Source organism: Amblyraja radiata, chromosome 20 (genome assembly GCF_010909765.2).
Source record: "Amblyraja radiata isolate CabotCenter1 chromosome 20, sAmbRad1.1.pri, whole genome shotgun sequence".
NCBI lineage: Eukaryota > Metazoa > Chordata > Chondrichthyes > Rajiformes > Rajidae > Amblyraja > Amblyraja radiata.
The window spans coordinates 37,742,175-37,806,973 of NC_045975.1; the positions used below are offsets into that span (position 1 = coordinate 37,742,175).

General features: G+C 44.1%; 1 protein-coding gene across 2 annotated transcripts; it reads left to right on the forward strand.

Moving 5' to 3' along the window:
* Positions 1-7,608: 7,608 nt before the first annotated feature.
* Positions 7,609-53,919, forward strand: slc39a13 (solute carrier family 39 member 13). 2 transcript variants are annotated; one of them, XM_033038435.1, is made up of 10 exons: positions 7,609-8,009; positions 26,824-27,191; positions 29,330-29,443; positions 32,482-32,606; positions 40,343-40,537; positions 40,620-40,709; positions 43,807-43,857; positions 45,448-45,580; positions 47,186-47,285; positions 52,506-53,919. In XM_033038435.1, exons 2-10 carry the CDS (start codon positions 26,876-26,878, stop codon positions 52,576-52,578), a joined length of 1,197 nt encoding a protein of 398 aa, XP_032894326.1. In that variant the 5' UTR covers positions 7,609-8,009; positions 26,824-26,875; the 3' UTR covers positions 52,579-53,919. The 2 variants fall into 2 exon arrangements, with proteins under 2 accessions (XP_032894326.1, XP_032894327.1); XM_033038436.1 differs by having other exon boundaries at positions 7,655-8,009; positions 26,836-27,191.
* The last annotated feature ends 10,880 nt before the right edge of the window (positions 53,920-64,799 follow it).

Consider the following 64,799-nt stretch of genomic DNA (forward strand, 5'->3'; position numbering starts at 1 on the left):
TACACAAAAAGCTGGAGTAACTCAGCGGGACAAGCAGCATCTCTGCAGAGAAGGAATGGGTGATGTTTCAGGTCGATGTTCTCCAGAGATGCTGCCTGACCCACTGAGTTATTCCAGCACTTTTTTGTCTTTTTTGTAAACGATCATCTGCAGTTCCTTGTTTCAACAATTGGTTTGTCAGTTGGTGGAATCATGGTGCAGGAGGTATGAGCACATTTGTGATGGCTGATGATGGTGCAAAGGGTTTGAACATCAATGGTGCAGACAAGCCAGTTGTGACTAGGGAATCAGAAATTGTCAAAATGGCAGAGGATTCTCATTTTCTGAACACACTTGACTTCCACAATGTTTCCATTGTCAAGTGTACATATGAGTAAAGCATTGTGCCTAAGGTGTCAGCACCTTTCACTTACAGATCCAATTAGTGTTCGGTGACAGCATAGGAACAGGCCCATCGGGGCACAATGTCTGTACCAAACATGATGCCAAGACAAACTATTTTCTGCCTGTACTTGACTTGTATCGCTCCATTCCCTCCATATCCATGTGCCTATCCAAAATCCTCTTAAACGCCACTATCATATCTGACTTCACCATCACCCCTGGCAATGTGTTCCACGCACCCACCACCTTGTGTGAAAAAACGTACTCTGCACATCTCCTTTAAACATTTCATCTCTCACCTTAAAGCTAAACCTCCTTGTATTTGATATTTCCATCCTGTGAAAATGTTCAGGTATCTACCCTATTAGACTTAGATCCTTTATTTGTCATTCAGACCTTTCAGTCCGAACGAAACGTCGTTGCCTGCAGCCATACATACAATAAACAACAAAACACACAATAAACACAAATCAACATCCACCACAGTGAGTTCACCAGGCACCTCCTCACTGTGATGGGGGCAAAAATCTTAGGGTTACTGTCTCCTCCCTCCTCATTCTCCCTCTGCGCTGAGGCGATATGTTGTTACCCCACCGGGCGATGGTAAGTCAGTCCCGCGGCTCACAGAGCTCCGCGAACGGGCCGGTTCAAGCTCCGCGGCCCGGGGTGGTCGAAGCTGCCGCCCTCCAGTCCAGCGGACGCAGCTGTTGCCTGCGGGAGCTCCGGAAACAGGCACCAGCCTGTGACCTGTGAGCTCCTGACGATGTCGTCCACTGGCCCGCGGCCGAGCCCCGGGTTCAGGTCGCCGCTGCCAGAACGCCGCCTCAGCTACCGGAGCACCGTCTCAGCCCCGCGCCGGGCCACCTCAGCCACCGGAGCACCGCCTCAGCCCCGCGCCGGGCCGCCCTCACTGGAGCGCCGTCCCAGCCCCGAGTCGTGCCGCTGCCACCGGAGCGTCGTCTCAGCCCCGTGCCGGGCCGCCCTCACCGGAGCGCCGTCTCAGCCCCGTGCCGGGCCGCCCTCACCGGAGCGCCGTCCCAGCCCCGAGTCATGCCGCTGCCACCGGAGCGCCCGAATGCCGCCACAGTTCGAAGACGGCCTGCCTCGCATTGGTGAGTCCTGGCTGGCTATGCCTCCGGAGCCTCAAGGTCGGTCGCAGGTTGGAGGCCGCCAGCTCCGCCATTAGGCCTCAGCGCAGACGGAGGCAGAGAAGGGGGATATGACAGAAAGAGTCGCATTCCCCCGAAGGGAGAGACAGAAAACCATGTTTCAGCCACCCCCCCCCCCCCCCCCACACATAACACAACCTAATAACCAAAAATTTAACTAAACAAGACAAAAAAACAACAACAAAAAAAAGTAAAAACAGACGGCCTGCAGGCGAGCCGCGGCCGTTCAACAGCGCCGCCACTTGTCTCAGTTTCAATTCTATGCCCAACATAATTTCATATACTTTCGATCAGGTCTCCTCTCAATCTCTGGATTTCCAGAGAAAATAATGCAAGACAGTCCAACCTTTCTACATAGCTAATACCTTTTAATCCTGACATTATTCAGGTAAACCTCCTCTGCACCTTTTCCAAAGCCTCCACATCCTTCATGTATTGAGACCAGAAATGCACACAATAGTACAAATGCAGCCTAACAAAAGTCCAAAGGCCTGCATCATGACTTCCTGACTCTTTTACTCAATGCCTCGAACAATGAAGGCTGCATACCATATGCTTTCTTTAGCATTCTACTTATGTTACCACTTTCCACTTACCACTTTCAAGGAGTTATGGACTTGGACCCCAAGTTCTCTCTGTACACCAATGCTGAGGGCTTGCCTTGCCATTAATTGTATACTTTCCCCTTATATTCAACCTCCTAAATTGCAACATCTCACATTTGCTCTGATTAAATTCTCTGCCATTTTAGTAGTTGATCTATATTCCACTGTATACTTTGACAGTCTTTCTCACAGTCTACAATTCCAGAAATCATGTTGTCATCTGCAAACTTACTAATCAACAAATTTACATTTTGTTTCAAGTCATTTATCAATGCCACAAACAACAGAGGTCCTAGCACAGATCCCTGCAGAACTCCACTGGTCACATGCCTCCAGCCTGAATATCGTCTTTCCCCAACCCTCTATCTTCTAACAATAAACCAGTTATGAATCCATACAATCAAGTCACTGTTAATCCCGTACATTTTAATCTTTTGGATCAACCTACCATTGGCGAACTTTATAAAATGCCATGTGGACATAATCCATCATCATCAATCACCTTTAGTTTAAATCTTTTTATTTGAATTTTGAATTTAACGGCAATTTGCATACATACAATGATAACAGACAGTGATAATCAGGACATAATTGTACAACAGTATGTAAACGACCCTCAAAACCCTTACCCTCACCCACCCTCGCCACCCGGGGACAAACAACACTCACATGCGTACACATCCACACAAATACGATTAAAAAAAAAAAAAATTTAAATTAAAATTTTTTTTTTTTTAATTGTGGGGAGGGGTTGAGGGGATATCAGCTGCAATAAGACAGAGCTGTGATAGAGGGCACTCAGTCCTCTTCCGAGTCCGGAAACAAGTTAAGAGAGTTAACAAGTTCCAGGAAAGGGTTCCATGTATCTAGGAATGTCTTGGTAGAGCCTTTGAGAGAGAACCTAAGTTTTTCAAGCTTTAAGTTGTAGAGCACCTCCTTGATCCAACGGGCGTGTGTCAGGGGACAGGTAAGTCTCCAGTTAAGCAAAATCAGTCTCCGGGCTAACAGGGTTGTAAAAGCCAGGACCCGCTTCAACGCAACAGAGAGGTTGGTGTTGGGGGGAATACCAAAAATAGCTGACAGTGGGTTTGGAGGAATAGTCTGGCCATAGGCTCTGCTTAGCACGTCGAAAGCACTCCTCCAAAAGGTTGCTAGCTTAGGGCAAGACCAAAACATATGACTATGGTTGGCAGGGGATTGATTGCATCTGTTGCAGGTGTCTTTAACAGCGGGGTATATTCTAGATAATCTTGCGTTTGTGTAGTGGACTTTGTGAAGGACTTTGCATTGGATTAGGCCATGACGGGCACATATGGAGGAAGAATGGATCAAATCCAAGGCAGAGTCCCATTGCTGGTCTGTTAGTTTCGTATTCAGCTCGCCCTCCCACGCAGCTTTTAATGAGGTATAAGGTTTCAATATAACCGACCCTAACAAGTTGTACAAAAAAGAGATGCATTTCTTCCGGTTGGGATCTAGAGCTAGGATGGAATCGGTCAGGGTTTCAGGGGGACGATTTGGGAAATGGGGGAATATCTTCTTCACAAAATTCCTAATCTGGATAAAACGAAAAAGGTGGGAGTTTGGGAGGCTATAGTTGTACGAAAGCTCCGCAAAAGACGAAAAAATGCCATCCTTGTATAGGTTTTTGATACTACTGATGCCATTACTATGCCAGGTTTTGAATGCGGAGTCTGTACTTGAAGGTTTAAAGATGTGATTTTTAAGCAGTGGTGTCAAGATGGAAGGGCCTTGTAAACCAAAGTTTTTCCTAAATTGACTCCATATCTTGAGCGAGAGGGACGCAATTGGGCCTGCATCCGCAGATGTTATAGAAAGGGGGAGTTGAGAGCATAGGACAGACCGCAACGGGAGATGTGAACTCGCCTTTTCCATGTGTACCCAGGTCGGTAGGTGGTCACTTTTTTGGTAGTTAAGTTTATAACCAGAGTACACCCCAAACCGTTCTAAAATATTCATAATCACAGGGAGAGAGCTGACTGGATTCGAGATGTACAGGAGCAGGTCATCCGCATACAATGAGACTTTATGAATTGTGTCAAACCGTATGATACCTTTAAAGCCCTTCTCTGAGCGTAACCAAACCGCCAAGGGTTCTATCGCGACAGCAAACAGAAGTGGTGATAACGGGCAACCCTGCCTGGTACCTCTCCGAAGGGGGAAGTGGGGCGACAGTGTGTCGTTTGTTTGTACTGAGGCCACCGGGGACGAGTATAATAGACTGACCCAATAAATTAAACTATTGCCGAGGCCAAACCTGTCCATCGCCTCGTATAGGTACTTCCACTCGACCTTGTGGAAAGCTTTTTCGGCGTCGAGGGAGACCACTATCTCCGGGGTCTCACTACTTGGTGAATGGATGATGTTAAGGAGACGCCTAGTATTGTGGGAGGACTGTCGGCCTGGCATAAACCCCGTTTGATCTAATGAGATAATAAAGGGCATCACTTGTTGAAGACGGAGCGCAAGAACTTTAGAGGGGATTTTGAGGTCCACATTCAAGAGTGAAATTGGTCTATAGCTACTACAAAGCAGAGGATCTTTCTCCTTTTTAAGATTAGATAGATTAGATATTAGATTAGATATAATTTATTGCCACACAGCCAGTCTGGTGGAAATTTAGGTTGTCTGCAGCGATACAATAATAAAGAACACACAACCACAATAAAACTGTAACACAAACATCCACCACAGCATTCATCACTGTGGTGGAAGGCACAAAATTTGGCCAGTGCTCCTCCATTTCCCCCCCGTGGTCAGGACCAGAGTCCAGAGTCAGTCCAGGATCGGCTCTTCCTCACCGGAGACCGCGGCTTTAAGTTGTTGTAGGCCGCAGACCGGCGGTCAAGATTTAAGTCCCCGCCGCAGCCAGAAGCACCGTAGACTGCAGGGCCGGCGGTCGAAGCTCCCCTCCAGGGGTGATGGTAAGTCCATGCAGGACCCGCGGTAGAAGTCGGCCGCGGGCCGGCAGTGATGGCTTCTTTTCCCCCGGGTCCCCAACGTGAGATCCCGGGCTGTAGACGCCGAGCCAGCTGGAGCTCTGCAGACCGCGACTTCAGGCTGTGACTTCAGGCTGCCGGCTGCCCCGGGCCAGCGAAACGGAGCGCTCCCCTCCAGCGAGGGCTCACCCGCTCCACGCCGAGAGTCCACGCTGCGCCCGCCGCTGAAGCCCCAGGCGCGTCTTAGAATTAGGGAGATGGTAGCCAACGACAAGGTGGGCGGTAGGCGACGATGTAAAAAAGCCTCATTGTACATATCTCTCAGGACTGGTGCGAGGAGAGCCGAGAAAGCTTTGTAATATTCTACAGTGAAGCCATCAGGGCCGGGCGACTTTCCGCTTTGCAGCGATGTGATGGCTGCTTGGACCTCAGTGACAGTTATAGGACCACCCAAGACTCTCGTGGCTTCATCGTCAATTCGGGGAAACGTCATACTACGGAACATGTCATCTGCAGTGGGAGGACAATCGGAAGCGTATAGCTCAGCGTAAAATTTAGCAAATGCTTCATTAATTCTAAGAGGATCAGTATGAATCTCCCCTAAGCTGGATCTAATGGCTGGAATTAGCCGTGAAGTTGCCTCGGTTCTGGCCTGATGGGCCAAAAGCTTCCCAGCTTTATCCCCAGATTCAAAAAAGTGTTGCCTAGATTTAAGCAGTCGTAACTTGGCTTTATTGGTAGACATGAGGTCAAAGTCTATTTGTAACCTAAGGCGTTCTTTATAAAAATTAGGGTCTGGGTCAGATGCGTATTTATCATCAATGTCCTTTATTTTTCGTAACAGGTCTGCCATTTGGGACGTCTCGGCTCTTTGTCAGCTTGTCGATCAACTTTGTAAGATAAGTTGGATGCATACAAAACCATACTGACTGTCTCTAATTAGCACATTCTCTTTGAAATGGAAGTTTCTATCTCCAAGAATTCTTTCCAAAGTCCTTCCCACCACTGCCGTGGGGCTCACTGGTCTCGATTCTCTCTATTCCCTTTCTCAAACAAAGTAATAACATTAGCTACACTCCAATTCCCAGGGACATCGCCTATGGCTAGAGTAGATACAAAGATCTTCGTCAATTCTCATGCAATCTCCCCTTGCCTCTCAATAATCTGGGATAGATCCCATCGGGCTATGGGGATTTATTTACCTTAGTCCTCTTCAAGAGCCCCAACACCTACCTCCTTCCTAATCTTAAATTGCCCTTGCATATTATTCTCCAAACTGACCTTACTATCCTCCAAAGTAGACAAAAATGTTGGAGAAACTCAGCGGGTGAGGCAGCATCTATGGAGCAAAGGAATAGGTGATGTTTCGGGTCGAGACCCTTCTTCAGAAAATGCTTCCAGTCTGAGGAAGGGTCAGCATTTGCTACTACTACTCCAATGCCCTGAGGTTCCTCCTGAGGTTTGTCCGTGTTACAAAAAACATACATGATGGCAAACACTACTACCAAGAGCTTTGAACTAGGTGTTATCTATGAAAAATCTTTTTCAGAGATGGCCAAAGGCTGAGCTGATGCACAGGTGAAGATGAATTTCATCCTTATTAGTCCTTGCTGAGAGGTTTTCCTGGTCTTATTCATAACTTTTACTATTGGAGGCAGTGTTGTACACTAGAGACAGCTTGGTAAAAGGACCTTTATTTTGCAGATGTTGAGTGAACACCCCACCCTCTCGCTGAGATGAATCAACTTGGGAGCTCACTCTGGCAGTGCACTTTCACCAGTATCGTTTGAGAAGGCTGTTCAACAAATTATGTATATGTAAGAAGGAACTGCAGATGCTGGTTTAAACCGAAGGCAAGCACAAAAAGCTGGAGTAGGACAGCGGGACAGGAAGCATCCTGGAGAGAAGGAATGGGTGACGTTTCGGGTCGAGACCCTTCTTCAGACTGGTTAGGGATAAGGGAAACGAGAGATATAGACGGTGATGTGGAGAGATAAAGAATAATGAAGATCAGCATCTCATTTCGCTTGGGCAGCTTATAGCCTAGTGGTATGAATATTGATTTATCTCACTTCAGATAGCCCCAGCATTATCCCTCTCTCACCCAAGGCGCACTAGCTTCTCATTTTCATCCTACAAACAGCTTACAATTGCCTGAGTCCTTTATCATCGTTACTGTTCAACAAATTATGTTGGGATGACAATGGATTTGGAGGAGGAAACCTCCTGGCTTTGACGGTTTCATATTTCTCCTGTAGATTATATGCATGTGGGACGCGAGGTGTACTTAGCTGGGACTGTAAAATACAAATTCTGAAAAGCATAAAACCAATGAAACCAAAAGAAAATACAGACGGTGCAAACTTGGCACGAAATATTGGAAATACCGAGAGGGTGTAGTAGCCGCTGCGCAGAGAGGAGTTGGTGAATCGTTCCGCTGGCTGCTCTCGGACCGACCAGAGCGCGTGGCGACCGCTTGTTACTGCGCGTGCGGGCCGACGATGCGCGCGCTCGGTCGTTGTGCTCGTGCCTCCCGCGCTTCAGCTCTCGGCCGTTGTGCTCGTGCCTCCCGCGCTTCAGCGCTCGGCCGTTGTGCTCGTGTCTCCCGCGCTCGACCGTTGTGCTCGTGCCTCCCACGCGCTCGTCTGTTGTACCAGTGCCTCCCTCGCGCGTGTCCGTCCTCGGCCGTTGTCTCCCTCGCGCTCCAGTGTGAGCGTGCACGCGCCTGGCCGGCGCTCGAGCTCTGCATTCCTCGCTGACTACGTGGCGGCGGCTGGAGCTGAGGGGAGGAGGTGGCCGCGGTGCAGGCAAGCGACACGGCGGCAGCAGTGGCTGCTCCTGTCAGTCTTTCCTGGCACTTCAGCCGGCGACGCCGCCCGTTGCTGCCGGAGGTGAGTGCTCAGGGAAAGGGGTGAAAGCAAAGCGGGGTTCGCGGGCGCCGAGATATACTTTTCCTGCCGTTTGCCCTGCAATCCTTTCGCCTGTTCCCCGACTTGTCGGTCGGTACCTTCCGCCTGTTCCTCAATATAACGCCGCCTCCGGCGCGCAATAAAATAAATCTGCGCTGTCTCCCTGCTCAATCGGGTTCGGTATCTCATCAGCCTTTTACCGACAACCCGGAGGAAGAGTGGGAGGGTCGGAGATCCCCGCGAACCTCTGGTTGGGGCAGGAGGGTTCCCTTGATCCTGGGGTGGGGGAGGAGGGAGAGGGACCACCATGGTCCGATGCAATATGAGGGAGAGGTCCCATGGTCCGTATGGTCCTGGGTAGTAGGAGGGAGAAAGTGGTCCCCTGGTGGTAGGGGGTAGGAGAGAGGGGGAGAGGTCCCCTGGTATGGCGCAGCAGGGGTCGGGGGCGAGGGGTTGGAGGTAAAGGTATGTGCAGCTTTCTATGTCTTGTACCCCACTGCCTCGCAGTAGGTTTTCCTCCTTCCCCTATGGGGTAACTCGGTGTCAAACCTGTCGTGGCCTGGACAATCCCTACCATTTAGGGTTGTTGTGCATAATAAGTTGCTTATCACTGCTGCCAAATAAATGATAGTTTATAATTCTACTCAAGCCCAGAACATTGTACAAAGGAATTAAAGTTAATTAATCTAACATCAAAAACATTGACCTGAGCTTGCAGATCACATTCATATCCAACGTGTCTCCAAGTCGTAAATGCTTCAAAAGTATTTCGCAGAGCAATTTCAGAATGTAAACACGATCGTTTAGTAACTTGGTGGTATACAAAGCGATATCTGGGGGGTGGGCATATCAGAAGGTATGTCACTGACTGTCAGATGAGTTTTTCGGCTGCTAAAGTCAGTTTATCAGTCACAGTAGTAAGGTTTAGGTGAGCGGTCAAATTACAAGGTGTTACTTTTCCTTTAAGATTCAATCAGTTTGCTTACCTTTACATGAAAACTTTTGTATTGGGGCATGGGGTGACAGGCTATTAATTATATACCTAATCCCATGCCAATCATCTCTTGCAATAATTTATACATGTACTTTAGACATGTCAAAACGGAAGCACCCTACAAAAAATAGTTGCAGCTGTTAACATTTATTTTCTTTGTCAGTCCATATTTGAAAGGGGAGTGGTGCATTAAACTTTTGCAGGATGGGACAGGATTTTGCAGTAATGCCAAACATGACCTGGAAAAGAATGCCACAAATACTGTTAGTTTTGTAACATATATGGTTGTAAGTGTTTATAGGATCTCGTTTTGAAATGCAGTGTCTTCATAGAAATAATTATTCTGTGATTATTTTTATACTTGATAAATCAAAATTTTGATATTTGTGCTGTCGAATAAAGTTTTTTTGTGGCTTTTGAAACAATAATATGCAGATGTACTGAAGTATTATTTGTGAAAAAATGGACATGTTTTAGTACTTCTGAAGTAGACAATCCTGTAATAATTCAGCTGTTGAAGTATTCCAAGTCTTGTATAAACAGATTTTCAGGGGATCTTAAAATGTTTAGAGAGTGCATTGAGTATTGTATTTGGCTCTGGTTTAGTTTATGCATGGTTGCTCAAGATGTTATGGCTTTATATAACTCAAATCCATGTTTGAATGTCATGCAGTCTTCTGATTTGAATGAGAAGCAGGAGCTCAACTGAAAGTAAATCAGAATACTCACAAATTAAGATTTTTTTTAAACTGGACATCCGAATCAGGCAGAAAATGCTTGGAACACTCAGCAGAATAGGGGACATCTGTGGAAAGAGAAATAGTTAATGCTTTAGGTTTGGGGCCCTTTATCAGGACATGGAAGAGAAACAAGTCAATGCAAGTTGCAGAGAAGATGAGGGGTTGTTTCTCTCATCCTCACCTTCTGTGCTGCCTTCACTAACTTCTTCCCAGTTCTGATGAAGTCACAGGTTTTTAACATTAAATATTTCCCTTCCTACTGCTGCTCCCTGATCTGCAGAGTGCTTCCAACATTTTCAGTTTATATTATTTATGCCAGATATTTAATGAATGTGGAATGGATTTTTAGGCAGGCCCGTGGAAATAGTTGAATCCAGTGATTGAGGTTGGAGGATTTTCCATGTGTAATAATGTAAATGGTATTTGTTATGTGGTTTGTCTCCCTTGCTTTTTTTTAAACATTTACTGACTGTCAGATGGTGCGTAAAATATGCCAACTCTTGTGTATGGACTCAGTTTGGTCTACTATCTTATACTCGGTATGATTGTGCCTAATGTATAGCAGGATTGGCTCTAAACTGGATGCAAAAAAAATGTCACTACACTTAGGTACATGTGCCAATAAAGTACCATTAAACAATTGGATGACTGAGTTAATGTCCCTTAGTGTTAATTGTTAACTAGACCAAGTGGGACCCGTTGGGTTCCATCCCCTCAACGCGCGGTTGCGGTGGGGGGGCGGCCTGTTCATGCAATTTAAAAACAATAAACGTGCTATATTTGGTCTTTTAAACTTGTGAGAGAGTAATGTGTAGGAAGAAACTGCAGATGCTGGTTTAAACCGAAGATAGATACAAAAAGCTGGAGTAACTCAGCAGGGCAGGCAGCATCTCTGGAGAGAAGGAATGGGTCTGAAGAAGGGTCTCGACCCAAAACGTCACCCATTCCTTCTCTCCAGAGATGCTGCCTGTCCCGCTGAGTTACTCCAGCTTTTTGTATCAATCTTGAGAGAGAGTAAGTCGGGCAAGATCTTGCCTAAAACATTGCACCTCCGTGTATGCTTTAGTGACCTGTTGTACATCATTTTATGCTCCCTCACATATTCAATTTCCATTTTTCTTTTCGATTCAGCATTCCTAGCTTTTTGTGGTGTGAGTGGCTCTGACAACATTTATTGTTCAACCATAATTGCCTTTAAAAAGTAGTTGTAAGCAGCTGTATTTGATTATTGCAGACTGATCAGAGAATTCCATTATTTAGAACTGCCAATGAAGGAGCAGTAATATGTTTCAAAAGCAGATTAGCTGAGTTCATGGCCTCCTATGTAGTGAAGGCTGCAGGATTGGAAGGTGCTGTCAAAGATGTCCTGTTGAGTAGCTGGGCAAGACTGGAGAATGTGCAGTTAAGCTGGATTTTATGGAAGGTGTGTATTTAATTCATCGTGGATCTGTGCTCATCCACATACAACTAAATTGTGTAGATGATGGCAGGGCTTTGTCATATCAGAATAACCAGCATTTGACTTGCTTCTATTCACTGCAGTATTTATGTGGGTGGACACTGCTGACCCTGGCACATTAATGGTGAAGGATTCAAAGATAAAGGCCTTTGATGTCAGTGGAAGGTTAGTTAACATGCTGTTAGTCTGGATGAGCATGCACATATTGTGGACCTGTGATCCAAATCACTAACAGATTGTTTACTGAAGAGGTAGTTAAAAATCCTCGAGAAACTCAGCGGGTGAGGCAGCATCTATGGAGCGAAGGAATAAGTGACGTTTCGGGTCGAGACCCTTCTTCAGACTGATGTGGGGGTGGTGGGGGCGGGAAGAAGAAAGGAAGAGGCAGAGACAGTGGGCTGTGGGAAAGCTGGAAAGGGTAGGGGAAAGAGGGAAAAATCAAGGACTACCTGAATTTGGAGAAGTCAATGTTCATACCGCTGGGGTGTAAACTACCCAAGCAAAATATGAGGTGCTGCTCCTCCAATTTACAGTGGGACTCACTCTGGCCATGGAGGAGGCCCAGGACAGAAAGGTCGGATTCGGAATGAGAGGGGGAGTTGAAGTAGCAATGTTACAAAATTTTGAGATTTTAAAAATCAAGTCTGCAATTTATCCCATCAGATAAAGCATAAAAATAAGTTTAATTTGACACCTAATTCACTTTCATATCTCAGGTATTTAAAAAGTTATGGCCATTTTCATACTGGGAAATGAGCATCTTGTTCCCTATTGATTTTCTATGGACATAACAAAAAAGCTGTGATCGTGAACAGTCAAAAGCCCATAACTTTCTTAAAAATTAAGAGAACTGAATGAAATTTTCAGTTATCATAGATTGAAGCATTCTGAAACAAATATAAAATAATCTTACTTGGATGACCTGAAATTAAAGCATATAATTAGTTAGTTACCTAATTGTAGCTAATTTCAGACTTCAATTACTAGATCTAAACATCTATCCATTTCTTAATAAATGATTAACATTTTTAAATAGCCTAAATGTCCAAATAATATTCACAAATAATTCACAATAAAACATGATTTTTAAATCTCATTTACATTAATTTATAGACCAAATGGAAGGAATTTAGTGTTCAATTGCTGTAAATAAATGCCCATTTAAATCAGCTTTTCAGTGGGTCCCTGTGCAACGCGCTGGTTTAGAACGTTCACATTGCGGTAGATTTGTGCCCCAAATGCCCAGAAAAATACTGCGGGATATAATGGGCCCAAAATGAGCTACTCACAATATTAAACTTTGTATAAAGGGATCTTTAGAAGCCCTTTTTAATGTAAAAATATACAGCATACCTTCAGTTATTTGCTTTATGAGACCCTGCGGTTGCTGGTGGTCGCGGGTTTAGAGATTGATTTTTAAACTACTATAACTATTTTACGAGGCCTTTAAAACTAATAATAGCTTTTGCGACGGGGTCTTTCAGCGATTTTTCGTTAATAATTAACTAGGCTGAACATCTTCGATTTGAACAGCCTAGAGAAAATCGCGTTTTAAACCCGCCCCCTCTAAACGGCGCCAAAATAGTAAGATTAAACGAGAACTTACCAGTTTAAAGTTTGATCCTTATTTTATGAGGAGGAACGTTGAGGACTACGTGAAGAACCCGCTTACGACGCATGCGTGTCATTCTTCAAAGCAGCGGTGTGGAATCACAGATAACTATAATGACTAAACATAGTAAGATTAGACAACAAATACCAGTTCAGACTATGATCAAGGGTGGGAGCGGAGGGCACGTAGTCCTCAACGTTCCTCCTCATAAAATAAGGATCAAACTTCAAACTGGTAAGTTCTCGTTTAATCTTACTATTTTACTTCGGAGTCACGTGAGTGACTACGTGAAGATTTTAAAGCTCTGTGATTTCATGCCGTGGAACGAGTCCATGCATCACATCTGCCTTGATTTTTGGGGAGAGTAGAGTTAACAACATTAGACATCAATACGATATTGAAATCCAACAGTAAAATTATGAACACCAATTATTGCCCCTATTTATGGGTCTATTATATTACAGAACTTAAATTTGTTTCTGTAAATGTTTCAGGTTCAATGACTGGTTTGTTATAAAGTTGTTGGAAAATTCCTCCGTTGGCCATCCTGCTGTCTTGAGGATTTGGTCCATTGGTACGTCCAACTTCATAGCTGCTAATGTAGCTGCAGCCCTGGTGGAGTGAGATTTGAAATGCTAGTTCCCACTCCAGCCTATTTAGGACTTGTTTTAGCCATCCAGAGATGGTCTGGACTGTCACTGTTTTAAATGGCTGTTAGTAGCTGATTAAAGTGACATTCCTCCCCTCTGATGATCTTAGTATACTTCAAGTATGATAGTAAGTGTGTTATAATACAGAGACGACCATCTGTAGGGTAGGCCCTGAATTCTGTTTTTTAGGCCTGCTGACCCCTGTCTGTTCTGTATGACTATTACACTGATGTAAACCTTAATTTCCAGATGAAATAATCATGTTGTCCAACCTTGTTTTCTGTGGTGACTGGACCCTTGTGGCGTGACCAGGACCATCAGCATGACTGTTTTCATAGTCAGTTTCCGTAGGAACAGAGCTGTAGCTGGAGACCAGTTTCTTAACATGGTCAGTACAATGCTCACATCCCATATTTGGGAGTACCTGGTTCTTGGGGATTAATTTTAAAAATGCCCCTCATGAGTTTGTTTACCAGGGTTTGTCCCAACAGAATGCCGCTCTGTACCTTCGACAGGTATATTGACAGAGCACCTCTGGCGCAGTTGATGGCACTATGACTGAGCCTCTCATCGTAATGGAGGCTTGCCAGGAATTCCAGAACAGACGGGATGTTCATAGATCTGTGGGTGATGATTATTGTTGTGACAATACTTCCCATTACTAGATGATACCAAGTACTGATGTTTAGGTGGACAGTCTGTGACCCGCTGAAATAATTCCGCATTCGGTCCGTCGGTCCCAGGTGTAGAAGAGGTGCTTTCAACTCTAAATAAATAGGTTAATATATAATAGTGACGGGTAACTCCCCTTGTTGCGGGAAGACCCAGTAAGTTAGGTCTATGATGGGTGATGATGTATGGTTCTGACCCATGTTGATATCACCAGTACCCCGGTTGCGTAGGGCAATCAGGTATATCAAGATTCGAGACGTGAAGTCTATAGTTTCTTCCTAAATAACCGACTGATGAGGCAAAGGGAGGGATGCATAAATGATCCCCCAATCAGCGAAGATACATCTGAACCACTGCCCCAGGTTCTGGCTCCCAAGAACATAATTTGATAACTGGTAAGAGCATTGATGTGAATAGGTCGTTATCTGGTGTTCCATACCAGCTGTTCCAGCAATACATATTTTATCCAACATCCATACAGAGTTTTTGGACTTAGCGTGACCTGTTGTCTGCCACTAAATTCAGTTTCCCTGGTAGTTGGATGCTGATATCCAATCTCTATCTGGATACGCTATTAATCCAGATTAATAGAGACAGTGACTCTAAGACTATTGCCTGCATCACAGTGTGGAGGTACCCGATGAACTCACCACGGCGGATGCCAGCCCGTGTCCATTGTGTGCTGCTAGTATTACATGTATGGCTGCAGGCAACAACATCTCGTTCAGACCGAAAGGTCTGATTGACAAGAAGGATTCAATTCAATTCAATTCACAAATAGTGTTGGCCAGATAGTCAAATGGTGTCGATATGTTTCTACCCATATGGTTGACATATGCTACTCCGGTGGTGTTGTCAATTTGTAGATTAACATACTGGTGTTATAACCCAAAACAATTTGACTTAAAGCCATGACTAGCTCTCACTTCCCCAGGTATATATGCCCAACGTTAGTAGTGATGCCTCCTGAGCATTCCATCTCCCCCACAGCTGGAGATGGAATTAGTAGCATCCCAATCCAAGGCCCATCAGTATGTGGTTCCATAGACGGGTAACTGTGTTTGGTTGTTTCATAAGTCTGTCAGAATGACCCCCACATAATTTCTTGAGTGACACGTGTAGCGCTCTGTACTATGATTATGTAAAGGTCCGATATCATGTGGCTGTCACACAGCCCCTAATGCCAATTATTCTACTACCAGTCTGATGGCTGGTTTAGTTCCCTGGAAGCCTCCATAAAGGCTGTACCCTTTCTTACGGCAAAGTACTGCCATGTTATATGACATCATCATAAAATCAACATCCCAAAAGGCTGAACTGACTTTGCCGTAAGAAAGTGTTAACGGTGGACCGCAGACGATCTGTTGTGTTAAATACATCTGTGGGCACCTTCAATGAGTCCTATATAGCAAGCGTATTTTAATACCATGCTTGCCATGTAGTACCCTAGGATCAATCCCTTAGTTGCACCAAAGGTTCCCATTTGTAATGAATATAAAGTACGAAGTATTCAAATTAGTCAATCTAAGATGAAGTGGCAACCACCTCTAAATTATGAGAAGGATATTTAGGACACAAATCCCTGTGATTCGTGTGGATGTCCTCCATAAGTCCTATAATATATGGGCACTGTAGTTCAGTATGCGCTTTAGTTGTTTCTTTCCCTGTAAGCATGAACATTCAGTTCGGTACATGCTGAACTGGAGGATAATGGAATGAAGAATTCTAAGGTATGCCCCTGTACTTCTGAATTTTAGGTGTCGGTAGAATAATTCTATGCATACAGATAGATCTGTTATCCACTACCAATCTCCCTGGTTCCTATTAGTAGGTTAGTTACTATTTCGGCATCCTCCGTTGAGGTGCCGGTGTCTGATGAGGGTAGCACATTTCTCAGGAAGTAGTTTTTAAGACGTTCCTTAATGTGTCCCAGAGTTCCCTCGATGTGAAGATCTTTCCCTGTTAAGATAAGATGCCTCCAAATTTTAATATTGGAGGTTGGGAGGTTCCAGGTTTTCATCTGTTAGGACTTAGAACATTCTTTCGTTTCAATTCCGTGCCCTACCATGTTTAGGTTGATACTGGGAACATTCAAGTTTTGCAGTTCCCTGATGGTAAGTGTTTTCCCATAGGTTTTCCGCACCCTAAGTGTACTAGGGGTATGTTCTGCTCCCCTGTTCAAGTGGAGCCCAAACTTGACCCCCTATACTCCCCTCTGAGAAGGGAGAACACTGTGCAGCCCTACAAGAGGTACCGCTGTAGGACTTACTAGCTGCCTTTCTGTGACTAGCCTCCATCTCATGGAGCTGCCACTTACATGCTCCAACAGCTGCTCCAGCTGGTCCCGATGCTCTCGGGCACCCAACCGGCTCCAATGCACATGATCACTGGCCATCGCGGCTGCTTCTGAAGCCGTTACTCCTGAGACTGCTCCTGCTGCAGTTCCTGCAGCCACTCCATCCGGCTCCAATGCTCACGGGCAATGGCCGTCACGGCTGCTCCTGAAGCTGCTTCTGCAGTCAGCCCAGGATTGAGTCTCGGTGTTCCCCTCTGATGAGTGAGAAACTCTGTGCCGCCCCACAAGGAGTACTGCTGTGGGGCTTATTAGTTGCCCACTGTGGCTTTGCCACTTTGGAGTATTTCCACTCTGCAGCCCCACAAGGGGTACTGCTCCTGCAGCCGGTCCAACCGGCTCCAATGCTCTCGGGCACTGGCCGCTCCCGGCTGCTCTTTATCCTGCATGCTGCAGCCGCTACAACCGACCTCGGTGCTCACGGGCACCGGCCGCTCACGGCTGCTCGTCATGCTGCAGCCGCTCCAACCGACCCCGGTGCTCACGGGCACTGGTCGCTCGCGGCTGCTTAATTTCTCCTGCAGCCGGTCCAACCGGCTCCAATGCTCTCGGGCACTGGCCGCTCCCGGCTGCTTTATCCTGCATGCTGCAGCCGCTACAACCGACCTCGGTGCTCACGGGCACCGGCCGTCACGGCTGCTGGTCATGCTGCAGCCGCTCCAACCGACCCCGGTGCTCACGGGCACTGGTCGCTCGCGGCTGCTTAATTTCTCCTGCAGCCGGTCCAACCGGCTCCAATGCTCTCGGGCACTGGCCGCTCCCGGCTGCTTTATCCTGCATGCTGCTTTATCCTGCATGCTGCAGCCGCTACAACCGACCTCGGTGCTCACGGGCACCGGCCGTCACGGCTGCTGGTCATGCTGCAGCCGCTCCAACCGACCCCGGTGCTCACGGGCACTGGTCGCTCGCGGCTGCTTGCCATCTCCTCCAGCCGCTCAAACCGACCCCCATGCACACGGGCACTGGTCGCTCGCGGCTGCTCCTCTCCCGACCGGCCGGGGCCGGCGCGGGAGCGAAATCGGGCACAGCTGTTCCCATTACGGGAGATCAGCGTGCCGTTTGCTGCTGCTGCTGCCGGCTGCCCGCAATTTTGCAGGTTCTCCCCCGCCAGCTTTCTCGCTCCTTCCAGCGCCTCGGACCCATGTATAGGTCCGTGGGGCTGTAGTCCGAGTCGTCGGAAATGACTGCTCCAGATATGCTCCACCGCTGTCGGCGTGCTCCTGGAGCTGAAGTCGGCTCCGGCTCCCGTTTTAAGGGAGAAAGCAGTGCCCCGGCCGTTGCTGGCTTCCTGCAGTTCTGCAGACTCTCCCCAGCCAGTTCTCATCAGCCTTCTGTAGAAAGAAAAAAGGTAAGTAAAAGAAACGACGTTCCCTCACCTTACTGTTGCAGGTTCAACCCCTGCCGTTTGGGAGGAACATCCTTCCTCCAGCAATGACGAGTTCGAATGCGTGTAGCGTAATGACACGCATGCGTCGTAAGCGGGTTCTTCACGTAGTCACTCACGTGACTCCGAAGTAAAATCGCGCACACCCGCAGCGACAAATATTCAGCGACGCTTCAGGTAGGCTTTGCAACATACCTAGTTGAAGTGCTGAGCCACCGGGAGATCAGGTTGGTTATTGCGATCTGAGCGAAGGTGTTGGGCGAAGCGATCGCCAAGCCTCCGCTTGGTCTCACCGATGTAGAGCAGCTGACATCTAGAGCAGCGGATGCAATAGATGAGGTTGGAGGAGGTGCAGGTGAACCTCTGCCGCACCTGGAAAGACTGTTTAGGTCCTTGGATGGAGTCAAGGGGGAGGTAAAGCGACAAGTGTAGCATTTCCTGCGGTTGCAAGGGAAAGTACCAGGGGAGGGGGTGGTTTGGGTGGGAAGGGACGAAAGTGCTGAAGAAAGTGGGATTGTAATAATCCATTAAAAAGTACCTGTAACAACCTTGCCCACATTGTGCAACACTGCTCGCTACAATTTAGGCCATCAATGATGCCCAGGAAAATGTGGACCATTTCCTATGACTCGCGTCGTCTTTAAATGTAAGGCAGATGTTGATGGTATCCACCATCACTTTCAGAACACCAGTATAGCCTTTTGTGATCTGAAGAGCCGTCCCTGAATTGTGGACTACCTAAGCAAGCACCTCACAGCAGTGGGAGGGACATCTAAATGGCTGTGTAAGATCCTCAAAAATAGGCCAGATAAACAAACCTGTGCCGACAGCCCAATATTGTAGACCAAAGCCAAATCATGAGGTTGAGATCGGCCGCCTTGATGCCACATTTTCTGGGGGGGGGTCAAATGAGCTCTCATAATTTTGTCCCGAGTAAAGGTGCCCGGCTTACAATTGTCGGAAGATCCGTGGTGGACCTGTACCGTTATATACCTGCCTCAACTTCATCCTCTGGAAGCTTGTTCAATATAAACAATAACCTCCGAGTGAAAAAAGTTGCCCCTCATGTTCCTATTAAATCTTTCTCCCCTCGCCTTCAACATGTGGCCTTTCATTCTAATTGTTCCACCTGGGCAAAAGACTGTATTCATCCTATCCAATTTCCCTCATGATTTTATATACCTCTAAAAGATCACCCCTCGGCCTTCTGTGTTCCAAGGAGTAAATCCTAACCTGCCCAAGCTCAGCCCCTCAAATCCTGGCAACATCCAAATCTCTGCACTCTTCATGCAGCGCTGCCTTTGATGGGGATGTCAGTATCTGATGAGGGCAATGTCTACCACTTTCTCCAGCTTCCTTTGTCCTTCAGCGTTTAAATTTCCAAACCAGGCGTGATGCAACCAGACAGTCGGCTCTTCATCATATACTTGTAGAAGTGCAATAGAACACCTAGTCATCTCTGATGGAGGCCACATTTCTCATGTAGAGACCCAACTAATTTCCCTCTACTAATACTCTCCTTTGCCTGGCGGAACCTGTCCTTGCCGTCAACATCTTCTCTTTCGACTCCTCTTACTTTCTCCAAGTTAAAGGTGTATCCATGGGCACTCACATGGTTCCCACCTATGCTTGTCCTCTTGTTGGTTATGTTAAAACAGTCCTTACTCTGGACTGGTCCTTGCTCTGGACTGCCCTATACTGGTCCTATCCCCCCCAACTCTTTCTTCACTACATTGATGACTGCATCAGGGCTGCCTCCAGCACCCATGCAGAACTAATGGACTTCATTAACTTTCGCTCTTGCCCTCAAATTCACCTGGACTATCTGGGACATCCCTCCTTCTTTTCTTGATCTCTTGGTCTCCATCACAGGAGACAGTCTATCGACTGACGTCTACTACAAACCTACCGACTCCCACAGTTATTTCGACTACACTTCCTCCCACCCTGCTTCTTGCAATGACACTATCCCCGACTCTCAATTCCTCTGTCTGCGCTACACTGGCTCCCAAGATGAGGCTTTCCATACAAGGACATCAAGGAATGTCCTCATTTTTTAGTGAAAATAGTTTCCACCGGCTGTCATAGTTGGATCCGTCACCCGTATCTCTTCTGTGCCCCGGAGTTCTGCTCTCACTCGCTCTCTCCCTGAATGCAACAACGACAGAGTTCCCATGGTCCTCACCTTGCCCCACCAACCTCCACATCCATCACCTCTAACGTGATCCCACCACCAATTTTACTTCGGAGTCACGTGAGTGACTACGTGAAGAAGGGCCGTCCGTCTGCGTGCGCGTCATTACGTCTGAACGCAACAGGCACTGAGTCCTCCCAAGCCGTCGGGATGAGCAGGTGAGGAAAGTTGAATCACTTACTAGCGTTCTTTCGGGCTTGAAGTTTTTTTCAGAGCCCAGATGTCGAGGAGACGGCCCGCGGGGATGTCGGCTGCCGAAGACCGCAGCTTTCCAAATAGCGGGCGACGGTCTTGTTCCCGACATTAGCGCCGACAACAGAATCGGCAGGAGACTTTGCGCGGGAGCAGGAGCTCCATGGTTGTCCTGCGGGGCGTAATGCCACCCGCAAGTCTAAACGAACCCGTTGACTCAGATGAGTCCGGGGAAGAGGGATACCCTCCCTCAACGGAGAGCGGCTGAGGACGACTTCTCCCATATGGAGCAACTTATGGAGAAGTTGCTCCAACAATGATCTGCTCCAAGGGAGGGAGCAGTATCAGCACGGCCTACAGCAGTGCCGGTGCCGGGAGCCTCGCTTCCCGACATTAGCGCCGACAGCAAAATCGGCAGAAGACTTTGCGCGGGAGCAGGAGCTCCGTGGTTGACCTGCAGGACGTATTACCACCCGCAAGTCTAAAGGAACCCGTTGACTCAGATGAGTCCGGGGAAGAGGGATACCCTCCCTCAACGGAGAGCGTCTGAGGACGACTTCTCCCATATGGAGAAGTTGCTCCAACAATGATCTGCTCCAAAGGAGGGAGCAGTATCAGCCTACAGCAGTGCCGGGAGCCTCGCACATGGGGCAGCCCAATGTCTTCCCCATTGGAGGGGGAAACTACATGTGGAAGAAACCACTCTGAATCAGAGTACAAAGAAGAGGGGGGGGGGAACCTTCCCAGGGACAAGCAGAAGAAAGGAAGTAAGTAAGTAAGTTTTACTTATATTGCACTGTTTAAGTCAACACCAAAATGCTTTACATAAAAGGAATAATAAGCTTCCATACAAACAAACAGAAAATAAGTGCTTCTGCAATCATCCAGGTTCCACTGGGTGCTTCCCTGGATGGAATCTAGCTCTTGACAGCCCGGGTATTATGCAGAACCCGCAGGCAGCAGCACCTGTTTTCAGGGCTGCACAAATGTCTCCTGCTCTGAGGAGAGGGGCATTCATGGTCCATTTTCAGTCTGACCAAAGCTAGAATCTCATTTAGGTCCACTGGAAGGGCCATGTCAGCACAGGTATCCTCAGGGGCCTGCGGCAGCACCTGTTTTCAGGGCTGCCTACGAACCTCACTCTCAGTGGAGGGGAGTGTGAATGATCAGTAGGTAACTGATCTCGAATTAAAGTATGAACATACTGAAGCATGCATATGGCCTCAAGAGCCAGCAGTTGGCAGAATATCCGCATAGGCGACAACACACCCCACACCTCCATAGGGGGTAAGCGGTTCACTGAATCCGGTGGTAGCTTGAAAGCTGGGCACGGAAATACGATCAGAGTCGTCTTTCAAGGCAGACTCAAAATAATGGCCAGAATTGTCATACAAGGCAGGCTCAGTATGATGAGGTTTTCAGACCAGACCCAAGCAGAGGTCGGGAGAAACATGGAATCCACACTCCTTACCAGTCCTACTCCCAATCAAGGAGAGAAAAGGAATCCGCATCAGGGGCCTTTGGGCTTACGACAAGACCACCGGTAGCCATGGAGGTAGGTGGGTCTGGGTTTACTGAAACAAGGGATTGTGGAGCAGATACATGTTGGTAATTTACTCTTGTGTTCTTGTTCAAAATGACAATAACATGAAATTTCAGAACTGGTTTAAAAAATTTTTTTTAAAAAAAAACCAGATAATAACGTGATAATTTTACTGCACAACATACACAGGTTCCAAGCAGACTTGGAACTCGGACTGGAATTGTCTTTGAGGCAGGCCCAGTAATTTTGGGTAGGATTGCCAATCAGGACATGTGACAAATGGAGGATGTCACTTCATCCAGGTTTAACTCATTTGTGCAGTATAGACTTTTAGAAACAGTAATTTTGTTACGGTCTAACTACTGTTTTATAGGAGCTTCCTATAAAATGGTCACATGGCATGCATCGACCTCAAAGATGCATACTATTCGGTGTCTATTCACTAAGAACAGGAGATATTTGAAGTTTAACTGGATGGTATGGATCTACCAAATGGGTTGACATCAGCTCCTAGACTATTGACAAAACTACGGAAACCAATTCTGGGTCTACAAAGGTCTCAGAACCACATAGTAATGGCATATTTGGACAATTTCATTTTGGAGGCACCAAGAATTGGCAGAAGCATCAGTCAAAGCAAACCAAAACCCTGTTTGATGGAATTGGTTACCTCATCCATCCAGTTAAATCAAAATTGACACCTACAAGGGTAATTGATTACCTAGAATTTACTATCAAAAACAGTAAATATGTTGGTGACTTTGCCTAGGGGCAAACGACTATATTAATCAAGCCTGCGATGACCTGATAGTCAAATACTAGCCATCTATCAGGTAAACAGCGAGTGTAATTGGCAAATAGTAGCCGCATTTCCAGCAGTACGTACGGGCCTTTGCATTACCAGAATTACAGCGAGCAAAGGAACGAACACTCAGATTCCATGCAGGCAAAATTGGCAAAACTATGGATTGCCAGCAGAGGCCTTTGTTGAATAACTACGGTGGATAACGAACTTGAGAAAGCTCAAGGTAAATTTTGCTTGAACGCCATCGAGGGTTCTTCAGACCTATGCAAGCGGCTAAGGATGGGGAGCCACAAACACAGTCTAGAGCTGTGGGGGCAGATGGAATGAGCAGGAGTCTGTAATTCCCCAACACATGGAATCAATTACCCAGAATTGTTGGGGGCACAATTTGGACTCAAGGGGTTCTGTAGCAATATGCAACCGGTGCTTGTTCAAATTCAGATTGATAACACCACTGCGGTGGCACATATCCACTAACAAGGGTGGTGTAAAATCTGTATCTTACGATAGATGGTCGAATCTCATTTGGCACTGGTGTATCAAGAGGAATATTTGGGAAATCTACGAGGTAGATATAACACGTTGACAGATGCTGGATCACGGATGTTTAATAACAACACAGAATGGATGTTGAATCAGGCAGTATATAACGAAATAACTACACGATTTGGCATACCAGATTTGATCTATTTGCATCTAGACTAAACCATCAGTTACCCAGATATGTGTCCTGCAAGCAGGATCCAGGAACAAAGGCAGTGGATGCTTTCTCCCTCAATTGGGGAGGATTGTTTATGCAAGCTTTCCGCAAAATTGTCTCACAAACCGATGCTTGACCAAAATCAAGCAAGACTAAGCCACAGGCATATTGGCAGTGACTGGGGGTGTTTGCACGTACCATTTTAAGTTCTGTCCCATAGTTTACCCCCAAGGTTGGGAGGGGAAACTAGTTTTTAAAAAACTTTTCTTTCATTTAAAGCATCAGTGTCCTTACTTAACTACGTAATGTCTGAATGCTTTAATGATTACACGCATCCATGGTCAATCCATTCAGTGTGTGACGCCTGGATTCGTAACCGGCGTAAAATCACAGAGCTTTGAAATCTTCACGTAGTCACTCACGTGACTCCGAAGTAAAATAGGAAGATTAAAGGAGAACTTACCAGTTTGAAGTTTGATCTTGATTTTATGAGAAGTTACGATGAGCGATTACGTGCCCACCGCTCCCACCCTCATACTATCAAGGTCACATGGAAGTTCTAGTTTCTTCAATCTTACTATTCTCAGATCTTCTTTTTATCTGTGATTTAACCGCTGCTTTGAAGATTGACGCGCACGCAGACGGACGGCCCTTCTTCACGTAATCGCTCATCGTAACTCCTCATAAAATCAAGATCAAACTTCAAACTGGTAAATTCTCGTTTAATCTTACTATTATATCTACCCCTCTCCCCCCCTTTCCACCTTCTGCAGAGACCACTCCCTCCGCAACTCCTCGCACTCATCCCTTCTCACCCAAGGCGCCGGTCACTTTAATTTCTGGAATTTAGCATTGTTGTTCATGTTTGACCAAACTGTTTCTGAAGAAGGTTCTCGACCCGAAACGTCACCCATTCCTTCTCTCCAGAGATGCTGCCTGTCCCACTGAGTTACTCCAGCATTTTGTGTTCATCTTTGGTTTAAACCAGCATTTGCAGTTCCTTCTTACACAAACTTTAATAAGACCTGGATCTGAATAGTACTGGTGAAACTCATCTCAATAAATAAATATTGTCATTTTTAAATCTTGGAGCATCTTCCATCACTGATGATTGAAAGTGAACTGGTAGATAATATTCAGATTGCAATTATCCTGTTATTTCAATTGGTTTTACTGGGCAGCTTTAAATGCTGTCAGGTAGGCAGAAAGGTCTTGACTCAAAACGTCACATATTTTCTCTCTCTCCAGAGATATTGCCTGTCCCGCATTTTACTCCAGCATTTTGTGTCTAGGCACAATTATTTAACTGGTTTAGCGGCCTTTATTGTTAGTTGATAGCACTGGAAGTAACTAATTGGTGGAAGAAATGACAGGAAGTTAAGGATGAGAGATGGATCGTGCTCTTGGCACTGTTAACTGAAGATAATTTAAGTTGCTGAAGCTGGCACAAAAGGGGAATAATGCTAGCCTCCATTTATTGTTTTGTGGTTGCACAAACTTCCACATTTTCTTTTGTATTCCTATTATGGGCTGGCTCATTGAAAAACATTATTGACTATTATTGATGGTAGCACTACATTCTTTGGCTTGTATTATAAATGTATGTTTGTTTGTTGTTAAGTAAGAATTTCATTGTTGTATTGCCAGTGCATAAGAGAATTAAATAAATCGACCATTCAGAACGAGATGAAGTAGACTTCAGCTTTGATCTGCTGATATCTTAGCTGTGTCCATTGTGTGGTGTTTTAATTGTTGCCATACAAATGAGTTAGGACCAACATGCACTTGTATCAGTCTGGTGCTTAGGTTGATGCCAGACCGTCTGCCGGTTTTATTGTGTTTCAATGTAGCAGCTTGAAAAAGCCTAACAAATCACTTGGTTTAATTTGAGACAATTAAAAGTCAACAGTATTGTAATGGATGTGGATTTTCACAGGGCAAATTGGATTATTTTTTGAGATTTTTCTTCCCTACGGCAGAACAGTTTTTTAAATTCTAGACTGAAATTAAAATCATAACTGAAATTTAAAATCATGGCTGCTGTGGTGAATTTAATTCAGAAATTACATTCAGAAAGGCTTGGATAGAATGGATGTGGAGAGGATGTTTCCACTAGTGGGAGAGTCTAGGACTAGACGTCATAGCCTCAGAATTGAAGGACATTCTTTTAGGAAGGAGAAGAGGAGAAATTTCTTATGTTAGGGTGGAGGCCAAGTCAGTGGATATTTTTAAGGCAAAGATAGATAGATAGATAGATATAATTTATTGCCACACAACCAGGGTTGGTGGAAATTTGGGTTGTCAGCAGCAGTACAATAATAAAGAACACACAATAAAACTGTAACACAAACATCCACCACAACATTCATCACTGTGGTGGAAGGCACAAAAATTTGGCCAGTCCTCCTCCATTTCCCCCCCGTGTACAGGACCAGAGTCCAGTCAGACCAGGATCGGCTCTTCCTCACCGGAGACCGCGGCTTTAGATTGTTGTAGGCCGCAGGCCGGCGGTCGAGATTTAAAGCCCCCGCCGCAGCCAGAAGCACCGTAGACTGCAGGGCCGGCGGTCGAAGCTCCCCTCCAGGGGTGATGGTAAGTCCATGCCGCACCCGCGGTAAAAGTTGGCCGCGGGCCGGCAGTGATGGCTTCTTCCCCCGGGTCCCCCACGAGGGATGCCGGGCTGTAGACGCCGCACCAGCTGGAGCTCTGTAGACCGCGGCTTCAGGCTGCGACTTCAGGCTGTCGGCTGCCCCGGGCCAGCGAAACGGAGCGCTCCCCTCCAGCGAGCCCCAGCTTGATTAGTACAGGTGTCATAGGTTATGGGGAGAAGGCAGGAGAATGGGGTTAGGAGGGAGAGATAGATCAGCCATGATTGAATGGCGTAGATAATGGGCCGAATGGCCTAATTCTGCTCTTCTCATTTACGATCTGATGAGATAATTATCTCAAATCCAATGGAATGCCATATCATTATTTCACCGTTCCTAATGCCAATTTGCCTAAATCAGTAGTGACATGGTTTCTAAAAAAACTTCAGTTTATGCTCCTCTCTTCAATCATAAAATTATTAATTATTATTAAAAGCTGGAGGAATTTTGTGCTCTAAACAAAGTATCAAGGAAGGGGTAAAGCTGGGTAGTTACCATAAGATGTTCACTTACTAAATAATAAAGGAATGCAGTGATTTGAAAAGCATGGGACAATGTCTGTTGTGCATGGACCATAGGCTGCTGTCTCAGAAGTATGCAAAAACACTCGAATGTTCCTTCAAAATGTAGCTTTCAAATAAAATGGACTCAGCAAAGTTGCAGTAACACTTTGTATTGTCAATGATGGATGCCTTTGACCCGAGCTTTGAAGATGCTGGTATTGGGCCTAACAGACTGCAATCCACTTCTGGAAATATCTGGGGTTGAGCAATATTCAACGTTTGATGAAACTGAATTGTGTGATGTTCCTTCTATTCCGCTCCTTTTTAGAATCTTTATTTCTCTATAGTTTATTTTGCAGTGAATGGACCTGTGCTGGTCTACACTAACCAGGGATCAGGATGGTGATGCAACTCTCGACTATCGTTGTCGTCTTTTGTATTTGTGGTTTGTTTCCATCGCTGTCCAGTGCAGATATCCACAGAGCCAATGCCAAAAAGCTGGCACGAAAGGCAGCAGCTGCGCAGGCTGCAAATGAAGGTCAAAGATGGTGTCCAGAAAACGTGTTTGCACTCCGATCATGGTCAGAACTGTTTGCTGGAGAACGTATTGATGCCTGGATCTGTTCTTTGATTGGCGCAGTGATCGTTGGGCTCAGTGGTATCTTTCCTCTTCTCGTCATCCCAATTGAGGCTGGGGCAGCACTGAAATCTAAAGGTAAATGTCATAAAAGCTGCGAAAAGGAGTAAATGTATCGTTGAATTTTTGACATGTTTATCTAGCACCCCTTCTAGTTGTGATATTTCATCCAATAAAAAATGCATTTCAATACCACTCAGTCATGATGTTCTGTGAAAGGCTAAAAATATATATTTTTAAACATAGGTTATCTTGGGGAAGATTGATCTTGGGGAAATTAAATTTTCTTCTTTGTCAATACCCCATAATATTTGACTGGTAATTCTGTACAGAGCTACCAGCTAGCTGCATGTGTCAGAGTGATCAAACTTCTGCATCCATGCACTGCTGCAGAAATGTGGAATGTGCTAGATGGAGGCGCATCATACACTTGTTACACCCCTGTATTCACCAGGGTCCATGACATAGACATTAGGGAATCGTTCAGTTTTATTTACAGATGTATTGGTCAGCTTCCAGATCCAATCACCGTCTCTAACTTTTCACAGGGATGGATTCAGTGAGTGTAGACTGAACTCCCCTCTCCCCTCCACCCCCCTCTTCCACCCCTCCAGCCCACATCCCTCCTTCTCCAACCCCCCCCCACCCTTCTCCCCTCCCCACTCCCCCCTTCTTCCCTTTCCCCCTCTTCCACCCTTCTCCCCGCTCCACTCTTCTTCCCCTTCTCCACTGCCCCCCCCCCATCCCATCTCCCTCCCTTCTGCCATTCTCCAATCCCTCCCCCCCCCCACTTTCCCCGACGCCCCCCATTTGTGGACCCAGCTTGCGACCAGCAATCCCCCGCACACTATCCCCCACACGCTAGGGACAATTTATACAAACCTATGCACCTTGGGAGTGCGGGAGGAAACCCAAACCCTAGCCCTACCCCAGCCATAACCCTAACCCTAGCCATAACTCTAACTCTAGATTGATAGGCTTGATATAAGTATAAATTGTCCCTAGCGTGAGTGGGATAGTGTGCGGGGGATCGCTGGTCGGTGCGGACTCGGTGGGCCGAAGGGCACTGTATCTCTGAACTAAATGTGACACAGGAGCCCCAGGGGTTGGACTCGAACCTGCAATGTTCCGCTTGCTCCATGGGAACGAAACTGTTGGCCACGAGTTGTCCCAGAGGCAGATCTCTCTTCCAATGGTCTCTCCAAACCCCCAGAGGCAATGGGCTTTTCAACTGGGTGCAGGCAATGTTGTCAATGTACCAGTGCCATCCATCTGCTCCGACCACTGAGTCTAAATACCCACCACCCATTTTGAAGCAAGGCGAGTGGGAGTGGGGGGGCGGTGAGGGGTGTTGTTCCCAAAGTCTGCATTTATCCCATAGTCAATGTTACTAAAACAGATGATGTTTGTTTTGAGCAGTGCTATTAGTGGGATCTAGCTGTCACAGGCTGGGTCCACAAATGGGGGGCGTCGATGAAAGTGAAGGGGGGCGGAGGTTGGAGAATGGGAGAAGGGAGGGAGAGGGGGAGAAGGGGATGTGAGGGAGGGGGGAGTGGAGAATGGGGCGAAGAGTGGAGCGGGGAGAAGGGTGGAAGAGGGGAGGGGAGAAGGGTAGGGATGGGGCAGGAGGGGGGGAAGAGGGGAGTTCAGTCTACACTCACTGAATCCATCCCTGTGAAAAGTTAGAGACGTGATTGGATATGGAAGCGGACCAATACACCTGTAAATAAAACTGAACGACTCGGACATCTTTTCATTTGCACAATTGATTTTATTGTATTCATTTTAATATATGAATGTTTAAAATCCATGCTAAAAAGGAAGAATATTTTACAGCCCATCTGTGGTCCGTAACCCTAACCGGTGTCATCCGCAGGACAGCATACGTCAGCGTGTGACAGGGTGCACAACATGATGAGACACCCAGATATCACCCCTGGATTTTGGAATGTTCAAAATCCAGGGTCGATGGGGAGACACAGCGCATCACCGCGCGTCATTACACGTGTCACCACGCATCAAGCTGTGTCACAACCCAACCACGACAACCTCTTTTCAGGATGTCGCCGAAAATGTCGCCCAAGTGGGACAGGCCCTTAAGGCTTCTCGGAATGGTCACAGCTAAAACATTGGCAGGAATTTGATGTTTGTCCTTGATGGTTGCAGTTTGTTTTGTTGATGGCTCTGTTTAAGTTTTCCTTTTTCTGCTCGTGTAGATGGCTCCCAACGATTGAAACGATTGTTGAGTTTTGCCATTGGTGGGCTGCTTGGTGATGTCTTCTTGCATCTATTGCCTGAAGCCTGGGCTTACACCTGCAATAGAAATGCAGGTAAGAAATGGACTCCAAGACATTGTGCACAGATAACATTGATTCACAGAATTATACAATATGGAAACAGGGCCTTCCACCCATCTCATTCATACGTGTCCGAAGCAGTCCAGGCAATATTTCTGAATCTTTTTCTTACGTCATTCTTGACTTTTATAGCGTCAGGAAAAATGTGGGCAGTCTAAAATGGGGTAGATGGAAGGAGCTGAGACTGATCTCTTGGCAGATCAGTGACTTTGGCTCTGATAATATTAAACAACAGGAAATTTTAACATGTTTATTTTAAATAATTTAAGACAATTGAATATTGATAAGTAGCCTGGGAATGGCTGGTGGAAGAGGAGCGAGATGTTATCAATGTATATAGTTGTATTTCCGTATATCACAGAAGGAATGTATGCCAGTAATAAAAGTGATTCAAGTTATCCTGAGGTTCTATATAACCTTGGAAAGAAACTTTTCAAAGACAAATAAATTCAGTGCTATGCATACATTCAGTCCTTGTATTCTGCTGATTTACAATCTAGATTTGCATGTTAGTCGGTTCTAGCCCAGACTGCACTTTGAGATTTTAAAAATGATCATTACTTTTAAATATCAAGTAGCTGGTTTGTTAATATCACCACCCCTTAGATGTTTAAATTAAACATTTAATGGATTTACAAATATTTCTTCATGCTTTTAGAACATAGGGCATTTTAAATTTATTTGATGAAAATAATGGAGAAAGTTGAAAGTAGCACAGTTGATTGTTATATGGACTTGCAACAGCATTTTGCTAATATTCCCCATAATTTATTTTGTAACAAAATCAAACCCCATGAAAGTAGAAAGTGTCATATTGAATGGTTGTTTTGGACTGAAGGAAAATATAGGGTGGTAGACACAAAATGCTGGAATAACTCAGCGGGTAAGGCAGCATCTCTGGAGAGAAGGAATGGGCGACATTTCAGGTCGAGACCCTTCTTCAGACTGATGTCAGGGGAGGGGGCGGGACAAATATAGGATGTAGGCGGAGACAGTAAGACTAGTCGGAGAACTGGGAAGGGGAAGGGGATGGAGAGGGAATGCAAAGGCGATCTGCAGTTAGAGAAGTCAATGTTCATACCACTGGGGTGTAAATTACCCAAGCGAAATATGAGGTGCTGTTCCTCCTATTTGTGCTGGGCCTCACTCGGACAATGGAGGTGGTCCAGGACAGAAAGGTCAGATTGGGAATGGGAGGGGGAGTTGAAGTGCTGGGCTACCGGGAGATCAGGTAGGTTAAGGCGGACTGAGTGGCGGTATTCAGTGAAACAATCGCCGAGCCTGCGCTTGGTCTCGCCGATGTAGAGAAGTTGACACCTGGAATAGCGGATACAGTAGATGAGGTTGGAGGAGGTGCAAGTGAATCTCTGCCTCACCTGGAAAGACTGTTTGGGTCCTTGGATGGAGTCGAGGGGGGAGGTAATGGGACAGGTGTTGCACCTCCTGCGGTTGCAGGGGAAAGTACCTGGAGAGGGGGTAGTTTGGGTGGGAAGGAACGTGTTGACCAGGGAGTTTTGGAGGGAACAGAAAGGGGTGGAGATGGGAAAATGTGGCCAGTAGTGGGATCCCGTTGGAGGATATGCTGTATGCGACGGCTGATAGGGTGGAATGTGAGGACAAGGGGGACTCTGTCCTTGTTACGAATGGGGGGGAGGGGGAGTAAGAGCGGCGCTGCGGGATATCGAGGAGACCCTAGTGAGCCTCATCTATAATGGACGAGGGGAACGCCCATTCCCTAAAGAATGAGGACATCTCTGATGTCCTTGTATGGAACACCTCATCCTGGTCGCAGATGCGGTGTAGACGGAGGTATTGGGAGTAGGGGATAGAGTCTTTACAGTAAGCAGGGTGGGAAGAAGTGTAATCAAGATAGCTATGGGAGTCAGTAGGTTTGGTGTGGTATACATGAGGCTTTAATGGCATAGATGGGTCTAGAAGAAACATTTCCGATTATAATAAACATGAAACTTAGGAATTAAGTAAATAGAGGAAGATAAGCCATTTCAATGATCTGCCTAGAGTGTGACATTTAATGCAGGAGAGCATGATGATCAACGATTTGGAAAAATAAATAAGGGAAAACCTATGGTACAGTTTTTAAGGGAAAGTACCCAGGAATCAGATACATAAATCCTTGAATGTGGCAGGGAGAGATATGAAAATTTATTTTTCGCATCGGGAATTATGATTTAGATGGAGGGGGGTTTGGTGCTTTGAGCAGATGGTTATGAGAGAGTGGTGTGAGCATATTCAACAAAAACATGAAAATAAATACTTGCAGTGCTAGAACGAAAGAGAAGTGATAAAACTTTCAAAGAGCCAGCACAAGCATGGCCTGCCATATATCATGTGCTTTGAGATTCAGAGAAAACAGTGAGAATATGAGCATGGGGTGGAAGTAAAAGTGACCAAGATGATGTTGGATTGTGTAAATTTCAACTAGTTCACTAATATCCTTTAAGGTAAGGAAAAGAGCCATTCTTGACCAGCTGGCCTCTATTTTGCCTAGTTCCATGACAACAATTGCCCAGACAGTTCCAATGTTTAAAAGGCATTTGGATAGATACTTGAATAGAAAACATAAGAGGCATACGGTACCAATGGGATTAGCACAGATAGGCATCTGATCAGCACTGAAAAGGTGGACCAAAAGTCTCATTTCTGTAGTGTTGAATTATGTACCCATGATTTAACATGATAAATTCTGAACTGCCTTGTGAAATTACTGGGCTTGTGACCAAGCAAATTACCCATTTGGATCATAGTCCTGAAAAGAAGGTGGGTTTTCAACTGTTCCAGGATTTTGTCTTGCATCAAGACCTGTAACCTGAGAAGCCTGACGTTATTGAGCCCATCTGTCAATACTGGTTGTCCAGTGGGTATTTGAACACAAGGAAGTAGAAATATAGCGGATAATTTATATAACAATTAATTAAATCAGCAGGGGTTTTCTTGCCTGAGGCTTCTTTTGGTTGTTGTGCTGTTCTCATCACTTTCTGTTTTATATGCAGATGGTGGCCATAGTCGTGAGCAGCAGAAGAAGTTAGGTTTTTGGGTAATTATTGGATTGTTTGCATTCTTTATTTTGGAGAAAGTATTCCCAGATAAAGAAGAAGAGGATACAAAATATCACAAGGTAAGTAAAGTATAAAAACAATTCTATAAAAAGCACTTTTAAACTATTTTGACACACAAACCCAGTTCTTTCCACAGCTGTGATCTAGACCACCCTGAACTATTTCACTGCAAACTAACCTAATATGATCCATATCCATTCTATCATCATTGACTGCATCTAATCAGTCCTAAGGTACATGTGGGCTCTACCATTTGACATGGTGTTGCAGGACACCGCTTATGAACTTTAGTGATGCAGAAAATACAAAGGTAAATTTGGCACTAGAAATTTCTGGAGACATTGCTAAGTGATGAGTCTTGACCCAGGCAGTAAAGAAATCACTCGGAGCATCCCAACAAGGAGGTAAAGAGCAAAGTGTGTCACTTGCATCTGTTTAAGTTGCTGCTTCATTTTGGGGATTTCAGTAAGGCATTCCCTTAAAATGTAAAAATCGTCAATATTGTTTTGGTAAACTGTTTGCTGTCAGGTGAGTGGGAGCTGCTATTTAAAAATTAAGTTTAAAGATGTGTTCCACCTAGGCTTCTTAGAAATAATAATTTTCAGATGCTGGATTAAAAATAAAATGCTGGAAACCTTCAAAGTTAATCAGTATCTGTGGAAAGAGAAACAAACAGTTTTGGATGAAGACCCTTTTTGAGACCTGCTGAGTGTTTTCTGCATTTTCTGTTGTTGACAGAATAGACAAATACTATGAGCCTTCTCTATTGGGGGAATGGAGTTTTACACTCCTGCAGGAGTAATATGACTGTTCTATCTAAGGCAGCATGGCATTTCAAAGGGAGCCCCAAATAATGTTATGTTCTGCAGACGAGACTGCAGATGCTGAAATCTGAGCAAGAAATAAACTGCTGAAGGAACTCAGCGGGTTAGGTAGCATTATTGAGGGAAATGGATGGTTGGTGTTTCAGTCCAGATGCTTCATCTGGACTGAAAGAATAGGGAGGGGGGGGGGGGGGCTAGTGGGCAAGATATGTCGTGATGGGGAAGGTTTGATGTATAGGTAGAGGAGGGAAAGGCAGAGATATCGACAGAGGTCGAGGTGATAAATGGAGACAAAGGAATGCAGATTATTGAATCTGAAATGAAAGGAAGGGTGGAACTAAAAAAAGGGAGGGATGGTGAGCAGATGAGAATGGTGGGGAGAGGGGAAATAATAACACAAGTGTGGATGATGGGCAGAAGGCAAGGGGTATGAAATGGGAAGATGAAGGCTGTGGAGAGGTTGGAAAGAAGGTTGTGTGTGAGGATCTGCGTCGATCAGAAGCAAAATGAAAAGGACAGGGGGAGCAGGTTAGGTGGACTTGGAGAAATTAGTGTTCATGCTATTGGTTTGTAGACTACCAGTGGAATATGAGCGGTTCTTCTAGTTTGTGTTTGGCTTACCCTGACAGTGGATGAGGCAGAAGACAGATGGGTTTATGTGAGAATGAGAAGAATTAAAATGGCTTGCAACGGGAGCTCCAAATGGCTACTGCATACAGAACGCAAGTGCTCAGCAAAGATTGCCTGGTCTGTGTTTGGTCTCACTGAGATACGGGAGGTCATATCAAGACCATTAAATGAATAGATGAGGTTGGTGCAACTGCATGTGAATCTCTATCTCACCTGGGAAGGGGTGATTCAGGACCATGGATGGGAAGGGGTGTAGGGACAAGTGTTACACTTTTTATGAGGGGAAAGTGAATGTGGAGGAAGAGGGATGGGTGAACCAGGGAGTCAAGGAGAGAGTGCTCCCTGCGGAAAGCAGAAATGTGAGGAAAGTGTGACTCCACCCTCCAAGTGCTAGCTACAGGCAACATATTGGTAAACCCTATCAGTATTATCCTCGCTTGAAATCAGTAGTGCCTGCAGGTTCTTGGTTTATGTTTTGGCATTAAAATATCCTGTTACTCTGCTGGGTGAACAGTTCTGGGGAGTGGGACGGATGAGTGGCTGTGTGGAGGAGGGAAGTTTGGGGCTGCCCTAACATGCAAGGTGTCAAATTTTGGCAAGTGATCTTGGGTACTTACATATTTGTCATTCTTTGCAAATGTGTTCAACTGTGCTAGTTGCCCATTCATTGATAAAATGTATTCAAGGCACGCTTTCAAGAAGCATATATTCTGATCCAAATTAAAATCCAGAAATCGTCTGCATTTGTCCAAAAGAATTGTGGTAGTTTTGGTACATCATCATGGTAGTTTTGACTTTTCTATTTCAACAGTCCAACTCAGTAATCACTCTCTTAATTAAGTTCATACGTCAGATTAATTAAGACTGAGAAAACATTGAATCTTCAGAAACCCAATTTCATAAATAACAGCTATTATTGCTGACGACAGGCAGCTGTTTTTCCAAGTTGTGATATTATTCCAATTCAGCAAGCTTTTAAATATGGTGGAAGACTATCTGCATTGTCTCGAGTAATTAAAAAAAATCATATTGTTATGTTAACAGGTTTATTTGCACTCATTTCACATCATGCACTCCAGCTCCATAGCCAATTCTGTTAGCACACTGAACCCACGCTGATCAATACTTCTTGTCTATCGTCTCAGCATTCAGTTCCTGCTCATTGGTCACAATTCTTACCTTGTGATAGAAGGCTGGCCAATAACAGATAAACTTGGCAATCTTCTTTTACCTTCTGACTGATCTGTCAGCACAATAAATGTATCCATTTAGGCCTGCAAATAGCAACGTGTTGATTCTGAGACTCAAGGCAGACTTATCTGGCTGTTAAACCTAGTGTGCTTTGTTAAGTGCAGTGAAATGAACTTGCCAGCAGCGGTAAAATAAAAAACACACAATACACAATAAAAAACTTAACACAAACATCCACCACAGCATTCATCACTGTGGCGGAAGGCACAAAGTTTAGTCAGTCCTCCTCCATTTCCCCCCCGTGGTCGGGACAAGCTTTCATGAGCAAGACATAGAAGAATAGTAGGAGCAGGTAATTTGCCCCTTTGAGCCTAACTTTGCCCTTTAGTAAGATGATAACCGATCCTCTATCTGAAAACCAAATGCTAATTTTCCCTATACTCAGCTCACTTTCCCACAGCCATGGCTATGCTTGCATGCCATCACTTCCTACAAGGAGTAACCAAGTGGCAGCTCAAGCAACAGTGAGGCATCATCCAGTACAAGCTCAATGTTTTGACAGGGAGAATATTAATGTGCCTTCTCGGCCCCCGACGCCACGGGAATCCCAGTCACCGAGGCCGACGTCAGAAGATCCTTCAGGAGGATGAACCCTCGGAAAGTGTCTGATGGTGGACCTGGTTGTATTCTCAAAACCTGCACGAATCAACTGACTGGAGCTTTTGTGGACTTCTTCAACCTTTCATTACAGAGGTCTGAGGTTCTCTTTGCTTTAAAAGGAGGTCAATAAATATGGTGCCAAATAAGGGTACGGTGACATGCTTCAATGACTGCTGACAGTGGCATTTACGTACATGCTGATGAAGTACTTTAAGAAGTTGATTATGGCACATATCAACTCTTACCTTAGCAAGAACCTGGGCCCACTACAATTTGCCTACCACAACAATAAATCAACGGGAGGGAGGGAGAGCGATCTTGTTGGCTCTCCATTCTGTACTGGACCACTTAGACAATAAAAACACATACTATTGTTCATTGATTACAGCCCAGCGTTCATCACCATCAACCCCTCCATACCAGTTACCAAGCTCAGGGAACTGAGTCTCTGGGCATCCCTTTACAACTGGATCCTTGACTTCCTCATCAACAGACCAACAGGTACGAATTGGCAACAATACCTCCTCCTTGATAACCATCAGCACAGGTGCGCCTCCAGGCTGTGTGCCCAGTCCCTTGCTTTACTCACTCTATACCCATGACTGTGGCTGGACACAATTCCGATTCTTTAAGTTCACTGACGTTGTTGGACGAATTACACAAAATGTCAGAGTATAGGAGGGAGATTGATCATCTGATTAAATGGTGCCAGAACAACAGCCTTGCTCTCAACATCAGTAAGACGTTGTTGACTTTAGAAGAGGAAGGCTGATCTTCCTTTTTCGTCTTCATTGACGGGTCAGTGAAGATCTCCATGGCTTCAAGATCCTGGGCATGCATATCTTTGAAGATCTTCCCTGGACCCAGCACATTGAAGCAATTATAAAGAAATCTCGTCAAAGCCTCTACTTCCTGATATGATTGAAGAGATTCGGTAAGTCGCCAAATACTCTTTTGAACGTCAATAGGTGTATGGCAGAGGGCATAGTGACTAGTTGCATCACAGTCTGATTCGGCAACTGAAGAAGGCAACCAGCTTCACCATGGACCCATAGCACCGCAGCCATGCTCTTATTTCATTCCTGCCATTGGGAAGAAAGTATAAGAGCCTGAAAACTATGATCTCAAAGTTCAGGAACAGCATCGACCCAAAAACATTAGGCTAGTGAAAACTCCAAATACCAACTAAACTATGAACTGTCTTGGTTGAACTTTGGGATATTGTTTTGCTTTGCATTATATTGAGTGCTATTTTTGCAGACTCGTTGTGGTACATATGGCAATTAAACACTCTTGACTCTTACTCAATGTCTATGAATCTGGCTCCTCAAATATTTAGCAACTAGGCCTTCTCAGACTTCTATAGTAAAGAATTTCACGGATTCACCTTTATCTGGATAAAGAATGTTCTCTTCATCTCTGCCCTAAATAGAGTCATAAAGCTGCACAGCACGGAAATACGCCCTTCACCCCACCTTGTCCATGCTGACTATGTTGGTATACAGGACTAGGCCCATTTGGCCCATAGCCCTCTAAACTTTTCCGATCCACAAATGTCTTATCATTTCCTGAGACTATAATCTTTGGCTCTTGTCCTAATTTTTGTCTCAATCCTAGGATCTGCTTTAACTTCAAATATTGATACAAATGTTATTTAAAGCTGTAATGGCATGACTACCTTCTGTGGCAAAGTATTCAATAGACAATAGGTACAGGAGTAGGCCATTTGGCCCTTCAAACCATTCAATGTGATCATGGCTGATCATCCACAATCAGTACCCCGTTCCTGCCTTCTCCCCATATCCCTTGACTCCGCTACCTTCAAGAACCCTGTCTAGCTCTCTCTTGAGAGTATCCAGAGAACCGGCCTCCACCGCCCTCTGAGGCAGAGAATTCCACACTCACAACTCTCTGTGTGAAAAAGTGTTTCCTCATCTCTGTTCTAAATGGTTTACCCCTTCCTGCATCATCCATACATGTACACCACAAAACCTACTGGCAGGAAATATCAGGAGTGGTGATAATGTATAATTGCAGCTCAAAAGGAGGCCATTCAGCTGACTGATTCAATACTGGTTTTATGTGAGACCTAGTCCTGTTGCCCTTTCCCATATCCCAGTAAATTTGTGCTTTGGGATATTTATCCAACTCCCTTTTAGAATGCTGCAGTTGAATCTCCCACAACTTTGCCTGGCAATACATACAGTATCCTCCATAATGTTTGGGATAAAGACCCATAATTTATTTATTTGCCTCTGTACTCCACAATTTGAGATGTGTAATAGGAAAAAAAACACATGTGGTTAAAGTGCACATTGTCAGATTTTATTAAAGGCCATTTTTATACATTTTGGTTTCACCATGTAGAAATTACAGCTGTATTTATACATAGTCCCCCCATTTCAGGGCACCATAATGTTTGGGACACATGGCTTCACAGGTGTTTGCAATTGCTCAGATCCGTAATAATTGCCTCCTTAATGCAGGTATAAGGGAGCTCCCAACACCCAGTCTTTCCATCACCTTTGGAAACTTTTATTGCTGTTTATCAACATGAAGACCAAAGTTGTGCCAATGAAAGTCAAAGAAGCCATTATGAGGCTGAGAAACAAGAATAAAACTGTTGGAGACATCAGCCAAGCCTTAGGCTTACCAAAATCAACTGTTTGGAACATAATTAAGAAGAAAGAGAGCACTGGCGAGCTTACTAAAGCAAAGGGACTGGCAGGTCAAGGAAGACCTCCACAGCTGATGAGAGAAGAATTGTCTCTATAATAACGAAAAATCCCCAAACACATGACCGACAGATCAGAAACACTCTTCAGGAGTCAGGTGTGGATTTGTCAATGCCCACGGTCCGCAGAAGACTTCATGAACAGAAATACAGAGGCTACACTGCAAGATGCAAACCACTCGTTAGCTGCAAAAATAGGATGGCCAGGTTCCAGTTTGCCAAGAAGTACTTAAAAGACCAACCACAGTTCTGGAAATAGGTCTTGTGGACAGATGAGACGAAGATTAACTTATATCAGAGTGATGGCAAGAGCAAAGTATGGAGGAGAGAAGGAATTGCTCAAGATCCAAAGCATACCACCTCATCTGTAAAACATGGTGGTGGGGGTGTTATGGCCTGGGCATGTATGGCTGCTGGAGGTACTGGCTCACTTATTGATGATACAACTGCTGATGGTATTAGCATAATGAATTCTGAAGTGTATAGACACATCCTATCTGTTCAGGTTCAAACAAGTGCCTCAAAACGCATTGGCTGGCGGTTCATTCTACAGTAAGACAATGATCTAAAACATAATGCTAAAGCAACAAAGGAGATTTTCAAAGCTAAAAAATGATAAATTCTTGAGTGGCCAAGTCAATCACCCAATCTAAACCCAATTGAGCGTGCCTTTTATATGCTGAATAGAAAACGGAAGGGAACTAGCCCCCAAAACAAGCATAAGTTAAAGGTGGCTGCAATACAGGCCTGGCAGACCATCACCAGAGAAGACACCCAGCAACTGGTGATGTCCATGAATCGCAGACTTCAAGCAGTAATTGCATGCAAAGGATATGCAACAAAGTACTAAACACGACTACTTTCATTTACATGACATTGCTGTGTCCCAAACATTATTGTGCTCTGAAATGGGGTACTATGTATAAACACAGCGGTAATTTCTACATGGTGAAACCAAAATCTATAAAAATGGCCTTTATTAAAATCTGACAATGTGTACTTTAACCACATATGATTGTGGTTAATGATGCTCCTGTGTCTCCAAATCACCATTTAGTGCCATAAACATAAATAAAACAAATATAAAATGTAAGCTATATGTGAATAAAATGACCTACTGACCCACCCCAGCTCCCATCATCTCCCCGGCAGTTTAGAGACCCAGCTTCCGACCCCTCTCCTGACTTGCTAAGTGCACCAACGAGCCCTTCTTCACCCACTGCACATTCCGTTGACATGGCTGTTGCGGCTCGTGTTGTAGTCCCTGGGGACAGTGTTTTCTTCAGTTCTCCGCCACCCTCCCACCCCCTACTTGAGGGAGCCCCATGGTTACCGAGCGCATTCTGTCAGAGGGCATGCTGAAGAAAGCGTCATCCCCAGCAGTGTTACAACATGAGCCACAACAACAGCTGCATGAACCAGTGAAGAAGGGCTTGCTGGTGCAGACAGCGGCATCGGCGCCTGGTTTAAAGTGAAATGACACAAAGTGCTAGAGTAACTCAGTCGACTGAATTAGTCTGAGGAACGATCCCGATGTCACCTATCCGTGTTCTCCAGAGATCCTGACCCTCTGAATTCAGCCTTTAGCTGAAGTATTCTTTGGTTGTCATGAATCCTATATTATCTGATGACATTTTAAATATTTCATTAACTGGAAAATGCATAGGAATGTCATGAGCCCAAAAGTGTATTTTTAAAAAGAAGTGTAATCAGTTCCTTCCAATTCATTCTATTAGGCATTTTCTTCTTCTTCCAGATACCACAGACCCAAACGACAGTGCAGAATGGCTGTTGCTATTTGGATAATGGGGTCAAATGCCTTCCAAATGGAAAAGTAATTTCTTCTGCCAATACTCGTTGCATAGATTCGTATTTTCAACTTGGCAATGGCTACTGCCATGATTCTACACGACAGCTAAAGGCATTTACTCCACCTGTCCAAGCTATAAAGGTAAGAGGGCAAGAGGTATGCCTGTTGAATTAATTTCTTTTCTTGAATACGGTGTGACTGCATTTCCATTTTTGTTCTATAGATCAGTGGCTACTTAAACCTCATTGCCAATGGTATCGATAACTTCACACATGGCCTGGCAGTAGCTGGCAGCTTCCTTGTTAGCAGGAAGGTTAGTAGAAGAGAATAAACTAATTTTCAAAGGTTATGCAGCAATTTAAGATCTTAGTTTCTGCCTGTGTAGTTGCTTCTAGCCACAATTCTGGATCCAAATCAATCAATTCAGAGCACATCATGGAATTTAAAGAGTTGCTGAACTTGTCATTGGTCCAAAGTACATAATGCTCTTTTAGTTAATTATTACATTTGGTGTGATAATGAATATGCAAACTTAACTCCAAATATGCTCTTTCAGAAATACAACATCAAAATATCTTCAGATTCATTTTGGGAGAAATGTTGGCAGGAGACATAAATGCATACAGTCAGACAATTACTTGCAACATCAGCCTGCCACACAGCCTGTAGGCTAGCAGTTACAGTATAAAATAATGTCAAATGCTACTTAGAACTGTGAGACATCTCTGAGCCTCATTGCCAATGGTATTGGTCAGATTTCGAGCCATGAAGACATACAGCATTGAAAGAATCCTCAACAGCCCACAGAGTCTGTGCCATGTATGAATATACTAAACATACATTAATCTCATTCTCATCAATTCCACCACACACCCCCACCCAGATTCTACCACTCTCCTACCCCAAAGTAAGCAATTAACCAGCCAATATGGGATGTCGGAGGAACCCAGTGGAAACCAACACAGTTATGTGAAAAATTGTGCAAACTCTGCATGGATGGCCTAGGAAGTCGGGATTGGACCTTGTATCTGGTGCAGTGAAACAGTTGCTCTACTATCTGCATCACTGTGTTGATAGACACAATGCTGGTGTAACTCAGCGAGTCAGGCAGCATCGTTGAAGAAAAAGGATGGGTGACATTTCGCGATGGAACCCTTCTTCAGACTCAGAGATGCTGCTTGACCTGCTGAGTTACTCCAGTGCTTTGCGTCTATCTTCAGTATAAACCAGCATCTGCAGTTCCTTCCTACACATCACTGTGTTGATTCTTGTTTGCCCATTGATGACGCTTATTTTATCTTTTTTGATAGGTTATTTTGTCATTGCTTTTTGCTGGTTGAATTTGCGGTAACGCGATTCCCAGTAGGATGTGATAGATTTTGCAGTGGGTTTTACCCGAGTACTTTGACTATCTCTGACACCTCTCTCCTTTCCTGATCGCTCCATCACAATCACTGGGGGCTATTGATTGACATCTACTACAAGCCACGTCTTCCCATCCCCACCCTTTTCTATGTTCCACAGAGACCACTCCCTCTGCATGTCCTTGGTTCACTCATTCTTCCCACCAAAACCACCCCCTTCCCAGGTACTTACTCCTCCTGATGCAGCGGATGCTACATCTGTCCCTACACCTACTCCCTCACATCCATCCAGAGACACCAGCAGTCCTTTCAGATGAGAGACTGGTTTATGTGCACCTCCTCTAACCTCATCTACTGCATTCGGTGTTCCCGATATATTCTCCTTTAAGCTAGCGAGACCAAACAGACTTGGCAACCATCTCACCGATCACGTGCGCAGTCTGCGAAGGCCTATTGGGTCTCCCGGCTGCGAACCATTTTAATTCCTCTTCCCATTCCCATACTTATCTTTCTGTTCGGGGCCTCATCCATGGCCAAAGTGAGGCCACACACAAACTAGAGGAACAGCACCTCGCATTCCACTTGGATAGCTTACAACCCAATGGTACAAAAATTTAATTCTACAATTTTAGATAACTAGCCAACTCCCCGCCTTCTCCCCCCCCCTCCCCTTCCCCGTGCCCCACCTGGACTCTCACCTATTTCTCCCTTCCCCCTCCCACCTGCTTTCCTTCCCGTGGTTTCACTATTTATAACTCATCAATCATTATCTCACACCTTGGCCTTTGCCCAAGCATCTGCCTATCACAACTCCCCCCTCTCTTGTATCCACCTATCTCTTGTCAGGCTCTGTCCCTTCTTTCTCCAGCTTTCTCTCCCCACCTCTGCCCCCCTCACTACAATCGGTCTGAAGAAGAGTCCCGACCCAAAACGTCACCTATCCATGGTTTCCAGAGATGCTGCCTAGCCAACTAAGTTACTCCTGAGCCTTGACTTTTTTTTGTTAACCATCATGTTCCTTGTTTCTATATTTACCTGAGTGGTTGTTAGTGTTAAGTTTCATGAAACAACTAGGTTTTGACAAAATGTCCATTTGTCATTGAAACTGAAAGCTTACTTTGGGATAGGCGAAAATTTGGGAGAAAATGCAAGAGTTATCACTGGACATTTACTTAGTGCACATTATATCCTGGCTCCATTTCAAAATGTGCATTCCATATGCAGACAAATTGTTGTATCTGTGGGAAGGATCTGGGGAATGGATTAGTTTGGATTGTTCAATAATTCCATCATTGCCTTCCCACACAATTTCACACAATCCCTAGAGTATGATAAGAGCAGAAATACCAAAGCGCAGCTTTCTGGGAATCTGCTTGGACCAGTATGGCTGAAAGTTGTTTTCCAATCTTTCCCGACATTGACATGAGAATCTTCCTCTCCCGATTACTTTGGTAATGAAACCAATGAAAGGATGGCCTGGTGGCAAAGCAATTAGTGTCTCATGGCTGCAGGGACCACGTCTGTAGGCTAATTTTCTACTGTAAACTACCTCTTAGTGTTAGCTACTCTAAACTATTTCTTAGTAATGGCAGAAGGAGTCAGAAGAATTTATGGCGTGTGCAAGAGAGAATAAGTTGCAGGAGTACAGGGAAATAAGGAGAGGGGCAACGGGACTAATGGGATTGCTGGGGGACCTCGTGGGCTAAATGATGGGAACCTGTGTCGTTACAAGGGTGGCCTGTGCTATGTTAATTACTCATGCCCTGCTTTTTGTGGTTGATTTAAAAGTGGAACTAATTTCATCAAATGTTATTGTTAAAATACAAATTCAAACTGTTGGAAGTTTTTAAATAATGGCAGGGACAAGGAATTGAAAATCTGCATTCCAAATGGCTTTATTTCATTGATTCTTTCAGTGAGATCTGCACTAAGTTTGTCACATGATACCAGATGTTGCTATGGTTATTGTGTTTTAATTAGTTGCTTTGGTTACTGCTGTCTATTAAGCCAGTTCAACTATCAATGTAAACTTGTTTTCTCCTACAGGTTGGGATCACTACTACCTTTGCTATTCTCCTTCATGAAGTCCCACACGAGGTGAGTGAACTCATTGTAATATGATTAATTGATTTTTTAAATTCTATGTAATATTTCCTAAATCCAGTGTACAGTCACCACCACTCCCCCATCCCATTCCTACAAGAATATTACATTGAAGTGAGAGATAACTGGGATGACACTCGTCCTCATGGCACTCTCAGTAACCCTTAATTTTCAGCTGCTGTGAGGAGCTTTGGCTAATCCACTCAATGCCATCTGAAAATGGGAGATGCTAGTTGTTACACTAACATTTCAGATTGGGATTGTGGTAAACTATGATCAATGTAGTAGTTACACCAACTAGTGTTTACTGTTTTGCCCATCAGGCAAAAGGTACAGAAGTGTGAAAACACACCACCAGGAAATGCTACACTTGTCACTTTACCTCCCCCCTTGATTCCATTCAAGGACCCAAGCAGTCTTTCCAGGTACGGCAGAGGTTCACCTGCACCTCCTCCAACCTCATCTATTGCATCCGCTGCTCTAGGTGTCAGCTGCTCTACATCGGTGAGACCAAGCGTAGGCTTGGCGATCGCTTCGCCCAACACCTCTGCTCGGTTCGCAATAACCAACCTGAACTCCCGGTGGCTCAGTACTTCAACTCCCCCATCCATTCTGAATCCGACCTTTCTGTCCTGGGCCTCCTCCATGGCCAGAGTGAGGCCCACCGCAAATTGGAGGAGCAGCACCTCATGTTTCACTTGGGTAGTTTAAGCCCCAAGGTAGTCCTTGCTTTTTCCTTCTTTCCCCATCCCTTCTCAGCTCTCCCACAGCCCATTCTCCGCCTCTTTCTTCTTTCCCCACCCTCACATCAGTCTGAAGAAGGGTCTCGACCCAAAACGTCGCCTATTTCCTTCGCTCCATAGATGCTGCCTCACCCGCTGAGTTTCTCCAGCATTTTGTCTACCAGATTCAGGGACAGTTTCTTCCCAGCTGTTATCTGGCAACTGAATCATCCTACCGTAACCAGAGAGCAGTGCTGACCTACTTTCTACCTCCTCGATGTCCCTCAGACTATCCTTGTCCGGACTTTGCTGACTGTACCTTGCACTAAACATTATTCCCTTATCATGTATCTATACACTGTGAATGGATTGGTTGTAATCATGTATTGTCTTTCTGCTGACTGGTTAGCACGCAACAAAAAGCTTTTCACTGTACCTCTGTACACGTGACAATAAACCGAACTGAACAGCTGTAACCTAATTCAGTCACCCACATACTTGAAGTAAATTCTAACTAACACCTGTGTAATAACTGATTAGAACTTTTCCAATACAACTTATTGCAGCCAGCATTGCGTGCACCCTATCGATTTATTCAGTGACAAAATCCCCATGGAGAAGGTTTAGACTCTGAAGGCCATGTTTGAGCTCCCGGCTGTAAGAAATTAATCTTTGTGAACTTGACCTACTCACAATAGCAATAGGTGCAGGAGTAGGCCATTTGGCCTTTCGAGACAGCACTGCCATTCAATATGATCATGGCTGATCATCCACAATCAGTACCCCGTTCCTGCCTTATCGCCATATCCCCTGACTGCTAAATTTAAGAGCACTATCTAACTCTATAATGTTTAATCTATAGATTGGAGACTTTGCCATCCTGCTCAGGGCAGGATTTGATCGTTGGAGTGCAGCTAAAATGCAGCTCATAACTGCATTTGGAGGGGTGGTAGGAGCCTGTTTTGCCCTATGCGCAGAATCTCCAGAAGGAACAGGTAGAATTTAATTCATTTTATATTAATGAAGGATTTGATTGTGGGTTTGGAGGATAACAGACAAATAAACAAAAGTGACAGTGGAAATTCCAGGCTCAGGAAGTCTTCTACCTCATGTTGAAAAGCAGCCTACGCACAATGTGATCAAGCCACAAGAATGTTTTTAATATTTGTCTGTGTGATAAATCTATGACTGCTCTGTCTAAACATTTCAGACTGGGATTGTGGTAAACTATGATCAATGAAGTAGCCACAAAATGCTGGAGTAACTCAGCGGGACAGGCAGCATCTCTGGAGAAAAGGAATGGACCCATCAGTCTGAAGAAGGGTCTCGACCTGAAACGTCACCCATTCCTTCTCCCCAGAGATACTGCTGTCCCGCTGAGTTACTCCAGCATTTGTGTCTATCTTTGATTTAAACCAGTATCTGCAGTTGTTTCCTACACATCAATGAAGTCGTCATCCCTTTAGTCAAATAGGAGATTTGGATTAAGAGGGTGAGAGGTTGGATTAAGAGGGAAAAAGTTATACATTGATAACATATCAGTGATGGAATTAACTTCTTGTACTGTGGGGGACACGCGAGTGGATGTGAATTTAACTCCAAAAGCCTATTGTTAAAATTGCAATCTTACAATTTACTCAATTTCAAGTAATTGCAAGTGGCCCTCCAACTTCAATTTTAATCCACTTTTCTCCCTGATTATGTGATGTATGGTTTTGCAAATTTCTTGTCAATGCTTATTTCCCAAACCCATTTTCTCATCGTCTTCCTCAATACCCTTATGTATATAGTTAGCATATGATGAATAACAAATGTACACAGCTGTTTTCCTGATTAGTCATGACTAAAGGTTATAGTATGATACTTACAAAGTCATTTTATGCAATGTTGATGTTGGGAGATTGTTCAGATGAAGACCTTTCATCTAGTGGTACATTATAAATTCATCTCTTTTACTGCTGAATTGATTTTTCACGTGAATTGCTGAGCTTATACAAAACATTTGAGGTGAAGAATGTAATCTTGTGCAAGACCTCTTAATGTTTGTAATTGAGCGGCGGCACCTGATGGCAGGACACTAGCTTATTAAAATAGCAAAACAGCTTAGATGCAGACCTGACAGAGATTTTTCTGTTATCATCATCAAAGGTTCAGTAAGCTAAATGTCAGTTGTTAAATATTTTAAATTTATATGTGTAGTTGTCACTATAGATATATCGTACTCTCATATTATTTAGATTCTCATTGACTCCAGCTTTTGAAACACCCAGACTTAAATTTTCCAAACTGCCTTTGTCTTCCTTCCATGCCCCCTTTCTTTGTGTGTGGCTCTCAATGCAATAACCCCCTACCACCACCACAGCCCAACATTTCTGTTAACTCTTCCCCATGTTTCTCTCTCGTGCACCTTCTCTGTAGTATGCGTGCTACCTATCTCTTTGCTTTCCCCTATCCTCAAAACTAGCTTTCTGTTTGTTCTCCCAATATCAATAATTATGTTAGCTGTAATTACTGAGAGCTTAGGGGTAAGGGATATGTTATCAATTATCTTGATAGCCCCTCTCTGTCATTCTAATTTATCAATTTCTTCAATTATACAGGGAGCAGTGTAGCCTGGATTCTACCATTCACATCAGGGGGATTTCTGTACATTGCTCTGGTTACTGTAGTACCTGATCTCCTTCAGGAGACGGATGTGCGGTAAGTAATTATTGCTACAGTAGACTTTAGAATTGTGTTTGTATCATTCTGCCATATTTGGGTGGACAAAAAGTATATTAATTCTGCTGGTGGAAATTAATAGAATCATAAAGAGTCCTTATTAAAGCAGCTATAATTGTTTGCTATTGCATAATGTTCCTCGTATGTTGCAAAACATACTTGGCGAATAAAGTGTGATTCTGATTCTGATTATTTCAATCTTATTCAAGGAGAAAAAAGCAGGGGTTTTATCAGAACTGTATGTATTGTTAATCCGGCTACATCTTGATTACTGAGTACATTTCAGGTCACTAAATCTTTGGAAAGACGTGTTTGCACTGGAACAAAAGGGTGCAGAGATGATTTATGAAGATTTTGCCAGGACAGGAATATTGTAGCTAAAGAAAAATGGACAAGCAGTGGTTATTTTTTATGGAGTATGAGGGGAGATTAACTGAGGTATTCAAATTGAGGGTTCCCAAAAAGCAAACGGAAAAGACCTATTTCTCTTTGAAGGGAAATATAATGACCAGGTGGAATAGATATAAAGTAAAAGTACTAGAAGGGAGATTAGCTGTTACATTTCAACGTGCATCACTGGAGCACTTTATCTGCTCTTTGCTATTTGAAACACACAGCAGCTGTATGTTTCTACATTGCAAAGATGAGTATGTTTCGAAAATACTTGGCACTCGAGGAATTTATGATGAGGTCATGAATTGCACTGTATCAATGAATGGGGCTGGCTGACAGCCAGAGATTCCGTTGAGAATTATCAGCGGTCAGCTAATAGTGTCATGGTTTGTTTCAAACTTGCTTGCATACTTATGCAAATGAAGAAATCCATATTGACCTAGAGGTCGGATTTTAGCCCATCTAGACTTTTCAGCAGTAACTGATGAGCTGGAAGGAGAGACCAGATGTAATCTCAAGCAGCTGTTTCCCTTGACACCATGCTGACTAGGATGGCAATTCCATTAATTTCAATGAGATCTGTATTTGAGTCCTCTGCCTCAGAGGGCAGTAGAGGCAGGTTCTCTGGATGCTTTCAAGAGAAAGCTAGATAGGGCTCTTAAAAATAGCGGAGTCAGGGGATATGGGAAGAAGGCAGAAACGGGATACTGATTGGGGATGATCAGCCATGATCACATTGAATGGCGGTGCTGGCTCGAAGGGCCAAATAGCCTACTCCTGCACCTATTGTCTGTTGTCTATTTTACAGAATCACTGAGTGGTTACAACACATTCAGCCTATTGAACAGCTACCAGCACAAAGACCTTTTTCCAGAACTGTGGTTGCTCTTTTAAGTTCTTCTTGGCAAACTGTAACCTGGCCATCCTATTTTTGCAGCTAACTAGTGGTTTGCATCTTGCAGTATAGTCTCTGTATTTCTGTTCATGAAGTCTTCTGCGGACAGTGGTCATTGACAAATCCACACCTGACTCCTGAAGAGTGTTTCTGATCTGTCGGACAGGTATTTGGGGATTTTTCTTTATTATAGAGAGAATTCTTCTGTCATCAGCTGTGGAGGTCTTCCTTGGCCTGCCAGTCACTTTGCGATTAGTAAGATCACCAGTGCTCTCTTTCTTTTTAATGATGTTCCAAACTGTAGATTTTGGTAAACCTAAGATTTTGGCTGATGTCTCTAACAGTTTTATTCATGGTTCTCAGTCTCATAATGGCTTCCTTGACTTTCATTGGCACAACTTTGGTCCGTGTGTTGATAAACGTCTTTCCATCAACTTTGGATTGCTGAGATGCTGAGAGCTCTCTTATACCTGCATGAAGGAGGCATTTAAACACACCTGAGCAATTACAAACACCTGCGAAGCCATGTGTCCCAAACATTATGGCGCCCAGAAATAGGGGGACTATGGCTAAACACTGCTGTCATTTCTACATGGTGAAACCCAAATGTATAAAAATGGCCTTTATTAAAATCTGACAATGTGCACTTTAACCACATGTGATTTTTTTTCTATTACATATCTCAAATTGTGGAGTACAGAGACAAATTAATAAATGGTATGGTCGGTAAATCCGACCATACCGCGGTGCTGCTTCTTCCGGCCTACAGGCAGCAATTGAAGAGCGCACCCCCAGAAGTGAGGACAGTGCAGAGCTGATCGGGGGGGGGGGGGGGGGGGGGGGGGGGGGGTCGGGCAGAGGAACAACTCCAGGACTGTTTGGAGTCTGTAGACTGGGCAATGTTCAAGGACTCGGCAACGGACTTGAATGAATACGCCACAGTCGTTACAGACTTCGTAAAGAAATGTGTGGTGGACTGCATCCCTACAAAAACCTTCCGAGTGTTTCCCAATCAGAAACCTTGGATGAACTTTGAGATCCGCACTCTTCTGAAGTCCAGACACAGGGCATTCACTTCCAATGATACAGAGGCCTACATGAAGTCCAGATACGACCTTGGTAAGGCCATCAATAAGGCCAAAAGGGACTTCTGCTCCAAACTGGAGGGTGAGACAGATGTTCGGCAGCTGTGGCAGGGTCTGAATGCAATCACCTCCTACAAGGCGAAACCAGGAGGCAGCTCGAATGTCGGCGAAACATCACTCCGTGACGAGCTCAATGCGTTTTACGCACGCTTTGATAGGGAGAATACTGATGTGCCTTCCCGATCCCCCATTCGCTGTGATGGCATTTCAGTCTCAGTCACAGAGGCCGACGTCAGGAAATCCTTCAGAGGGGTGAACCCCCGAAAAGCACCTGGACCTGATGGTATACCCGGTCGTGTTCTAAAGACCTGTGCGGACCAACTGGCTGGAGTTTTTACAGACATTTTCAACCTCTCACTTCTGAGGTCTGAGGTCCCCACCTGCTTTGAAAGGGCATCAATTATACCAGTGCCCATGGAGAGTAAGGTGACGTGCCTCAATGACTATCGACCAGTGGCACTAACGCCGGCGGTGATGAAGTGCTTTGAGAGGTTGATCATGGAGCAAATCAACTCCTACCTCGACAAAAACCTGGACCCCCTGCAGTTCGCTTACCGCCACAACAGATCAAAGGTGGATGCGATCTCGCTGGTCCTCCACTCCGCTCTGGACCACTTGGACAACAAAAACTCATATGTCAGGCTGTTATTCATTGATTACAGCTCGGCATTTAACACAATCATCCCCTCCAAACTGGTTACCAAACTCGCAGAACTGGATCTCTGCGCATCCCTCTGCAATTGGATCCTCGACTTCCTCATTCACAGACCACAGTCTGTTCGTATTGGTGGAAATGTGTCAGCCTCGATAATAATCAGCACGGGAGCACCTCAAGGCTGCGGGCTCAGCCCCCTGCTGTACTCACTCTATACCCATGACTGCGTAGTGCGAACTCCACAGTGCGAACTCCATCATCAAGTTCGCTGACGACACCACTATTGTGGGGCGTATCACTGATGGGGATGAGTCAGAGTAGAGAAGAGAGATTGAGCAACTGTCCATATGGTGCCAGCGCAATAACCTGGCCCTCAACACCAGCAAAACCAAGGAACTGATTGTGGACTTTGGAAGGAGGGGGACCCACAGCCCCATTTATATCAATGGGTCGATGGTTGAAAGGGTCAAGAGCTTCAAATTCCTGGGCATGCACATCTCTGAAGACCTTTCCTGGTCCGAGAACACTAATGCAATTATCAAGAAAGCTCATCAGCGCCTCTACTTCCTGAGAAGATTACGGAGAGTCGGTTTGTCAAGGAAGACTCTCAAACTTCTACAGGTGCACAGTAGAGAGCATGCTGACCGGCTGCATTGTGGCTTGGTTCGTCAATTTGAGCGCCCTGGAGAGGAAAAGACTACAAAAAGTAGTAAACACTGCCCAGTCCATCATCGGCTCTGACCTTCCTTCCATCGAGGGGACTTATCGCGGTCGCTGCCTCAAAAAGGCTGGCAGTATCATCAAAGACCCACACCATCCTGGCCACACACTCATCTCCCTGCTACCTTCAGGTAGAAGGTACAGGAGCCTGAAGACTGCAACAACCAGGTTCAGGAATAGCTAGTTCCCCACAGCCATCAGGCTATTAAACCTGGCTCGGACAAAACTCTGATTATTAATAACCCATTATCTGTTATTTGCACTTTATCAGTTTATTCATGTGTGTATATATTTATATCATGGTATATGGACACACTTATCTGTTTTGTAGTAAATGCCTACTATGTTCTGTGTGCTGAAGCAAAGCAAGAATTTCATTGTCCTATACAGGGACACATGACAATAAACTCACTTGATGATGGGTCTTTGTCCCAAACATTATGGAGGGCACTGTATATGCTTCATCATTTGAAGGTTTCTTTTCCAAGAGTTTTTCCAAAGAAAGCATCTGTAGCTATCCAGTGTGTTTGCATAAAAACCCAGAAATCATTGACGGGTTTTCCCTGCACCATCTTTTAAGCATACATATTTTTCCTAAAGTAAGGCAGGGGATCTCAACTTGCACTTGCTATTAGTCCAACAAAATATTTTACTACAACTGTTTGCTGATACATATATGATACCAACTGATCTTCCCGCACATCACGGTTGGGGAAGAGGCAGTGGAGGGGATGCATAAAGGATCAAAATTCCTGTAAGCAATTAAGTGATCTTTGAACCCTAGTTGCCTATGTGGGAAAGTGCGGAGTGTTTACTCTTCAAAGGTTTACATCCTTATGGTTGCTCACTACTTTCTTGAGCTATCCATAAGTGCCTTGCAATCTGTGGACTACATCATGAAATCATAATCATTGTTACATAGCCTAACACTCTTTGATTATTTATGCTGTGCTTTATAGATACAGGTGATAGGTGGAACCTGGTGGGGCGTGAATGATGGGCTGTATTGATTAGATGGAAAATGTGCCTAAGCCAATCACAACATCATTAAATGGTGAAGGAACTCCAAAGGGATGCATGATTTACTCTTATGTTGTGTTTAAGAAAGAACTGCAGATGCTGGTAGACAAAAATGCCGGAGGAACTCAGCGGCTGAGGCAGCGTCTATGGAGAGAAGGAATAGGCGACGTTTCGGGTCATGTCTACTCTTATGTTGTAGCCATTGAACCAGCAAACCTTGTTGGCTACAATTATTCTGTGGAAGAGCTATTAAAACAGTAAATAATTATAGGGAGAAAATAAAATTGTGGTGTTTGGGGAATTGTATATGTGTTTGCTCGGTCTTTACCTTGTTGGTGCCTACTTATTTCATGTGTAATTCTTTGTTGCAGGAACTCTGTGTATCAAATATTGCTGCTTTGCAGTGGGATTGCAGTCATGATGCTGGTGTCGACCATTGCCTAATTGATGCCTTGAATTGATATTTGATCAGAGTGCCATTTTAGTGGTACCGATGGAAAGGTAACTTGGAGCCAGCCTTATTTACATGATCAGAAAGACCAAGTATTGCTTCAGAAATGAGAACAAAAGATGAATCTCTTCCTCTACCATTGTTTCTTCTAAAATGAGTGTAATGAGCTATGTTTAATGACTGATGTACTCAGTAAAACACTACACCAAAGAAAATTGCAATAAACCTCCTAAAGTGTCACATATCTACAAAAGCTACCACATAGTTGATGGTGCTTCAATGTTTGGCAACCCTGACCTTTTAGCTTACATGACCAAGTAGGTGGTGGTTATTTTGTACATTAAGTAGTCACTGGATCCTGTTCCCCCTTTCTAGACTTCTCCCCTTTCACCAGAATACTTTGTATAAAAGGAGCAAAAGAAGTGTGCCTGTTAAACCTTGTCACTGTTGACATGAGATTCTGGTCAACGGATCAGCTTAAACACCTGGGGTACAGTAATATGTATCCATTACTGAAATACTTATAGGTACTTGACCAACCCATATCTACCTTTAATATACCCTCTGAAAAAAGGTGAACATGCTTTATTATGGCCTGCTAAATGTCCTGAATGATAGGTAGCTACAGTTGAAGCTGAACAGATCAAAACAAGTTATTGTGGAAATGGAATTTGACCCTGAGCAGGCTGCTGATCTTTATGCCAAACATCAACCCAAATACCGTGCTCTGTGAGTTCAAGCAGAATTCCAGTTGGATTGTGGAAGCAGATGCACACATTCAATTACCCAAAATTATCACTGATTTCCGCAGGTTTCTTGAAGACAAGTAATTTCCTTCCATGTTTAGTTGTTATATACATGGTATTTGGGTAGCACAATCAAAATAACTGAAACCTGTTTATCTTGCCCAGGCCAGCCAAAGATTACAGCCATAATGATGCTTTTGGTACGTGTTACATTGGTACAAGAAAGCCATCTTTAGATCAAACCCTTTGGTTATTGCTGTGCTAATGAAATCTGTTATCTTATTAGAAACATACAAACACTCCTCATCCTGTGTACTCAGGCAAGGCGTGTGGTCTGACTGTTACAAGCTGTTAAGTTAGTATTAATGATGCTCTCTGCGTTACTGTGGAACTGCTGCTCATTGCATGATGAGATCAACAGCACCTCGCATCTATGCACAGACTCGTCAGCAAACTAACTCTGCACTTTCTTCTATTTTTTGAGGCATAGATTTTATTTTGTGTATTCTTGTAATAAAATTTATGTATTTTCATTTTAATTGTAAATATTTAGCATGAAATATTTGAATAAACTATTCATATTCATTTTGTCTCGTACTCCCAGAAGTGAGAGCAATGCCAGTTCACAGACTATCCTTCCAGTATCTTAAGAAAAACGTAGAAGGATGGTGTTTACGTCAATAGGGAAAAAGATTTGAAATGATATAACACAATGAAAGCTAATTTTGTTGCAACCAATATTTAATCTAGCTGTTGTTCGGAGTCTGTCAACATTTCAGTAACCTGATTCGAGTTCCACAAAGCTGTTCTTTCAGCCTGATTCTTGTCACGCAGATCTGGGTTTCTATAAAGAATACGTTAGTATCAGTATTGCTGTTGGCCAATCTGGTTGTAATACGCCATCTTTTGGAGCCGAGCAGCTCTTGTTGGGTCTGTCCCCACCTGCCATTATGTAAACAACTATAATGCTGAGGGCCTCCATAACTGCTTAATTTAGATGAACTCGAAACAGATCATGGAGCACAAAATTGGACAGCCACGAAAATATGGCTCCAAGAATAGGTAAAAAGTGAAGTGTTGATTCATCTCTTCACTCTCCAGAGCCTTTTCACCACCTACAAAGGCCAGGTTAGGAGTGTGATGTATTAATTTGCACTTGGGTGCATACCGATGCCACAAGTAAAAAAACCAGTGCAAACTAATCTATATGACTGGCACTGTCCAACATCATCCAAACACCTTGGCTGCATAATGTATCACCATTGTGATCTACTGTAACAACTCACTATCTGAGATAAGCACTGGAATCACAAAGTTTCGAACACAACAGGAGTCCAATTGATCTACTCATGTTTATGTTGATTGAATAAAGATATTCAGCCAAATCCCACCTTCCAACACTGGGTGCCTGCAGGCAATAAGTTCTTGGTCACTACTTTTTTAATTCATCTTTCCTCTAAATCGAGCAACTTAAGAACATAATAATTTGTAGGAGGTATGTGCCATCTCGCAAAAATATGCACAGAGCAAATCTAAAGTTAGATAAAAAGTAAAAAATCAAAGCTTAATGGTCTTTATTTGAATGTATGTAACATTTCTAATAAGATAAATGAGTTGAGGGCAACATTGGAATATGATATAATAGCTTGTTATAGAGCGATCATGAGTGGGGGCACAATGTTCCAGAAGAGCAGGTCAAAATAGAAAAGACATGGGTTAGCATTCTTAATCAAGGAAGGTATCCATGAAGAAGGGTTTTGGCCCGAAACGTCGCCTATTTCCTTCGCTCCATAGATGCCGCTGCACCCGCTGAGTTTCTCCAGCGTTTTTGTGTACCCCAGGTATCCATTCAATGTTGATTTGAAGCAGAGGAGTGTCATATAGAATTGGTTCATGTTGAAATCATGATAGCAAGGGGGAAAAAATGTGGGTGAGATTGCTCTATGGTACACCAAAATGTAATTTCTCATGAAATTGGTAGAGCATAAATGGGGAAATTTCTGGGGCATATTTGAAGGGAACTGCAATTGTCATGAGAGATTTTAACTGAAAGAATTAAAATGGCATGGGTATCACAGAAGAAAACAAATGTGTGCGTCAGGGATTACTTCATAGAATAGTAAGTTGTAAATCCCACCTAGGAACAGGCTTTTTTAGATTTGGTCATGTGCAATGAGGAAGAATTAATAAAATATCTTGTGGTTAATGATCGCCTAGGAGGATGTGACCACAGTAGGAGAGAATTACAGGTTCGGTTTCACGATGAACACCACAGGATCTCAACCACAATTGTCAAAATAAGGACAATTATAATGGTGTGTTGTCTAAGGTGAACAATAACAATAAACTAAGACTTGATCAGTCGATGAACAGTGGTAGAAATTAAATCTGCTATTAAAACAATGCTCATCGAGAATTTGTCCCAATGAGAAAGAGATATTCTGTGAAAAAGAGGCCAAGAATAATGTTCAATGAAAAGTCAGGCATAAAGAGTGATAATGGCTTTAGTAGGCCAGAGAACTGGGAAGTTTTTAGGATCTAGCAGCAAAAGAATAAAAAACTAATCTGAAGGGAAATTTGACGAGAGAAAATTTGGGTGTAATATAACAATCTTAAGAGTTTCTCGGACTATGTAAAAAGAATAAGATAAGTAAGGTAAGTGTAAGATGTCATGTTTATTGTCATGTAAACCGAGGTACAGTGAATGGCTTTTGCATGCTATCCAGTCAAAAAAAACCTATACTTAATAACAATCAAGCCGTCCACAGTGTTTCGGTAAAGGGTACAACATCTAGCACAAGATGAATTCTGATTAAAGATAGCTCAAAGGTCTCCAATGATGTAGATGGGAGGTCAGGACCACACTCTAGCTGGTGAGAGGATGGTTCAGTTGCCTGATAAAATCAGGGAAGAAACTGTCCCTGAATCTGGGAAGAAACTGTCCCTGAATTTCAAACTTCTGGGCCTCTTGCCTGATGGGAGAGGGGAGAAGAGGGAGTGATCAGGGTGAGACTGGCCCGTGATTATGCCTTGCCGAGAAAGCATGGTGTAGATCGAGTCAATGGTTGATTTGAGTGATTACCATGCTGTGGTGCATCCCGATAAAATACTATTTACTGCACATCTGTAGAAGTTGGTGAGGGTTGTTAGGGACATGCTGCACCTCATAAGCCATCCAAGGAAGTAGAAGCATTGGTGTGCTTTCTTGGCCAAAGCTTCGATGTGGCTAGTCCAGGACCAATTGCTTGTGATATTTACTCCTAAGAATGAAGCTTTCAACCATCTCTATTTAAGCGCCATCAATATATACAGGGTTGTGTGTGGTGCTTCACTTCCTGAAGTCAATCCCACTTTCCTTTGTCTTGCTGACATTGCGGAAGAGGTTGTTGTCTTGGCACCAGGTAACGTGGTTCACAATCTCCTTCCTGTACTACTTCTCGTCATTATTTAATATCTGGCCCACAGTGGCATAGTCTGCAAACTTGTAAATTGAGTTGGATTGGTATTAGACTGCACAGTCATGAGTATATAGAGTATAGTAGGGGGCTGAGAACATATCCTTGTGGAGCACCCTTGCTGAGGATTATCGTAGAAGATGATCTATCACCTATCCTCACTGATTATGGTCTTGGTCAGGAAGTCGAGGATCCAGTTTCAGAGGGGAGTGCGGACTCCAAGTTCCACAAGGTTTTAGAAGAGCTTGGTTGGGAAAATGGTATTGAAACCGAAGCTGTAGTTTATGAATAGGAGTCTGACAGAGGCGTCCTTCTAATCAAGGTGTTCCAGTGATGTGTGTAGGGCCAGGGAGATGGCATCAGCCCTCGACCTGCTGTGGCAGTAGGTGAACTGCAGTTGGTCAAGGCTGTTTGGTAGATAGGATTTATTGTGTGCCATAACTATGTTCTCCAGAGACTGCCTGACCCTCGGAATTACTTCAGAACTTATGTTTTTTTTGTAAACCAGCATCTGTAGTTCCTTGTTTCTACTCTCTACATCTAGTCTGTTTAGCTCTTTAAGAATTTTGCACATATGATGAGAATCTTGATTCTTCTAAACTTCAGGGAATTAACTCCCAGTCTATTCAATATCTGCCCAAAGAGCAAATCTGCCATCTCTGAACACAGTCTGAAGAACCTTTGTTGTACTCCTTGTGAACAGTAAGAGGATGGCTGGAATTTGGAATACCCCCACTGCCTGAGAAAGTGGTGAAGCAGGTACTCTTGCAGCATGTAAAAAGTATCTGGGTGAACATTTGAATCATCAAGGCCTAGAAAGTTATAGACCACATGCTGATATATGGGGTTAATAGAGATGGATATGATATTTGGCATGGAAGGGGTGAGCCAAAACTCTATAATTTTCCAATCTCACAAAGTCCCCATGCGGTCTTTTTTGCTCCAGTGGTTAAACGCTCATTCAAGGATGAACATACCATTTGTCTGGCTAATTGCTTGCTGCATCCAAGATGTTGCCCTACAAACACACTTGGATCTCTATGAATATCAACAGTACCCAATCTCTCAGTTTAACAAGTTTTTCAATTATTTGCCCCAATGTGGATCATTTCACATTTTCCACATTTGACAAACACGTGGTTTGATCAACGTTATAAATAGTTTTACTTTTATTTAAATTTCCTCTATATTTCTTTCAATTCCCTTACGTTCTGTTGCGTATGTGCCAGAAACGTTTGAGAGGCTATACCTTCTGAGAGGTTTATCATTTATTGGTGATTTGGAAATATAGGTGGGACTTGGTGGTGGAACCTCATCCTATTGAGGTCTGCGGAGGTCCCCTTTTACTTGGATCTACATTTAACCATGGAATATGTGAGACATGACCTCCCCATCTCCCATTCAGCATGCAGCTATAACAACCCAGTGCCCACTTTCCCACTCCATTCCAGGATGCATTCTTTAAATCTTAAGAAAATATTAATAGTGAAGCAGTAGATATTAATACCTTCATACATCACCAATGTGAATATAAAACTCAATTATTTCCACTTCACACCGGATACATTTTATCATGCAAGGTGGGATATTTTGGTCTGTCTGTGTTGGACCAGGTTTCCTTTATGCAGCCTGTCAATTTAACTTGCTGTAATTGCTCTTGTTCATAATGATTGTATTAAAAGCTGTTACATTTTCCCAATGTGGTCCTTGTACAACTTGTGCGTGGGTGAATTGTTTGGTCAAGTTCAAATTAGTAACTGATTCACTTCATGGTGAACTAATCATTAGTTAAAGAGGAATAGCAGCACGGCAGTTCTGCTGCTACCTCAGATTCAACGACCAAGTTTAACCATGACTGCTGTCTGAGAAGATTCTTATGACCGATTAGGTCCACCACTCATCCACCCCCCACCCCACCCCACTTGGTCTCCTCCCATATCCCAACGATGTGCAGATAGGTTTATTGGCCACGGTAAATTACCTCATGAGATAATGTGGCAAAAGTGAGTTGATGGGCTTGTAGGAAAGGTAAGTTTGGTATTGAGAGGAATTGGGACTAATGTGCAAAGATCCTATAGTGAGCTCTTTGCTAATGTGAATGCGCTGCTGTGAACTGACTTGAACCCAAAGTGCTGAATGGCCTGCTTTATTTTGCTGTGATAAGCAGTTACTTTGTTTTGAAGATTTTCTACCTTCAGATTTGTGGAGGCATCCTTAATACAAGGTACCCTGTCTGTACACTGATCATCCACGGTGCATGATATTGCTGAGGTTCAATGTGTTTCATATATTATCTGCCTTTCCCTATTTTGTATCATTGTTTGTCACATTCAGAGATATAATTATTTATTGTTGTCTTTCGTACTCCTCTCTGTTTCATCAAAACTCCTTTGTTGTTCTAGTAACTCATGTTAGTCATAAGTGAATGTTTTATCTGCTATCCCATCAGGCAGACTTTGACAACTACTGGTGACCATGGGGGAGGTTGGTGCGGACCAAGTCTAGTTTCAATACAGGGAAAAATATGCCGTGAATATGGAGGCCGTGAAATATTCTCGGCCTCCATCATCCACACAAGCAGTGCATTCCAGATTTCAACTACTATCTGCGTGAGAAAGTTCTTCCTCAGATCACTTCTAAATCTCTTCCCCTCATACCCTAAACCTGTACCTTTAGTTTACAACGCCTTGGGGAGAAGTTTCTTATTATCTAAACCATCTGCCTTTTGTTTTATATACCTTCATTGTGCCATCTTGGCCTCCTGTCTAAGGGAACAAAGCCCAGCCTACCAAGTCTCTCTTCATCACTGTTATTCAATCCTATGGTATACCACTGGTCCATCACAAATACAATGCACAACCATCACCCTATTTATTACTACACTGACCTCATCAACAATTTTTTTTTAACTTAGAAAGAATTCTATCAAATTGGTCAGATTCGATCACACCCAGCAAAGCCTGATTGATTATTCTCTGTCTTTCCAGGTGTGGAATAATCATGTCCCTTAGATTTTTTCTAATGACTTCCACATCATTGATATCAGACTCAAGTCCGTAATCACCCAGCATATCCCTGATGCTCTTTTAAATAATGATACCTTTTCAATGCCATTATTCCAACCAATCTCATCTCCAAACTTGTAGAATTTCGAGTGCACACTCCCCTCTGCAACTGGATCCTTGACTTCCTGACCAACAGACCCCAATCAGTGAGGATGGGTGACAAATAATTCTCAACACTGGTGTCCGCAAGGATACATTCACAGCCCCCTACCATACTCCTTGTACACTCACGACAGTACAGACAAATACCAATCTAACTATACAAGTTTGCAGATGACATGACTGTAGTGGGCCAGATATCAAATAATGATGAGTACAGAAAGGAGATTAAGAACCTTGTAACTTGAGGCTTAGAAAACAACCTTTCCCTCAATATCAGCAAGACAAAGAAGATTGTAATTGACTTCAGGAAGCGAAACAGTTCATGCACCCCAATCTTTGTTGATGCACCTAAAGCAGTGATGGTAGAAAGCTTCAAGCAATAAATATCACCAGCAATTTGTCCTGGACCAGCTGCTTCGTAGCTAAGGCCAAGAAAGAACACCAATGCCTCTACTTCCTTATAAAGTTTAGGAAGTTCAGCATGCCCCCCACACCCCTCACCAACTTCTACAGATGCACTATAGAAAGCATTTTATTGGGAGACATCACAGCTTGGTTTGGGAATAGCACCATCCAAGACCACAAGAAATTGCAGAGTTGTGGAAGTTGCCTAGACCATCACACAAACCAACCTCCCTTCCATTGATTACATCTACACCACACTGCCTCGGATTTTCCTTAATCTTCTCCATCAGTTATTCGTGCTTCCTCCTTTTCTTTCTAATTTCTTTAAGTATCCCCTATACTTTCTGTACTTCTGAAGACCTCCCCAATTTTCACTTCTTGATGCCGACTAAATGCCTTTTTTGTAAATATTCCAATCCTCTATCCCTTGACAGCCAAAGTATATAAAACAATACAGCTCAGGAACAGGCCCTTCAGCTCACAATGTTTGTGCCAAATGTGATGCCAAATTAAACTGTAGGAAGGAACTGCAGATGCTGGTTTATACCAAAGATAGGCACACAATGCTGGAGTAATTCAGCAGGTCAGACAGCATCCCTGGAGAAACGAAATAGGTGATGTTTTGGGTCAGAACCTTTCTTCAGTTAACTGATCTAATCTGCCTGTGCATGATCCATATTGCTCTACTCCCTGCCTATATTAAATGCCAATATTGTATCTGCCTCTACCATCACCCCTGGCAGTGCATTCCAGGTCCCAACCACTCTCTGTGTAAGAAGCTGCCCTACACATTGCCATTTCTACAATCCACCCTTCGGAAAACTCCTTTCATTTTTGAATGACTCCCACTTGTGCAAAGTAGATCTGCATGCGGCAGCTGCTCCCAGTATGTTCTTGTTGTCCTCCTGTCATCTGTCACCTCCCTTGTGACCAGTTAAGACAGAAACATCTGCCGTGGCCCCAATAATCTATTTGTCTGGGATGCATTTCGTCATCAATTGTTGCCTCCCCCATTTTAAATGATAATATGTTATAGAATTTCCACTCCACACCTGAATTCTTCAACTACAATGTCCTTCTCCTTAATGAACACAGATGAGAAATATCTGTATTATCCCCAGCATAAATAACACCAACTCAGGTGTGCGGTTAGTTGTGCTAATAATGACTTGCTTTTTCATTGTGCAATTAATGTTTTAATAAGCACCGAAAGTGCTTAAAATATTCAATAGGTAGGGCAGCATATGTGATGAGAGAAACTTAATCTTACAGGTCAATGACCCTTTAAAATAAAGTATATACAAATATGACCATTATCTGAAGAAGGGTTTCGGCCCGAAACGTTACCTATTTCCTTCGCTCCATAGATGCTGCTGCACCCGCTGAGTTTCTCCAGCATTTTTGTGTACCTATGACCATTAACTTGTTAGCTGTTTCTCCCTCCCCAGCTGCTGCTTCACCTCTGAAGGGTGGAACAGCTGGTAAAGTTGCTGCCTCACCACACCAGAGTCCAGGGTTCGAACCTGACCTTGGGTGCTGTCAGTGTGGAGTTTGCACATTTTGCGTGTGACAACATAGGTTTCCTCCCGGTGCTCCGGTTTCCTCCTATATCCCAAAGATGTATCCCAAAGGCTTCTGTAAACGCTAGTGTATGGGGAGTGAGTGAGAAAGTGAGATCATGGAAGTAGTATAAACCGGTGAATGAAGTCGGTATGGACACAGTATGGACATGGAAGGGCCTGTTTCCATGCTATGTCTCTAAACTAAAACTACTAACATTTCTAGCACTTTAACTTCCAGCGATGGCAGTCTTGAATTTACAATTCAAGACTGCGAGTCAATTTCCTGAGTTACATTGAACACGTGGGTAGGTCTCCAAGCCTATAGTAAGGTTTAATATCCCTTGTTGTTCCATTTAGTATTGAGTTAATGGTCAACTGCCCCTAGAATATCCCCATTAGATATGTGTAAAACTACTTCTGGATTTTTGTAAACAACTGAGGTTGACCTTATCCACAAGGTGATAAGTGTCTAGATTTTGTGCCGCACAGGGACCAGTAACGGAAAATATATTCGCTTCAGTCACATTACCAACTTCCCATTTCCCTTCCGTTTTCTTACCATCAAAGTGTATATTTTTGTGTGTCCTTCATTGGGATATTCTGCCACATTTTAAATATAGAACACGGAACAATCCAACACAGGAACAGACCCTTCAACCCACCTTGTCTCTGTCGATCATGATGCCATTTTAAACTAATTTCATCTGTCTGCAAATGCCCCTCTATTCCTAATCCGTTCGTGTGCAAAAAACCTCTTAAATGTTGCCATCATAGCTGTTCCTACCACCTCTCCCAGCAATGTGTTTCAGGCACCTAGCATTCTCGGTAGAGAAAAATAGATTTGTCTTACAAATTTTCTTTTAAGCTTTTCCCCTCTCACTTTAAACCTAGGTCTAGTATTTAAGATTTTCAACCTGGGTAAAGAAAACTGACCCTGAGAGAAATTTCTGTGCCTTTATCTACTCTATCTATGCCTTTCATCATGTTATACATTTCAATGGGGGTCCATTGTCTGTTGGAACAACATTGACCCCTCAGCCTTCAGTGCTCCAGAATAAACAATCTAAATGTGTCCAACTTCTGCCTCATAGCTAATACAGTCCAATCCAGGCACCATCCTGGTGAATCTGTTCTGCCCCCTCTCAAAAACCCACTTCCTACATTGCGGCAACCAGAACAATGCACAATATTTCAAATATAGCCTAACCAAACTTATATACAGTTGCCCAATAACTTGCTCATTTTTATACTCAGTGCCCTGATCGATGAGGACACGCATGCCATTAGGCTTCTGTACCACCCTCTCCACTTGTGTTGCCACTTTCAGGATGCTATGCATTTGACCCCCAAGATTTATCTGTCCAGAGATGCTCCTGTTAGTCCTGCAACTTATTGTATGCATTCCTCTTGCATTTGACCCCCCTGCCTCACCATTATCTCCATATCACCAATCTCACCATTATCCATGTGTCTGTTGGTGAATGCTGATACAAAATACTCATTTAATAGCTTGCCTATGTCCTCTGGCTTCTTCCATAAATACCAAGCTTAAGTCTTTCCCAAGCTACCTTCTTGCTCCTAACATATATATATATAAATGCCTTGGGATTCTCCTTAATCCTACTTGTCAATGGCCTCCTTTAGCCTTCCTAATTTCTTGTTGAGGTTCTATTGCCTGGAACGTGCTACCAGAGGTGGTGGTAGAAGCAAATATGATGGTGGTATTTAAGAAGCTATTAGATAGGCACATGTGGGGATATGGATCACGTAGTAGCAAAAGAGATTAGTTTCATTTGGCATCATGCTTGACACAGATTGTGGGCCAAAGGGCCTTTTCCTGTACTGTACTGAGGTGTCCTGTCTCCTTTTCTGCTTCCTTTATATAGCTGGGGTGGATGGATAGGACAAAGGGGATATCTGAAAGTGAGACCAATGTTATAATGGAGGCGAAGTCATGCAGTCATCTGGTTAATGAGGCACTTGGAGGGTGATCATACAGATGAAGTGGAATGTGTTGCAAATAGTGGAACTGTGAAACATGTCGGCTTGTCAGTGCAGAGAGAAAAACAAAGGTAATGTCACAGAAGAAGGGTCTCGACCCAATACGTCACCCATTCCTTCTCTCCAGGGATGCTGCCTGTCCCGCTGAGTTATTCCAGCATTTTGTTGTCACAGATGAATGACTGGCAGCAGAAACGGTCGCCTTGCTTTTTACATTTACATTTGAGTTTGTTTTTGCCCTGGTAACATTGCATACGTCCAGGTCTCATAAAATTAGAAACATGAAACATTGCAGAAGCTGAAATCTTGAGCAGAAAACAAACTTCTGGGGAGATCAGCAGGTCAGGCAGCATCTGTCAGGGGAAATAGACAGGTAATGCTATGGATCGGGCCCCTTCTTAAGACGTCGTCTGTCCATTACCTCCGCAGATGCCGCCTGCCCCCCTGAGTTCCTCCAGTACTTTGATTTGTTTTATTCATAATTTGGAAGACTTCAGTTAGTGCACAGCCAATATAAAAAGGTCGCATATGGTTTAGTATGCTCATGAGGATATAATACTGACCATATTGTCAGTGAGCTGAGGTTATACATCCCCCACCATATGTATTCACTACCTTGCCCCACACAAGCATCGGCGGGGTTAGAAATAGATTTTGGCTGAGCTATACGAATACGACTGATACAATCATAGAGTGATACAGTGTGGAAACAGGCCCTTCGGCCCAACTTGCTCACACCAGCCAACATGTCCCACCTGCCCGCGGTTGGCCCGTCTCCCTCCAAACCTGTCCTATCCGTGTACCTGTCTAACTGTTCCTTAAATGCCGGGATAGTCCCTGCCACAACTACCTCCTCTGGCAGCTTGTTCCATACACCC

Coding starts and splice junctions, on each gene's coding strand:
- slc39a13 (XM_033038435.1), top strand. CDS start 26,876: ATGGTGATGCAACTCTCGACTATCGTTGTCGTCTTTTGTATTTGTGGT. Junction 27,192..29,329: donor GGCAGCACTGAAATCTAAAG/GTAAATGTCATA, acceptor CTGCTCGTGTAG/ATGGCTCCCAACGATTGAAA. Junction 45,581..47,185: donor AGAATCTCCAGAAGGAACAG/GTAGAATTTAAT, acceptor TCAATTATACAG/GGAGCAGTGTAGCCTGGATT.